The sequence below is a fragment of the Mytilus galloprovincialis genome, chromosome 3, assembly GCF_965363235.1.
Source record: "Mytilus galloprovincialis chromosome 3, xbMytGall1.hap1.1, whole genome shotgun sequence".
In the NCBI taxonomy this organism is placed as follows: domain Eukaryota; kingdom Metazoa; phylum Mollusca; class Bivalvia; order Mytilida; family Mytilidae; genus Mytilus; species Mytilus galloprovincialis.
In genome coordinates, this window is record NC_134840.1 from 51,987,477 (window position 1) to 52,057,465 (window position 69,989).

The window sequence follows — 69,989 nt, forward strand, 5'->3', positions numbered from 1 at the left end:
AAGACCAAGGGTCTTTTGATTTGAGATCTTTGGTATATGACTTTGAAATTAAGGTCAAGGTCATAGCTAATTTGCACGTTCTAGATTTTGACCTTTGCTTTAAATTCATATTTATACATTATAAAGCCATAGGAACTGACATTTTAGATTGTTTTTTAATATTTTGATAATAAAATAGACTTTTACTTGTGGAAAGACCTTCAATTGTTCTTTGAACAATTGGTTTTTAATTATTAGGTCTTTCCACCTTTCCGTGGAAAGACCTATTGAATTTGTTCTGATTATTAGGTCTTTCCACTTTTCCGTGGAAAGACCTATAGGTTTTGTTCTGATTATTATTAGGTCTTTCCACCTTTCCGTGGAAAGACCTATTGAATTTGTTCTGATTATTATTTTTTTTTTTTTCTTCCGCCTAAATTTTTTTCTTGCGTAGTATTGATGTTTCAAAAGATGTCGCTTAGATATTTGGAATAGGATGTCGTATAGTTTATTCGCTTTAAAAATTTACAACTGCGTAACAAAATACTTTACGTTGTAAGAGTTATCTCCCCAAACACTGTTTTTCTTGTGGCCACTACTCCTTCGCAACCGTAAAAGATTACGACAAATTTATTTTACCAAATCGCTCGTTACTTCTTCAGGATTAGGATATTCATTTGGACCGAAGATATACGGAGACTCCATATGAGAGTTATTTCCCCTTATGCATTTGATATAAGTGATATGCGTTTCTAACTGGTAAACCATCAGGGATATAGGCCTAGGGTCTTTGGATTTAAGTTCCTTGGTACAAAAAAATGAAAATAAGGTCAAGGTGATAATCTAAATTTTGATTTTGGTTTATATTCACTTATTTTCAACAACCGTGAAAGATATTGACAAATTATTTTTACTAAATTGTGAGTTGCGACATATTGTAACTTATAAATTTTGGTTGGAAGGATGTGTAAACAATAAATGAGAGTTTTCGCCCAACTTATATTTAAAATCATGCCTAAAGTGATATAACTCATTAACCATACATATTACAGACCTAGGGTCTTTTTATTTGAGGTCCTTGGTTGGTGACCTTGAAATTGAGGTCAAGGTCAAAGGGTAATAGTACGTTCTAGATTTTGACCTTTGCTTTAAATTCATTTTTATACATTATAAAGTCATAGGAACTGACATTTTGGATTGGTTTTTAATATTTTGATTATAATATAATAGATCTTTACTTGTGGAAAGACCTTCAATTGTTCTTTGAATAATTGGTTTTTAATTATTATTAGGTCTTTCCACCTTTCCGTGGAAAGACCTATTGAATTTGTTCTGATTATTATTATTATTATTTTTTTTTTTTTTCTTCCGCCTAATTTTTTTTCTTGCGTAGTATTGATGTTTCAAAACATGTCGCTTAGATATTTGGAATATGGTATCGTATAGTTTATACGCTTTAAAATTTACAACTGCGTAACAAAATACTAAACATTGTAAGAGTTATCTCCCTAAACACTGTTTTTCTTGTGGCCACTACTCCTTCGCAACCGTAAAAGATTACGACAAATTTATTTTACCAAATTGCTCGTTATATCTTAAGGATTAGGATATTCATTTGGACCGAAGCTTTACGGAGACTCCATATGAGAGTTATTCCCCCTTTTCCATTGATTTAAGTGATATGCATTTCTAAATGGCAAACCATAAGTGATAGAGACCTAGGGTCTTCAGATTTGAGGTCCTTGGTCCAAAAACATGAAAATGAGGTCAAGGTCAAAGGTCAAGGTCATATTCTAAATTTTGATTTTGGCTTATTTTCACTTATTTCCAAAAACCGTATGACATATCGACAAATAATTTTTCATAAATTGTTAGTTGCGACATGTCCTTACTTGTATATTTTGGTTGAAAGGGTGCGCAGACAATAAATGGGAGCTTTTGCCCATCTTACATTTAGAATTATGTGTAAATTGATATTACTCATTAACCAAACATATTAAAGACCTAGGGTCTTTTGATTTAAGGTCCTTGGTTTGTGACCTTAAAATTGAGGTCAAGGTCATAGGTTAAAGGACGTTCTAGATTTTGACCTTTGCTTTAAATTCATATTAATACATCCTAAAGCCATAGGAACTAACATTTTAAACTGATTTTTCATATTTCAATATCAAAATAGAACTTTACTAGTGGAAAGACCTTCAATTGTTCTCTGAACAATTGGTTTTTAATTATTTTTTTTTTTCTTCCTCCTAATTTTTTTCTTGCGTAATTTTGTTGTTTCAAAAGATGTCGCTTAGATATTTGGAATATGATATCGTATAGTTTATACGCTTTTAAACTGACAACCGTGTAATTTAATACTTTCCGTTGTAAGAGTTATCTCCCCAAACACTGTTTTTCTTGTGGCCACTACTCCTTCGCAACCGTAAAAGATTACGACAAATTTATTTTACCAAATTGCTCGTTACATCTTCAGGATTAGGAGTTTAGTTTTAACGGAAGCTATCCGGAGACTCCAGATGAGAGTTATTCCCCCTTATGTATTTGATATAAGTGATTTGCATTTCTAACTGGTAAACCATAAGTGATAGAGACCTAGGGTCTTTTGATTTGAGATCCTTAGTCCAAAAAAATTTAAATTAGGTCAAGGTCAAAGGTCAAGGTCATATTCTAAATTTTTACTTTGGCTTATTTATACTAATTTTCAAAACCTTATAACATATCAACATCTTATTTTCACTCAATTGTTAGTTGCGACATGCTATTACTTATAAATTTTGGTTGAAAGGGTGCGTCAACAATAAATAGGAGTTTTCGCCCATCTTATATTTAGAATTATGCGTAAAGTGATATAACTCATTAACCATACATAATAAAGACCTAGGGTCTTTTGATTTGAGATCCTTGGTTTATGACTTTGAAATTGAGGTCAAGGTCATAGGTAATTTGCACATTCTAGATTTTGACCTTTGCTTTAAATTCATATTTATACATTATAAAGCAATAGGAACTGACATTTTAGATTGATTTTTAATATTTTGATAATAAAATAGATCTTTACTTGTGGAAAGACCTTCAATTGTTCTTTGAACAATTGGCTTTTAATTATTATTAGGTGGAAAGACCTATTGATTTTGTTCTGATTATTATTATTTTTCTTCTTCCGCCTAAATTTTTTTCTTGCGTAGTTTTGTTATTTCAAAAGATGTCGCTTAGATATTTGGAATATGATATCGCATAGTTTATACGCTTTAGAAAATGACAACCGTGTAACAAAATACTTAACCTTGTAAGAGTTATCTCCCCAAACACTGTTTTTCTTGTGGCCACTACTCCTTCGGAACCGTAAAAGATTACGACAAATTTATTTTACCAAATTGCTCGTTACTTCTTCAGGATTAGGATATTCATTTGGACAGAAGCTTTACGGAGAATCCATATGAGAGTTATTCCCCATTTTCATTTGAATTAAGTGATATGCATTTCTAAATGGTAAACCATAAGTGATAGAGACCAAGGGTCTTTAGATTTGAGGTCCTTGGTCCAAGAAAAAATGAAAATGAGGTCAAGGTCAAAGGTCAAGGTCATATTCTAAATTTATATTTTGGCTTATTTTCTCTTATTTTCAACAACCGTGAAAGATATTGACAAATTATTTTTACTAAATTGTGAGTTGCGACATGTTGTAACTTATAAATTTTGGTTGGAAGGGTGCGTAAAAAAAAATGAGAGTTTTCGCCCATCTTATATTTAAAATCATGCCTAAAGTGATATAACTCATTAACCATACATATTACAGACCTAGGGTCTTTTATTTGAGGTCCTTGGATGTTGACCTTGAAATTGAGGTCAAGGTCAAAGGTTAATAGGACGTTCTAGATTTTAAACCTTTGCTTTAAAGTCATATTTATACATTATAAAATCATAGGAACTGACATTTTAGATTGATTTTTAATATTTTGATAATAAAATAGATCATTACTTGTGGAAAGACCTTCAATTGTTCTTTGAACAATTGGTTTTTAATTATTATTATTAGGTCTTTCCACTTTTCCGTGGAAAGACCTATAGGTTTTGTTCTGATTATTATTAGGTCTTTCCACCTTTCCGTGGAAAGACCTATTGAATTTGTTCTGATTATTATTTTTTTTTTTTTTCTTCCGCCTAAATTTTTTTCTTGCGTAGTTTTGATGTTTCAAAAGATGTCGCTTAGATATTTGGAATATGATGTTGTATAGTTTATACGCTTTTAAAATTTACAACTGCGTAACAAAATACTTTACGTTGTAAGAGTTATCTCCCCAAACACTGTTTTTCTTGTGGCCACTACTCCTTCACAACCGTAAAAGATTACGACAAATTTATTTTACCAAATTGCTCGTTACTTCTTCAGGATTAGGATATTCATTTGGACCGAAGCTATCTGGAGACTCCATATGAAAGTTATTTCCCCTTATGCATTTGATATAAGTGATATGTGTTTCTAACTGGTAAACCATAAGTGATAGAGACCTAGGGTCTCTTGATTTGAGATCCTTGGTCCAAATAAATGAAAATAAGGTCAAGGTCAAAGGTCAAGGTCATATTCTAAAATTTGATTTTGGCTTATTTTCACTTATTTTCAAATACTGTATGACATATTGACAAATATTTTTTCCTAAATTGTTAGTTGCGACATGTCCTTACTTGTATATTTTGGTTGAAAGGGTGCACATACAATAAATTGGAGTTTTTGTCCATCTTACATTTAGAATTACGCGTAAAGTGGTATTACTCATTAACCAAACATATTAAAGACCTAGGGTCTTATGATTTAAGGTCCTTGATTTGTGACCTTGATATTTAGGTCAAGGTCATAGGTTAAAAGGACGTTCTAGATTTTGACCTTTGCCCTTAAATTCATATAAATACATCATAAAGCCATAGGAACTAACATTTTAAACTGATTTTTCATATTTCAATATCAAAATAGACCTTTACTTGTGGAAAGACCTTCAATTGTTCTCTGAACAATTGGTTTTTAATTATTATTTTTTTTTTTTTCTTCCGCCTAATTTTTTTTCTTGCGTTGTATTGTTGTTTAATAAGTTGTCGCTTAGATATTTGGAATATGATATTGTATTGTTTATACGCTTTAAAAATTTACAACTGCGTAACAAAATACTTTACGTTGTATGAGTTATCTCCCCAAACACTGTTTTTCTTGTGTCCACTACTCCTTCGCAACCGTAAAAGATTACGACAAATTTATTTTACCAAATTGCTTGTTACTTCTTCAGGATTAGGATATTCATTTGGACCGAAGCTATCCGGAGACTCCATATGAGAGTTATTTCCCCTTATGCATTTGATATAAGTGATATGCGTTTCTAACTGGTAAACCATCAATGATATAGGCCTAGGGTCTTTGGATTTAAGTTCCTTGGTCCAAAAAAATGAAATTAAGGTCAAGGTCAAAGGTCAAGGTCATATTCTAAATTTTGATTTGGCTTATTTTCTCTTATTTTCAACAACCGTGAAAGATATTGACAAATTATTTTTACTAAATTGTGAGTTGCGACATGTTGTAACTTATAAATTTTGGTTGGAAGGGTGCGTAAACAAAAAATGAGAGTTTTCGCCCATCTTATATTTCAAATTATGCCTAAAGTGATATAACTCATTAACCATACATATTACAGACCTAAGGTCTTTTTATTTGAGGTCCTTGATTGGTGACCTTGAAATTGAGGTCAAGGTCAAAGGTTAATAGGACGTTCTAGATTTTGACCTTTGCTTTAAATTCATATTTATACATTATAAAGTCATAGGAACTGACATTTTAGATTGATTTTTAATATTTTGATAATAAAATAGATCTTTACTTGTGGAAAGACCTTCAATTGTTCTTTGAACAATTGGTTTTTAATTATTATTTTTTTTTTTTTCTTCCGCCTTAATTTTTTTCTTGCGTAGTATTGATATTTCAAAAGATGCCACTTAGATATTTGGAATATGATGTCGTATAGTTTATTCGCTTTAAAAATTTACAACTGCGTAACAAAATACTTTACGTTGTAAGAGTTATCTCAGGATTAGGATTTTAATTTTAACCGAAGCTATCCGGAGACTCCATATGAGAGTTATTCGCCCTTATGTATTTGATTTAAGTGAAATGCATTTCTAACTGGTAAACCATAAGTGATAATAACCTAGGGTCTTTTGATTTGAGATCCTTGATTTTGGCCTATTTTCACTTATTTTCGAATACTGTATGACATATTGACAAATATTTTTTCCTAAATAGTTAGTTGCGACATGTCCTTACTTGTATATTTTGGTTGAAAGGGTGCGCATACAATAAATAGGAGTTTTTGTCCATCTTACATTTAGAATTACGCCTAAAGTGGTATTACTCATTAACCAAACATATTAAAGACCTAGGGTCTTATGATTTAAGGTCCTTGTTATGTGACCTTGAAATTGAGGTCAGGTCATATTTTAAAAGGACGTTCTAGATTTTGACCTTTGCTTTAAATTCATATAAATACATCATAAAGCCATAGGAACTAACATTTTAAACTGATTTTTCATATTTCAATATCAAAATAGATCTTTACTAGTGGAAAGACCTTCAATTGTTCTCTGAACAATTGGTTTTTAATTATTATTATTTTTTTTCTTCTTCGCCTAATTTTTTTCTTGCGTAGTTTTGTTGTTTCAAAAGATGTCGCTTAGATATTTGGAATATGATATCGTATAGTTTATACGATTTAAAAGTGACAACCGTGTAATTAAATACTTTGCGTTGTAAAATCAAAATTAAATAGTAGAAGAAATTGTTTTTATGTGCTGGATTAATAGTTGTTTTTACAGAACTTAAATAATTTAGGTTATGTATAGTTATATGGTTTTACAGAACGGAAATGTTTTAGAGACATGATAACTATATAGTGATAATTTAGTTTAATTTCTATAGTCTCTCATAAATCTTTTAAAAGATATATATTGTCATACAATGCTCTACGTAAGTTCTGTATATGTTAAACATCATATATATCATAAATAAATAAACATAAACTCCTTGGTGATGAATAAATATAGATTGAACACATAACAATTAAATGATATTTAGTAATTTGATTTATCATATACTTAGACTAAATAACATATAAATTTTACCGTATGATAATAGCATTAAATTGACGTAAATTCCATATTTTTCGAATTGGTGCTTAGCGGGCTGATATGAAAAGTTTATCACATGCTTCGATTGTTATCACATGCCTTTCCGCAAAGTTATCACATGGCATTCCGGTAATACTCGGCCAATTCCGGAAAATACACCTTAATGTTACGTTTTCAGTGAAAAACATTACAAAGTAGTGTACAAAATAATTTTTTGAATACCGGAAAGTATATTGTTTAAAATAATAAAAAAAAACAACAAAAAAACAAAAAAAAAAATTATTTAATAAATGCATTTTTTAAGTTTTTCTGAAACATAATTTAGAAAGTTTCTTTAAAAAGTTGACTTTTCCAAACAATGATCATTATGTATATTGTTGACTTATTTTTTTGTCGATTCGTCCATATTTATATGTTTTTTTGTCTTTCTCTCTCTCTATTGAGGCATATAATAGAAAGATTTCAGATTGAATGTATCAAATTTTGGGTCCGACGGCCGTGAACTCATGTTTTTACTCTTTAAACTTCGGGAACCACGTAAAAGGATCAATATATAAATCTGTTATTTTTCTCTACTGTTGAAGCATATGATAAAAAGATCATAACATGTCATTTTCATATCGCATGTATTATCAGCCCTCGGTCAATATCAGCCCTCGAGCCATGCGGCTCTTGGGCTGATATTGAACCTAGGGCTGATAATACATGCGATATGAAAAATGCCATGTAATAATCTGATAATTTTCTCTTTGGTATGTGCACTGTCATAACTTTAATATTAAAACAAATATATGCATCAATTGTGCATCGTTAAAGAAGAGCTAGTGGCGAATGAAAGCTTTACATACAAACAAGCATACACTATTATAAACTCCATTCGCCATACACTGCCTTGAGCGGATTTATGCTAGATCCAAGGGAAGGGTGCTATCTAACCGACTCTTCAAAGTATGACTTACAAAATGCTAAGTGAAGGACGGGTTCGGTAGCATCTTTGCATGTAACCATGGCATGACGGTGGTTTTACCGCGACAGTCAGGTGCTGACGGCTTTCCCATTGCACGGATCTTAACGCTCATACAGTAGTATTACAAAAATGGAGCAGTGAACACTAATTTTGAAATCCCGATCCCGCAAAGACTAGCAAAAAAACCAAATCAGACCAAAAGACCAAGAGTGTATCGTACAAAATCAAGATATTAAATCTTTGATGTGTATATAGACAAATCATAACTTATATTTGCTTGTGACTCTTTGTTATATTTATTTATTTATTCATTGATAATGTCATCCATACTTACTTACTTCCTTACTTACATATGTTTATAAACTATATGTTTCATATCTGTTGATAGTTATCAAAATGAAATATTAATAAATGAATTTATGATAATAGTCGCTTATTGTGCACTTTCGAATTACAACGAAGTATTGATTAAAAACAAATAAAAGTATAAAGCCAAAATAACATATTAAAAAATACACACAAAAAAGGAAAGAAATACAAAGTTTTGTTTTAAATCCTACAAAAACAAAATACACGCAATAACACGACAAACAAAATGGTGTAATTATATATAATCCGTGTAATTGTTGTTTCTTTATTTCTTCATGGATCACTGGTTTTATTACCTGGTTAATTACTGGCACTTGCCGTCGGACAAAACCTTTGATGACAGAAAAAATCAAATTACGACATAACTACAATTTTTAATGACTAAAAAATTCAGATACATTATCTTCATGAAAAACTACGTCTGATGGTCCTGGAATAACTGTCAAATCAGGTTCTTGTGCATCAGCTAAAATATACAATTGAGCTCAAATTATATCTTGTAAGAAGACCTATCTGGAAAAATTCAATATAATGTATAAAATTGGAAAGAAGGGATGTAATAACACTGTTTCGGTTTTTGTGTTGTAATCCACTGTCATATGAAAAAGTAATGGAAACACTTTTTTTTTGTTAAATCTTCAAAATACATTTTGATTTCAAATTTCTTTCTTATTTTGATATTGTTATATATTGGATAATTGTATATTTGAAAATTGTATATTTGGATATTTGAAAAAAAACATAATATAAGTTATATGAAATACAAACCACAAAAGAGAGTAACAGTATTATAAATAATTTACCAATAATGTTAGCAGGGCAATTTCATTAATGGAAATTAGTCATGTTCTTTCATTGTCAAAATTATATTGAAAGGTTGTTCATCATGAAAGTTCAATCATATTCCCCAAACATCTACGTTGTCAAAAAACTCTAACAAAAATTATCTTTCTTTGTTAGAAAATAGTAAATCCCAAATTAATATAACTATAATTTTATATCAAATATTTTGAAATATATTTTATATATGGGTAGTGCTTTGATAACATGTTGTAGGAACAATTATTGTTTTTTTAAATTCTTATTGAAAACGTACAGATAAAATTTATACATACCAATGACATTTGAGCAGTAAGTGTCCCCTTCCCTGATTTCATGACTTCTTGTTTCTGAAGATCTCTGACTTTTAAGTTTTAAACGTTGTAACTGTAAAATATAAGAAATAAACATTCCTTTGCATTGTTTCATGTAAAAGTAAAGTCTACACACTCTAAAGCATGACAAATTTAATGTTTATTCACATAGTTATAATGATACAATAGGATAATACTTTATATAAAATTTTTAAAAAAAACAACAATTTAGAGGATTTTTTTCATTTAAAAACTTTCTATCATATGATCAAAGGGATGTAACTCCCACAAAACAGGGATTTTTAATTTCTTTTATCATGAAAATAAGAAATTTCAAAAGGCTGCATAAAACTATGTTTAGAATTTATCAATCTCCTTTAAAGTCATTTAATGTATAAAGATTGTGTTCGAATGAAAATTCTGAAATGCTTTTAAATCAAACCTTAAATTCCTTAGTCTTTGCTACAGTCCTTTTCCTGTTCACATCCTTGTCTCTTATTGCAGCTGTTACTGTTGTGGCAATTCCAGGACTAAGACCAAGCTCTTCATGGACCTAAAAAAAACACACAAGAACTTGGGAGCTGTGTCTTACATTGTGTATGATAACATTTCACAAAGCTACCATCCTAAACAACATTTATATTATTCTTTTTGATATATTTTTTTCTATGTATGTGCCTGTCTCAAGTAAGGAACCTGTAATTCTGTGGTTGTCGTTTGTTTATGTGTTAGTGTTACAAATTTGTTTTTTGTTCTATTTTTTTTTATAAAAATAAGGCGGTTAGTTTGCTCTGAATTGTTTTACATTGTCATTTCGTGCCTTTTATAGCTGACTATGCAGTATGGGCTTGGCTCATTGTTGAAGGCCATATAGTCACCTATATATATAATTGTTCATTTCTGTGTCAAGTTTGTCTCATGGAGAGTTGTCTCATTGGCAATCATACCATATCTTCTTTTTTATATCTATGAGTTTCATGTGATTATGGTTTATCTTTCAACTTAACCTAATTAGTGAACCAGTTTTACAGTTTTTCAAGTTTATAAACCATATTCTGTTTAAAAAAATAATTTGATGAATGTTTTTATATTACTTTATTTAAATAAATTATAAGTACCTGTGCAACATATTTGTAGCCTTAATTTTTTTGACAAACAGCAGCAGACAATCTGTGAGCTAAACTTCCACTCTCACTGTAATGCTTGTCTTTTGGGGCCTTTGATCGAACAGTGTTGTTAAAGCTTTCATTAGGATTACTGGAATCTAGTTTGCTCATCTTTCCCGGGTCAAGGTCTGTAAACACTTTTAAAAGATCTTTTTTCAAGTTTTCATCTTTGAGATCTGCACCCCATGGTAGATTTCTGTGCTTTGCTGTGGGTTTGTTTTTCATTTGGCACCAATCTCCACATCCATCATGATTACCAAACTGGTGTAGCACTACAGATGGTAAACTGTTCTTTATTCTGTCTGAGTCACCTTTGTTTTGGGCTAACATGAAAGAAAAACTTTTAATGAGAGCAGTAATTGTTTTTACAGACAGCTCTTTATATTTGCCTTTTATTTTGTGGAGCCTATTTGATATGTTCTTCTTTACATGATTGATGTCACTGACCTTTTCCAAACATGAGTCGACTTCACATCTTGCCCGATTGAATGCTATGCAATCGTCATCTCCTATTAGTGTAATTACCGGGGTATCTTTCTTTTTGGCGTCTTTTAGTATTTCCACAATCATGTCTGGTTCCATAGATTTGGCTGAGCCACACCAATTCTTACGACATTTATGTTTTGTTGGTAGCCGTTTTTTAAATTTTGCCACATCACATTTCCTGCATCTCTTATATCGAGCACTATAGCCAACAACCTTTCCTGTTTTTTTCCCAATCATGGAAGCTGTTCCTACAAAAAAAGTTTTCCATTGAATATTTTTTTTAAATTACTGGATTTCATTAATTACGTGTTACACCCACTTTCATGTCAAAAGGAATCTAGCTCCTCATATATATTATTCACATTATTGTACCCTTCATAAAAATAGTTGATACCAGGAGTATTTTTAATGTATTTTTATTCAAATTTATTTCATTTTTATAACCCTGTTCATTTTTACACACATATGTTTTTTCTGCTGGTGGAAAATATTCTTTTTTACCTCTATGCCTTTTTCAATTTAGTTTTGCCAACAAACATAAACATATTTTACATACAATTTTCCTTACTTACAAAAAAACCAAAAGAGAAAAAAAAGAAGATGTGGTATGATTGCACATGAGACAACTCTCCACAAGAGCCCAAGATGACATAGAAATTAACAATTATAGGTCACTGTACGGCCTTTAACAATGAGCAAAGCCAATACAGTATAGTCAACTGTTAAAGGCCCCTAAGTGACAAATAAATCAATATTGTCTGATGAAGTATTCATTTTGTCCAAGAAACCCGTAAAAGGTAAACAAGATGGATAAAATCCAATTGTTATAATTTCTTTAGCCAAATTCTTTTGCAAACGATGAATCTTTCATTGCAAACATTTTTTTTTCTTTTCCAAAATGTGTAAAAATGGAGGCTGCCAACGGAAACCCTGCTTCCAAGAATGATATATCTGTTCAATATTTCTTAGTTTTAAGAATAAAATAAGTTTTTTTTTTAGTTTTAGTATGACATGTAAACAGATCATAATACTTCCATCTTAAGATAGGTAAATAATAAAGATATAGTTACCAGACAAACTATTGTAACACCTTCCTGAGCCCCTTCTCTGATAAGCTCCGTCTGCTGATGCTGTTATTCCAGTTACACTAATAGGGCCACACACAGGATTAGTGTTATCTGTTGAAGCTATTCCACTACTGCTTGTTGCAGTTTCTGACCCACTAACAATGGCATGAATTGCATCACTGTCATTATCGGCTTGTAAATTACCTGAAATGAAAAAATGATTGACAAGTTAAAAGATAAAAGCACTACATATGGACAGCAACCCTACAACAGGTCAGGCAATGTCTGATTCCCCTGAAAATTTAAGGGAATATAGATCTTGACCCCATGTCAAATATATACTAATTGCTTTAGTTTCAGAGTTATAAGCCAAAATCTGCATTTCACCCCTATGATTTATTTATAGCAATGGCAGCCATGTTTTTTTTACAAAAGAGAAAATAAAACACAAACCTTGTACTAAAGAAGGATAATTAAGACTTAGTTTGGTGTTCATTGTTTCATAGCAGGTTTTTTGAAAGTTAACAAACTCAAATAATAGACAAATTACATGTGAACAAAGCCAGATCTAGCTAGCCTCTTGTTTATCATATGAATAAAGTTCTATTTTTCTTTAAAGACTGACATATAAAAACTTATGTTGCGTTAATTATGATTTAAACTTCATTTCATGCTCATTCAAAATAGTGCTAATTTTCACACAACAAATCACATTCACATTAATATTCATGACATGTGTAGAGTGGTTCAATCCTTTGTAGATTGATATTCAATACTAGAAAATATCAGGCTTACACAAATCTGTCATTAAAGAGTCATCATTGATTTACTCACAAGTTTTTGTTAGCAATCCCTCCTCAAACAAAGCATTGTCTACGGACTGTTGTGCTATATTTTCAAGAATAGGCCCAACCTCTTCACAACGTCTTCTTATCAGGCTTTCACTGACATTTGGCAAATTTAGTGATGTAAATAAATTATTAAGCTGTATTGGTCCTATTCCACTGTGGTACATACCTGAAATATTAATTTTCATTTAAAAAAATTGCAGTATTTGTATGTGTCAATACATTTATGTACATATAGGAATCTGATGTACAGTAGTTATCATGTGTTTGTGTAATTTATACATGTTTCTCGTTACTCGTTTTTATATAGATTAGACCGTTGGCTCCAAGTTGAAGGCCGTACATTGACCTATAATGGTTTACTTTTATAAATTGTTATTTGGATGGAGAGTTGTCTCATTGGCACTCACACCACATCTTCCTATATCTAACATATATATATTTTAAAACTAAAAATTTGAACAACAGTACTAATATAAGGTGACATACTGCAGCTGTGCTATATGAGCAGTCAAATTGCATCAACTATAATTCATCTGTGATAAACAGTCAGTGATCGTACATGTATATATCCCCTTGTATATGACGTAGACAATGGGTTTCTGTACAGTTTAATTGATGATGTCAATAAAATATACAGGTTGGCGGAAATTTTACGCCTTTGGCTTAAAAGTAAGAAATGATAGTTTCTACTCTAAATACATCAATTAGATCAGTTATAAGAGTTGCAGTTTATAGTGAAACAGCATACCTTGTTTCGAAATATAAATTTTATTTGTACTTGGCTGGAAAAAAACTTTTTCTCGCCACAGCCTTGCTTTCTATCTGCTTCTACATGTTGTAAGTCTTGTACAAATAACATTGATATTTCGAGACATCAAAAGATAATAACCAAAGGCTGCAAAATTTTCCTAAAATTACTAATTCCGGGGCAGCAGCCCAACAACAAGTTGCCCGAATGGTCTGAAAATTAAAGGCCAGATAGAACTTGACCTACATGTAATGAACAATTTCATTAGAAAAATAAGCCAAAAAACTGCATTTTACCCTATATGTATTTTTAGTCATGGCTGCCATCTTGATTCATGGGGGGGGGGGGGTCATGGGACACATCTTTTTAACAAGATACCATAATGATAAACGCAATGATCATGATGACTGTGGACAAGTTTGGTTAAATTTTTCTTAGTATAGTTTCAGAGGAGAAGATTTTTGTAAAAACCATGATGGACGCAAAGTGATGAGAAAAGCTAACTTAGCCCTTTTTACTAATTTATATGTTTACTTAAAATCTTGCCTTGAGCTGATAGACAATTTAATTTTTATGTGGTGTTTTTTTCATTAACAATTAGCAATTTAATGATCAGTATATATCTGGACAACTGATCTGTCAAATTAATTGCTATTTTTTTTTAAAAGAAACAAAAGTAATTTAATGATTTCAATACACAAATAATATAAATATAAAAAGTCTGGTTAAACAGTTTTCTATATATAGAACAAGGAGACTATATCAGACCCTAAAAAAAGAATAGGTTTGTTTGCCCTAATGGTACATGTACCTTCCTTGAAAATACTACCTACTTAAAAATCTTTTATTGTCCTAATGTGAAAATATTTATTTTTATTCAGATAGACATGAAGAAGTTATAAACATTGATACTTAAATTTCTCATAGCCAAAAGAAAAAGAAAAGAAATAGCCTACCTACATTGTAGCAACAAATATACCCACTTTCTCGATGCATAGATTGGGTACTAAGGGTTTTGGTAAACCAAAATATTTCTAAGTGTGGCCTCATTCTGACACCAAATTTTCACTGATTTTGGATATATCCACATTGCGGCACATGATGTTAAAGGTTTTGTTATAAGAGTCAGGGTTCTCACTAGGAATTTTTCATGGTGAGTCCTGGGACTCATCACTTTTAGAAATGGTGAGTCCCAAAAGATTTTGATGAGTCCAGGATGCAATGTATTTTTTTTGTGTCATAAGATAATGAAATGTGACGAAATACAACTTATAAAACGATGCGTGTTGGGTTGGTAGATTTTATTAAATCAATAAAAAAATATGACTTCTTAATAGTTATTGCTCAAAATTTATACATGTTACAGACTTCTTTCTGGGTCTATATCATATCCTTGATGTGGGGCCACATTGAAAAAAATGTTGGTTTGCCACAACCAGAGTTCCATAAAAAAGATCAGGGCAATAGTCTGAGTATTTGGTGCATAGTACAGAATAAATTTAAAATGTACATGTACAGAATATAAAAAAGAAGATGTGGTATGATTGCCAATGAGACAACTGTTCACAAGACAGTTTTTACAACTAAAGGTCACTGTACAGCCTTCAACAGTGAGCCAAAGCCCATTCAGCATAGTTACATGTAGCTTCAAAAGGCCCTGAAAGCTATATCATAATTATGTCAACAAATTTAATCACAATCCCAATTCAGACAGTATCAAGCTGGAATATTGTGTCCAATATTGCCCCAATTGTCAGGGTTTGATAAGCGCTCAATGAAGCATTTTATTCTACTGTGTAAAGTACCTTTTCACTGGATGATGTAAGATTTTGGTTCTGTAAATTTGATTTTGTATTTTTTACATTCTTGCCCGACAGAAAAAAACCAACCAAAAGCAATAAACTAAAGTAACGATGATAGTCCGTTGGAAGGGGACGAAAATTGGCTGACCCGTGTTAAGAGAGAGTCATATCTCTTGCACGGAAGCAGGACAAGTCGCCCCACTGGCAAGTCGCCCCACACCTAATCGCCCCACTTTTTCACCAACTCGCCCCACTTTAAAAAAAAACGCCCCAACCTGGATTACCAAATCGCCCCACTTTTTAAAAAATCGTCCCACATGTGAAATTGGTTTAATCATGTTAAATATTTATTTTAACTCTATTCATACTTGTACTATTTATAAGTGGAAATATTAATACATTGTACTCACTTCTTACTGCTATATTAAAAAAAGGGAATAATATAAGAAGTTTCTATAAGGTTTTCAAGGGGATAGCATCTTTTTCCATAAGTGGGGCGAGTTGGCATTACTACATTCATCCTGGTTAATAATATATTAATCTAGATATTATCGTTTTCCATAAGTGGGGCGAGTTCGCAGGAGTAATATTCACGGAATTTAACTTATATACAACAGGATAACATCTTTTTCCATAAGTGGGGCGAGTTGGCTTTACTAAATTCATCCTGGTTAATAATATATTAATAATATATTAATCTAGATTTTATCGTTTTCCATTCAGTGGGGCAAGTTTTCAGTAATATTAACGGGATTTAACACATTTCACAAGTGGGGCGATTTTTTAAAAAGTGGGGCGATTTGGTAATCCAGGTTGGGGCGTTTTTTTTTTAAAGTGGGGCGAGTTTGTGAAAAAGTGGGGCGATTTGCCAGTGGGGCGACTTGTCATGGATTCCTCTTGCACGTTAAAGACACCCTTGTAGATTTCGAAAAAGAGTAGGCTAATGCTACTACAAGGCAGCACTCGCAAGACATCATAATTATTTGCAGTCCAGGAATTGGTACTAGGTAAACATGCTACATGTGAATATAAAGTATAAATATACAGGGTGTGCAGATTTTATTTTTGCACTTACCAGTTGCAAGTTTGGTGTTGACATCAAATATTCTTGGCCCATGGGATGCATTGTGGGTTTTGCCCATGGCAACACGTACAAAGTCATTACAGTTATAACAACGAACAATCAGGTGACCACATAAACCAGCAGGCAAAATTCCAATTCCATCTTTTAACTTCAATGTAATGTCACATCTGGAACATCTCATATTATCAAAAAAGGTTTGAATGTCAATCACATGTCTGGTATAACCTATTGGCTTTAATTTTCCAGAAAAATAGAACTCATTGATCTCATCAAACGATGCAGAGGATTGATACGTGTGATCATGTTGGAAAGAACCTGGTGTAAAAGATGTATCAAAATCGGGCGTAAAAGTAGTATCAAAATCGGGTGTAAAAGTAGTATCAAAATCGAGTGTAGATGGTGTATCAAAATCAGTTGTGGATAAATCGGGTCTAGATATGTTGTCTAATCTGTTGTTGTAAGTCTCTGCCTGACAGTTTTTCAAAAACCGACCGTTCTTCTTTCTGCTAGGCATGTCGTCTGATATTGTTTACATTGCCGTAAATGGCGCGAAACTATGTCGTAAACAATAATAACAGTATAAATTTAAATAAAATATAAACTACGATCAAAAATTGATTTATTTTATCATTTTAATTCCTAAAATAATCAGAAAAGGTATTGTTTATATTTATTTTATGTGTTATGTTATAACCGTTAAACCAACTACCGAAAAATGCCCGAGTTGCGCAATATTCAAAAACGCGTTCTAGATCGGGCCTCGTTAATAACGTGTTATAGTATTCTTTTATTTGTCTTTATTAATATTACTTTTACTGTTAAGTCGTTTTTTTTTTAGATATTCTTTTGAAGTGACTCTGTGGTTATGTAAAACATCATACTTTGAACGACAAAATTATTTCATTTATTAATATTACTTTTACTTATGGATCTTGACATATTATGAATGACAAAACTATTTTATTCAATAATACAACTTTTTTTGTTAAGTCTGTTTTTTTATGATATACATTTGACGTGAAACTGTTCTTATATGTATCCCGTCATACTTTGAACCACACAATTATTTTATTTATTATTATTACTTCTACTGTTAAGTCTGTTTTTTGTTATATCTACTTTACGTGACTTTGCATTTATGTATACCGTCAATCGAACGACAAAATTATTTTAATGTCTACCTGTGCGAATTTAAACGTGCAATTTTACACCAGTACTGAAAACCTTCTATCCTTTACGGGTAGACTTTACATAGATAAATTAAGTCGTATAAGAAAAGCAATATGAGTATGTTAAATTTGATGTATGCCTTTTTGTGCTTCTTCGTTACATTTGTTGTTTTTATAGTGATATTAAGATGATAACACAATATTGACTGCTGTACCCCTATTTTTGACATTTTTACTTTTTGAGTATGTTTGTTTTGTTCATGCATCGTTGACAATGTAATGGAATTTGATGCGACTGTCATACGAGTGAGAGGTTTAGCTAGCTATAAAACCAGGTTCAATTCACCATTTTCTACATTAGAAAATGCCTGTACCAAGTCAGGAATATGACAGTTGTTATCCATTCGTTTGATGTGTAAGGACTTTTGATTTTGACTTTTGATTTTGGATTTTTCTTTTTGAATTTTCCTCGGAGTTCAGTATTTTTGTGTTTTTACTTTCTGTTAAGTTTCGTTCATAAATCCTGTCTAACTGATAGAAATGATTCGGAAAGTTTTACCACATCCAATGACAGTCCATTGTTATTCAATGTATGTAAACAGTATTTCCTACTGATACCTTTTTATTTTACACCCGCTTGCTTAATTCAAGTTGCATCCGTGAAATCCGTGACTTATTATACCGAATTTCAATGATGTCTCGTGTTATTTTTCATTATCGATGAGTTAAATCAATATAACATAAAATTAGATAAAAATCTATTATCTGTGAAAAGGAGCAAATAAAACATAACAAACATAAAGTAAATAAACAATAAAAAAGGAAATGTTTGGTATGAATACTATAATGAATATATCTTTTATCGCGTTTTAGAAAAGAACATTGGTCTGAAACACCTTATTGTTGTAGACATTTTTCTTTGGTCCGTAAATGTTTCTCTTATAATAAAGTTAACTACTTACGAGTGTAACTCTTTACTTACATTTATTCATCCTTACAACTACATTTAAAAGCACAGTGGAATCCATAGTATGACATTGGACATTTGGAACACATTGAACCATTTTCCGACGTGTATCCAATGTTACATTTTGGAATACAAAATCATGTTTTAATATTATTCATGGAATATAGAATTCAATATTTACAATCTAAAAATATCTTATTTGATGTAAATCAAACAGTAACGTTAAGTCTAAAATTGACAAAGGTCGATAAACATCGAACTAGATGAACCATGTAGTTGTTCTCGTCATTGTGGTTATGGTTTTAGGGATAGTTGTCTCATTTGCAATAACTCCACATCTCTTTATTTTCGCTTGATTGTAAAGATGTCCTATTTAGTGCAGAATATATCTTTTTTTTTACAAATTCCTGCTAAAAGCCTGTTTATTTCTTAATTAGAGAGGTCCAATTTGTTAGCCGGCATGACGTAAAACGACGAATCAAGGAATACAACTTTATGTATAACTAATATTGACAATTGTGTTGTTTAAAAATTGCCATAGTCCAGGTCATTACCCATTTCTCTCCACATATTAATTACAACAGTTAGAATCCGAAACTTATACTAATAGTATATGTCATATGTAGTTTCCGGTTACAGTAAACTCTTACCTTCTAGAAATTCGTCCTTACCAAGAGTATCGTATCAACTTCACAAACAATACACGATGATTTTGGCGTTCATTTTTTGTACTTAAATTATGTCGTTAGTTTTCTCATTTGAATTATTTTACGTTTGTCATTTCGGAGCCTTTTATAGCTGACTATGTGGTATGGGCTTTGTTCATTGTTTACGGCCGTATATTGACCGTATGTTGTTAAATTCTGAGTCATTTGGTCGATTATTACCAATCACACCACGTCTTCTTTTTTAAATTTAGATAAATTAGATCATTATTTGATGTTCATTTTCGGTAAAATTTTGCGAATGAAGGACATGAAGTTTCATCAACATTAATTAAATACCTAGGTTAAATTATTGATTCACGAAATATAATGAAAACAATTACTTTGGAAAAAATTACAAAATTGTTGGAATTAATTGATTTCTTTTTCAGTCAATAACAAAGTTACTCTAAAGCATGTGCAATCTTTTACAGGTTGCTTAGAATTTGTACAAACACCTTTTTGAATGGTTCTTTTGCATGTTTAAAACTATTAGATTCGCAGTTTACGTGTTGTATGAAATTTGTATATTTGATATCATGTGCAATAATGGTATCCATAGACGAAAATGTATCAAATTACTGTTTTTTCTCTCTCTACATATACAAAAGCGGTGAAGTAATTTTAATACTGCGATGCGATCCATACCTTTAATCAAGTAAATATTAATTAAAAATGATTTGATGGTTAACTTTTCTTCTAATATTCATTTTTTTAAAACATTCTCTTTTTAGTCAATACAGCTATGCAAAATCATTGGTAGATTATAAAGTTGAAAATGAGAATGATTAATAGTGATAACAATCAGCCCACCAAAGAAGCAACTTTAAATCACCTATGGGTCTAAAATGCATCGAAAAAACCCCGTATCCGGAGGCGGGCTACAGCAATTATATATACTAGAACAACTAAATGAACACCACAATAAACTCCGAAAGATACATATGAACCAACGTTTAAACAAAACCACAATAAGACTAACACAGTCTAAATGTTTCTGACTTTGGACAGGCGGGAGGCTGGAAAATGCTGCAAAGTTAAAAATGTATCTAAATCGGCCTAAATATTCCCTATATATATAATATGGAATAAACGAATACTAAACGAACACAACAAATGCATATCAAAACGAACAGCAAGACAATGTTCAAAAGAAATCCGATTTCGATATTAGAATATGTAACAGAATAAACAAAGCAAAATGACAATAATAAACACGAAATAACAAAGGACAACTAGCAGTTACCGACATGCCAGCTGTAGACTTCAATTAAAATTAATTAATGAAAATCAACCATAGTACCTACCTTAAGGGGTTAGAAACAATGGTTTTAGCATCAATGTGTTTATTTCCAATTCAAAAACCGTATGAGTGAATCGGTAGTATATTTTAGAATGCAATCTGAAATGGCGTGACAACCGTGGCTTTTAACTATTTTCATCTGAGCGTCACTGATGAGTCTTATTTAGACGAAACGCGCGTCTGGCGTATTAAATTGTAATTCTTGTACCTTTGATAACTATTTAGAGAATATTACTATTAACGATTTCATGGGAAATACATCAACATTTGAAAGTTCTGCACATTAATTTATATCTCGGATTGATTTCCTAGCAGTGATTATATTTAGTAAAAATGTTGACACGTTTGTGATATCGAAACGATATCCATGGTGTAACCTTTTTTATATATACGATATTTCTTTCGTTTTGATAAAACAAACAACGTTGCTACATACACGAGCTAATCGAACAAGTTGAGAGTTATATTATAACACAATATGATGGTGCAACAAGAACGTTACCATCTAAAAAAGGATAATTAATAATATGAAATGAAAAATCATCTCTTTTGTAAATTTAAACATAAAGCTTTTTGTTTTGGATAACGATATCAAATCATTAAAGGAGAGTGTTCATTGTTAGTATTATCTTTATTTAAAGTAAAGTCGACAGGATAACATCTATTTAACATACTGAAGTCATCCTTAGTGAGATCGAAACCATCGTCTAAATATCTTAACATTTTATTAAATTTTTGTATAAAAAGGATATTGCTTAGATGAATCTTTGCTGAATTGAGGCGTTGACTGTGCTTCATATCAATACAGTCATGGTCTGCAATGGGTTGGAAACACTTAGTTAAATTCGAATTACTATAACTGAGAGATTTACAGAATCTCCATAGCTAAAACAAATCATACCTAGTAAAATACCAAGTGAAATTATCATTTCAAAGCAGGTCTACTTGACATATTTCTGTTTGTTGCTGTATGTTTGTTTGCAATATATGATCACAATTAACTATATAATATAACGGATTACTTTCCATCAAAAACTGACAATCAGCTGATATGAATTCATGCATTATAGTTCATAATCTTTCTTACCTTTGCATTCCTTGTCAGGACTTTCGTAGAAATGGGCACAGCAGATGTATCTATTTAAAACATACTGTATTTATTATTCAATATACCGAAATAAGCGCCTTTAGAATATTCATACAAAAGTATATGCATTTTGAAATTGTTGGACAGTATTACATCTCGAAAATTGATAAACATTTTTAACATAATTTAAAAAAACTGTTAATAAAGCACGAAAAAAAAAAAAATGCAATTAGGAACAATGCAGACGACTTAACAAATACTATTTTACAAAACGCTACATAGTAAACTAAAGACTGAGAATATCGAAAACTATTTATAACCGTTGTGATATCAAGTGATCAAGGAGAGGAGACCGATCGTGCTTCACATTTTGATTCGATTTTCTGATCGCAAAACAAACTTTCAATTAACAGATGAAATGTACTTATTCTCACAACTTGATATATTGTTTTCAAAGTGTTACGCAACTGTACTTCTGAAATAAGTTTTTTTTCATTCAATGTGCACATTGTATTTATTTCTACTTATTTTCACTGACATAATATTATTTCGGTGTTTATGTTAAATTGTTTATTCTAAAGAAAGACAATTCAACTAAGATGAAAATCATACATAACATCTGATGAGCTTAAGAAAACATATACTGACTTTTATCAAAGTAACTCATAAGGAACTGAGGAAGTTGCGCTATATTCATTTGCGATGGTATGTTATTAATAACATTTGAAAACTTTAAAAATAACGTATGTTATAAACAATTCATTTAAGAACCCCACATTGATTGATCCATGAAATAAAAAATGAGATAACATGGGATTTTATAATATCTTGTATTTGAAAATAGTCTGTCTGTGAACAGTTATAAAGGAACGAATAAAAATATCAAATAGAGGAACCATTGAAAAGTTAATACAGTTTGAACGAAAGTATAACGTTTAAAATTCTGTGATTCCGATTCGGAATCTGAGCATGAAACACCAACTACTCTTGTTAGTTTTGGAAGTCTTTTCGTGAATTATGTATGATATTCAAACAGTCAAACTCATAAATCGAAAAAAAAACTGACAACGCAATGGCTAAAAATGACAAACAAACAAATAATTACACAAGAAATAACATAGAAAACTAAAGACTGAGCAACACGAAACCCATCACAAACTGGGGGGGGGGGGGGGGAGGGAGGGGGTCTCAAGTGCTCCGAAAGGGTAGCCAGATTCTGTTCAACATGTGGCACCCGTCATGTTGCTTATGTTTTGACAAACCCGGTAAATAGTCTAACTCGGTAGGTCAGATTCATGAAAAGGGAAGGGGATTGTAGTTACAACGTTAGAAACATATCCGATATCATCTGTGAAAAGATAATTCCATAACGATCAACCAACTCGTGATGGCGTCCGTAAAATTTACGAAGGGATGATTTCAACTTCACCGTTTGGAACACTTGGTTTAAAAGCTTCCTTGTGAGCAGCAACCCTCTATCAAGGAAATCATTATAGGAAATACAAGCGCGGGAATATTGTATCATATGGGATATATATACTCCGTATGCAGGCGTTGCTGGAATGTTGTTACTTAGAAAGGGACAGTTCACATTTGGGAAGCTGAAATCATCGCGTTTGTCGTAAATTTTTATCTTCAACCGACCCTCATTGTCAATTTCTAGATTTAAGTCAATATATGAGACAGACTTAATTGTATCTGTTGTATTCTTCATCTCTAGTTGGATGTGATAGATGCGTTCAACATAGTCACCAACTTTTGAATTATTTAATGAGAGAACATCATCTATATAGCGGAAAGTAAAGTTAAAGAATATTGCTAACTTCTTATTTTTCATCCTACGAAGTTCCTGTATGAAGTCAGCCTTATAATAATAAAGAAACAAGTCGACAAGAAGAGGGACACAATCGGTTTCCATTGGAATTCCGACAGTCTGTAAAACACGTCCTCCAAACGTAACAAATATGTTGTCAATCAAGAAATTGAGCATATTTGTAATGTCAGTTTCAGAGTTTTTTTGTTTGAATCAGAGTAATTCTTTACAAAGTAGGATTTATCCCTCCCCAAAACAAGATACTTGTAACTACGTTCGCCATTCTTTTTGATGAAACAAAGTAATACCAACTCTTTTAATTTGTCTTAGTTTACACACATTATGTACCGCAAAAAAAAAATTAATAATATTGTAATATCAAAATAATGTTTTGTAATCTATTATATTGCCTAAACAATATCTAATCTTATCAATAAAACAATATACAATCATTTTCATAACAGCGTGGACAAGATCATATCTTAACCGACTCATTTTATTAATTGTCTGGGTCTGATAAGGTGTACGTTTGTCTGTGATGCCTTTTCATGTCGTAAATGTTATCAACATTTAATCTGTGGAATCACCAACACTCTTAATCGAAATAATACGAATACCTAGCAGAGGACTAAACCCTGTGTGTTGATATAAATATTGAATACTTTTAAAACTCTTTATTCTTCTTCTCGTGCACCTGCATGTACTAGACTCTTTTATTCTATTTAAATCCTCATTGTAAGGCCTCTAACAGACTAAGTGAGAGTAAAATCACTGTTATCGATAGCCGATTACAAACAAGTTAACGGTAAATTGGTTAAGCGTTATTACCAACATAAGTATTGCGATTGTTTACGATATTATGAAAATGATTCTCAAAGGTCTATACCATTGAAAGTTACCTTGAAAAGAATGATATTTATAAGGGTTTATTGATTTATTTAATTTGAACATTTTAGAATTGTATTAAATGAACCAACACACAAAGATTTCTGCTTGGAAAAAGTTTAATATTTATACTGCACAATCTAAATCTAATCCTTTCCAGTGTTAGTCACACGTTTTAATTTTCCCAGCACTTCAGTCTTTAGTATCAAAGATTCATTAATTTTTTTCAATTTAGAAAAGATTCATAATGGATTCTCTTTCATTTAAATCCACAGATATATGTTTACTCACTGAATAATGCAAAGTGAGATGACTATAATGATCGCCTCTATTTTGATACAGTCGAAATACACAAGTATAGTAGAGAGTAAAGTCTGCTTTATATAAGTTACAGCCAGAAAATTATAAATGAGGGTGGGTTCACTGGTGAATATCCAGGAAAAAGCTGATGTTAAACCAAATAGTCTTCTTTTTGTCTACGGAAAGGTGATGTACCAACATTCAAGAAACAGCTAGAATGAATTTCATTACAGTATTACTAAATTATAATCCTGGTACCTTTGATAACTATTGTCGATGGTACAACGTTTGTGGTTTGTAATTTATTTGTCAACGGCTATGATTTTATGCTCACTCAATCTATCAGAGGCCTTCCAGTGGGGATTGAAATAATCACTTGTTACTCATTTCGATACATAAAATGAAACAAAAACTTTAGAAGAATTTGTTTTAAATATTTGTTATACCATCACTTACAACAGTGTAATTTTTAAGAACAATAATAAAAAAAATAGGTTTATTCATGTTAAAAAAAACTTTTAAGTTGAAGAGGTTAATTCACAAAATATCTTATTGAGTAAGAGAACAAATACTTCTACATTGTGATCATAAAGAGTGGCCCACCATTTCTTCAATGCATATACATATGGGTTTTGTTTGAGAAGAGTTCCGGATAATTATCATTTAATTTGTTTGTTTAATACCATAAATCGATTCATTCATTCAAATTTTTGTCAGTTTTCTTCAAGTCAAACACAATTTCTCACCAATTTTGTATTTATCTTACAAAACTTGCATTCTTGATATGTATTCTTTTGTTGAAGAATGAATGTTGCACCTTTGAGAAGCTTTAAAGAAAATATACTTGCACGCATCACTAACTTTTAATAACTTTCAAGTAAAGATAACATTTTATTAATTTACAATAGTGATAAATGGTTTAATATATTATAGAATCATTTTAAAACACTTAATGAATCCACGTTATTCTCATCCAAATATCACAAGTTCTTAGTTAAAAAAAAGTTGGATCCTTTAAGAAACTAGGACAAGATTAGATCAAATTATTAGTGAGTCATTATATTGTTGAAGATATCAACTTCTCCAGATGGAATTGTTGAGCAGAAAATTATTTACATAAAAAAATTACTCCTGTCACAATATACAATATTTACATCATAAAATATAAAAAAAATATTTACATGGTATAAACTTGTTCAAAACAAATTAAGTCTTGTTGGTTTCACACAATAGACTGAAATTCATTACTTTCAGGAAGTTCAGATTTGGTGCTTGTGTTTCCCAAATATTTGTACTCATGATCCTCAGACATATCATGTTTCACAAGAAAGTTGTATTGATGTAATTGGTCATCATCTGGTTTATTTGTGGTGATTTTAGCATTTATCGGCATGTACTCATGCTCATAAATATTTGCTTCTTGTATTGGTTGATAAGGATTCAAATATCGATGAATTTCTTTTCGAATACCATTCTGGTCAGCCTTTAAATCTCTGTGATCATTTTTATGTTGTACAAAACTTCTTGGGACTGGCAATCTAGGAGGAATAGACCCTTGGTTTTGATCTGTAATCTGTAGTTCATCAATTGCTTCATAACTGTATATTTCTTGTAATTCTTCTGCTGAATGCTGTATTTCGTCATTTTTCTCTTCAGATACGTTTTGTCCAGAACAATATTTGTTCTGAACACCTTTAAGTAACATTCCAATAAAAAACGCCAATACTATCAACCAAACAGAGGAAGCATAGAATACGACCTTGTCGGCATCTTCTTTTCCTGGAGAATTAAATAAAACATAATCAGCAAAATTGATAAGGTGATGTCTGAGTTTTAAGCAATGTGAAATTAATTTTTGTCTGGAAACAATCCTTACAGATTTGAATTTCAACCTTCATTATTAAAGGAAATCAGAAAGGCTGTCCGCATTCTTGGAAAATTATTGAATCCATTTGAATGAATAATTTCAACAGCTATCATTGAACCACATGAGCAGTCCATAAAACTGGCAGCAAATTTGTAGTCAGCATCATATTTTTGGAAGACCAAGCAATATGACGTTGTTTGTAAGGAAACTTATATACATGTAGTTGGTCGATGCCACTGCTGGCGGTGATTTATTTTCCCGAGGGTATCACCAGCCCAGTAGCAAGCACTTTTGTGTTGATGTGAGTTATCATTGATATGGTCATAATTATAAATTAACTGTTTAACAAAACTTTGAATGTTATAAATACTATGGCTTTTCTATCTCAGGAATAGATTACTTTAGCTGTATTTTCAAAACTTTTAGGGATTTTTTGCCTCAATGCTCTAGAACTTCTTACTATATTTTGCCTTTTAAACATTTTTTTATTCGAGCGTCAATTATGAGTCTTTTGTAGACGAACGTGCGTCTGGCGTATGTATAACATTTTAAGCCTGGTATCTATAATGAGTTTATTCAAGTTAACAGTAAAAGAAAATAGCATTGCCTCGGGCTTCAGCAGGGACAACAAAAGAAGGAAAGAAAAATGTTTGAAATATTTTGACCTGTAAGAATTTGCGGAGCATGTGTATTCATAGACACATTAAGTTTTTTTTTTAAATTCTGATTTGCATCAACGACGTCACAGCTTTAATTCATTCGAAATGAATAATTAGGACTTTTTTCTCCAGTTTCATCCATTGCCTGGCATAGTCCTCGACTGGATCCACCAATTTTGTTTTTTGAAGTCGTATGTCCAATTGATTGATTTAGGCTCATGATGTTTCGGGCTTTCGGATATCACATTCCGACGAGAAGTGTTATTGACAATTTTTAGGTCACCAGTTTTAACTTGGCCATCAGGATTAATCATGAGCTGCAAACTTGCAATCAGGAAATGAAGAATTGTATATGTTAAAATTTAGACCCTGTGCAGTTTCTCATAGTCGAACCCAATGTTCTTCTTTTTGTCTACGGAGAGGTGTTGTAAGATGAGTATTGTTAGTCCTGTGGCATATCTATACTATACATAAGTTTTCGGACGGGGAAAGGACAATTTTTTTTGGGGGTTTTTCTGCATTTAATAATAACGGAAAAAAAGAGAGGGCTTGGAAATATTGTCCTGTCTCCATGTACCTATATGACTTTTGATATCACTAGAGTACCCGAGGAAAGGACAATAATTATTGAGTTGATAGAGACTCTCCAAATAATATAGCAGTGAAAATAATGGAATTGAACAGAAAAAAAACGAAAACATTGGAAACAAGGGAGAGGACTTAAACTGTTTCCAAGTACCTATGAATTTTGATACCTTTTCTCAAATTCTCCAGATATGATATATTTTACTGGCATTCTCCAGACACAAAATCTCACAAGCTCTAATGCCCGCGATTTCGCGGGTCTGTTCTTGTTTATTTGATAATGCAAATTTACATAGAAAGGATTGAAGCATTGAAATGCTAGTAAACAAGTCATTTGAATTGCAGTTGATGTTTGATCTATGGCCGCACGCACGTTTATTAAGTCTTTCTTCCGTTTCATCGACAAATTACTATCCGCAAATTTTAAGGTAACACTCTAAGTCGTAGTCGAGATTTGTAGATTTACAATTAAGATCATCGTAGCTTCTGGTAAAGTTATATTTTCTTTTTTAATTTCTAGTGAAAAGTAAAATAAAAAAAAATGAACTCCGTGGAAAATTCAAATGGAAAGTCCATACTCAAATGGCAAAATCAAAAGCTCAACCATATCAAACGAAGGGATAACAACTGTCATATCCCGGACTTTGTACAAAAATTTTTACTTATGTAGAAAATTATGGATTTAACCTGTTTTTATAACTAGCTAAATCTCTCACTTGTATAACAGCTGAAAAAATTTACATTACATTGACAACGACGTGTAAACAAACCAAACAGAGATAACAGGTAAACATGTCAAAATTAGAGGTTCATCAGTCAACATTATGTTATAATATTTATCGCTACAAAAAAATCAAATATGTAACAAAGAATCAAATATGTAACAAAGAAGCCAGAAAAAGCATTTAAGCACAAATGAAAGACAAGAATTCAACAATTATCATATAACACAGTTACGGGATATATAAATACAGAGCCACGTAATATGTTTCAAAGAAACACAAAAAAAAAACATATAGACAAAGCACTTTGCTAAAATGAAAGACAAGAATACAAGAATTTACAATAGCATAATAACATAATGATGAGATGTATAAGTACAAAGCCACCCGATATGTATCAAAGAAACAACAAATAGGTCGAACCCTGAACAGTTGGGGAAATTATGGACACAACATTTAAGCTTGATACAGCTCTGAATTTGGATTGTGATTAAATAGTTGACACAGAATGAATGTGGTCTAAGAACTTAAACTTAAAAAACTGAAATTTTAAATTGGACATTTACCTATTATGGTCCAATATACAAAATCTAAATACATGAGCATAGATTCAGCATATCATAGAACCCCAAGTTTTCAGTTTTTGATGAAATCAAATAATATTCAATTTTAGACACTTTAGACCTCAATGTGGACCAATTTGATAACCGGGCCCAAATGTTAAAAATCAAGCAATTGAAAATTTCTTGCTATTTCGCATTATTGTGCAATTAGATATTTGTTGCTATTGCGCAATACTGTGCAATTGAAGATTTCTTGCTATTGCACAATACTGTGCAATTGAAAATGTCTTGCTATTGCACAATAATATACAATTGAAGATTTCTTGCTAAAGAGCGGAATACTGTGCAATTGAAAATTTCTTGCTATTACACAATACTTAATATAACACTTTTGGACGACGATTTGGACCAACTTGAAAACTGGGCCCATAATCAAAAATCTAAGTACATGTTTAGATTCAGCATATCAAAAACCTCAAGAATTCCATTTTTGTTAAAATCAAGCTTAGTTTAATTTTGAACCCTTTGGACCTTAATGTAGACCAATTTGAAAACAGGACAAAAAATTGAGAATCCGAATACACGGTTAGATGTGGCATATCAAAGAACCCTAATAATATTTTTTTTTGATGAAATCAGACAAAGTTTAATTTTTGACCCTTTTGACCCCTAATTCGTTGGGACCAAAACTCCCAAAATCAATCCAAACCTTCCTTTTGTGGTCAAAAACCTTGTGTTAAAATTTCATAGATTTCTATTATTTTATACTAAAGTTATTGTGCTAAAACCAAGAAAAATGTTTATTTTGGGACCTGTTTTTGGCCCCTTATTCCTCAACTGTTGGAACTAAAACTCCCCAAATCAATCTCAACATTCCTTTTGTGGTCATAAACCTTATGTTAAAACTTCATAGATTTCAGTTCACTTATACTAAAGTTATTGTGCGAAAACCAAGAAAAATGCTTTTTGGGCCTTTTTTTTACCCCTAATTCCTAAACTGTTGGGACCAAAACACCCAAAATCAATCCCAACCTTCCTTCTATGGTCACAAACCTTGTTTTTAAATTTCATCGATTTCTATTTACTTAAACTAAAGTTAGAGTGCGAAAACCAAATGTTTTCGGACGACGACAACGACGACGACGACGCCAACGTGATACCAATATACGACCAAAAAATTTTCAATTTTTGCGGTCGTATAAAAATGAAATAAAATGAAATAAAATGAAATGAAATTCAGAATTATTTAAAATCAATGAATCTCCAATCCAGGACCAGGAAGTGGTTTTCAGCTTGCCCTTTAATAAAATTAGTAGTTGTTCAGTGAAAATCGACGTCACACTAAACTCCAAAGTTTATAAAAGAACTAAAATTTAAAAAAAAACCATACAAGAGTAAAAAAGTCTGAAGCTCCTGACTTTTGACTGGCGCATAAATGACATGCCAGCTCCAGACCTCAATTAGAGGGAAAAGAGGGAAGAAAAATGCCAGAGAGAAAGTCGAACTCATAGATTGAAAATAAACTGACAGCGCTATTTTTAAACTGATTGAAATATTATCTCTTCATTATATGACAATCAAGTACGATCCCACCCGTTATTGGTTAGGTATCATACCATGAGAAAATATTAGAGAAGAATATTATCCGTGTCATGCCAACAACTGGTTAAAGAATAAACATGTGTATTTCCGATGCAAAGACCATTTGAGTGAATCAATATTAATACCAAAATATGCAATCCTTAAAACAACAGTATCGTAACTATATCCTTTTCGAATAAGTCTGTTTGAAGGTTTGGATAGCTTTGAGGTGCATGCCGACAAGAATACAATAATATTCATAGAACAACCACACAATGACGGAGACACGTCAAGTGTATCAAAGAAACACAAAAAGGCATATACTAGTAGACAAAGCACATTTGTAAAAATGGAAGACAGTATGCCAAAATTAATAACAGAATGAGGAACAATAAGTACAGAGTGACGTCTATTGGATATAACCCTAAAAAAGCAGACTAAACAGTAAAGGTAATATGCATAAAGACAATAAAGACAAATAAAAGAATAATATAAGACGTTATTCAGACGATTGACAAGTCCTTCAATGCCATCGTGTATTTTCGTGAAATTGATACAGAATATTCATCAACAAAGTTATGATACCTTCGGATGAACTTTAAAAAAAAGGACGAGACGTTCTTTGACATATTACTTGTTCGTCAACTTTCTGCTCAGACACTGGGAACGTTTTACAGTCGGAGCTACAAAAATGCAAACTGTAATTTACTTCACATTTTTTGGTGTTGCCAATTGGGGAAATTATTTTTCAAAGTTCAATCTACAATGTATGACGCACATTTTAACTTATAAGAAAATAATTTTAAGTTTTGTTTATATATAGCCTCAATAATTTACGGTCGGCCTTTCATTTGTTCAATCCTCACACGCCTCGATGTGTTCTACGATAAGAAAAACCTTAAAATATACGTTATCTATAATACCTATAACATAAATAGTCTTCGCAATTAATGAGTCAAATTAAATATATAATAACTGGTTTTTTTTACTTCATTTTGATATTCTTTTATTTCAATTTTTATCAAATTCGTGACATGAAAAATAGAAAATTCAGTGATAAAGATACACTGGATAATCGTAGATCTTTGAAAAAGAAACCATGAACATGGATATTTGGTCGTTTGACAGTAGATCGGTATATCGATAATCAAGATAGTCGTTGCAAAAACAAATGTAGTTATACTCGAGGAATTTGGATATAAAAAAGGACTTTTCGATTATTATTCACTTCGTCTACGGCCGACGACCCAAATGAACCTATTCAAATGTTGCTAGTAAAATTCGATGAGGCAGGGAGACCATTTTTTGTAATTTTTTAACAGCTATTTTCATGGTTTTATTATCATGGACATCTGCATAAAACACAAACTTAAATGAAACAATGCAAGTAGGAATGGCCAAACATATGGCGAAATTGAACAAAAGGGCACTAGACGTTTTAAATATCTAGTTTTGGGCTGGATTTCAGCTTACTTAGTAAAAAATCTTACAAGGAGAAAATATACCGACGAGGATATCACTGCTTTGCTGGACTTTTTTGAGGTTTGGTCATCCAACAGACTATTGGAATCCCAATGGGTACCAATTGCGCTTCTCTACCCTTCATATTTGTTTTTATATTCCTATGAAGCAAAATTTACCCAAGGGCTTGTACAGAAAGGAGAAAAGAAATTAGCCCAGTCTTTTAATTTCCCTTTTCGGTATATTGATGATTTACTGTCTTTTAATAATAATAGATTCAATGATTTCTTACATTTAATATATGCATGTGAACTTGAAATTAAAGATACTACCGACACAGATAAATCTGCTTCATATTTAGACCTTTTTTCTCGAAATGACCACTGATGGTAGATTGAATACCAAAATTTATGACAAACGCGATGATTATAATTTTCATAAATATAGATAAAGGAAGATGTGGTGTGAGTGCCAATGAGACAACTCTGGTCAACTTTCCATTTATGTGTAGCAACATCCCAGCGGCACCAGCATATGGAGCATATGTGTCTCAATTGATGCGTTATTCCAGAACTAGCTCAAAATACATTGATTTTGTTAAACGAGGAATACTGCTTTTTCTTAATGGTTGCTAAGGCAGGGCTATGAATCAATCAAATTAATGTCATTACTCAAGAAATTTTACGGTCGCCATCATGAGCTAATTGGCCATTATGACAAAAGTGTGTCAGAAATCATATATGATATTCTTCCTCAGTCATAATAACCATCCATCATTACCGAACTGAACAAAGAAATAACACGACGGGTGCCGTATACGGTGCAGGAAATGCTTACCCTTCCGGAGCACCTGATTTCACTCCCGGTTTTTGTGTAGATAATGTTGTTTCTTAATTATCATTTATAACTGTTGATGTAAATGTCCTTTGGTTTTGTGAGTCTTTGTTTACTCCTTGGTTTTGATTGTTATTGTCTTGAATCTATACGACAACAAAAATATTCATACCTGTATTTTCATCTGACGGTTTAGTTGTACGGCTTCTGTCTGTAACGGTCACAGTTCTTTCCAATATGTAAACAGTCCCTTTATATAAATTTAAAACATAATATCATTACTATTTTCAGTGTTTGCAGTTTATAAATCAAAAGTTTTTAGACAATAATAAAGGTTGCAGCACTCTTGAGCAAAATTGATCCTCGATCTAAGACAACTAATGATGGCTCTTAACGAGAGAAATTTATGTATGACTGAAAAATTATTACACCAGGGTTTTCGATATCACAAACTAGTCAAAACATTTACTAAATTTTATCATCGGTATAAGGACATCATTCGTAAATATAGCTCAACATGCAGACTTCTTATACGTTCAGGTATTTCACATCCAATTTTTTATGGAAATATTCTTTATAAAGCACAAAGGTGTCAGTATTCACCTCAAAAACTAACAAAACCTTTGAATAGACTTATTAAGAAGGGATATAGTTACGATACTGTTGTCAGGTCATTAAAGATTGCATATTTTGGCGTTAATATTGATTCACTTATAGGGTCTTTGCATCGGAACTAAACACATTTATTTAAAAACCAGTTGTTGGCATGACACGGGTTATGTTCTTCTCATATATGTTATGATGGTATGATACTAAACCCCTAACGGGAAGGATTGTGCCCGATGTTCATATGATGAAATCATAATCTTTCAGTCAGTTTAACTGAGGTCTGGAGCTGGCATGTCAGTTAACTGCTAGTAGTCTGTTGTTATTCATGTATTATTGTCATTTTGTTTATTTTCTTTGGTTACATCTTCTGACATCAGACTCGGACTTCTCTTGAACTGAATTTTAATGTGCGTATTGTTATGCGTTTACTTTTCTACATTGGCTAGAGGTATAGGGGGGGGTTGAGATCTCACAAACATGTTTAACCCCGCCGCATTCTTGCGCCTGTCCCAAGTCAGGAGCCTCTGGCCTTTGTTAGTCTTGTATTATTTTAATTTTAGTTTCTTGTGTACAATTTGGAAATTAGTATGGCGTTCATTATCACTGAACTAGTATATATTTGTTTAGGGGCCAGTTGAAGGACGCCGCCGGGTGCAGGAATTTCTCGCTACATTGAAGACCTGTTGGTGACCTTCTGCTGTTGTTTTTTTCTATGGTCGGGTTGTTGTCTCTTTGACACATTCCCCATTTCCATTCTCAATTTCATCTTGAACTGATGATTGGTATATTGTAAATACCATAACTTAAATTCCGTCCTCTATTCTTTGAATTTGACATCAAATTTGACTTATCATCAGGTTTGTACTCATAAGAGCAATACGACGGGATTGACATGCGGAGCACAACCTGCTTACCATCATTATCAACCTAATTTTTTGTAAGTATTTCTTTGTCTTTTTTTCCCTGTTGTGTTTTATGTACAATTCTGCTTTTGGTCGTTTTCGTTTTTAGTCAAGACTCTGATAAATTGTCATTGGCTATGTAGTTGATTATCCTGCCTTTTTCTTTTTTAATATACATATTTATATAATCAATACATTAGTAGTGTCTTTGGTGGTTTCAATCAAAAGATCTGCACGAGAAGGAGATTAAACTCGTGAGAATGTATATCCAAATTCTCCAATGTAGCTCAAATTAAGTGATCATATATTTGAATCACTTAGGGTATAGGAGCTTAATTGACAAACGGCTCGTTCCAAAATTTCCGATACCACTTATAAAGTAGCAAAAAAACTTTGACTGTAATGTTTGAAGGTTATGATATGTCATTATCGACGGTTTGATAAAAATCTTTAGATTATATCTTTGTCTTGATAAAGGTTAGCGCTAATTAGCGACATTGTATATATGTTCCAGACCATATGAGTATTTGGACCGTACGCGTACGGTCCGGACCGTATACGTATACTCATACGGTCCGACCATACGCGTACGGTCGGACCGTATAAGTATACACGTACGGTCCAGTACGATCTGACAATACATGTTATTTGATCATATGGGTTAAATTGAAACAATCTTTATTTTTAGTTTTACAAATTGTTATTGATAATTTGTTACAATTAGATAGATAAAATGAACAAACGAACAATTGAAATTAGGTATTTGTTTAATTGTATATATGAATCCTATTTTGGTACTCTCGCCCAAGGTGACACAATTCAAGTAACGTAATATTTTTTAGCAATTTGATTATTTCATGTATGCAGTTCATGCATGTTCTTTTTTTTTTTTGGTAAAGTTGCTAAATATTTTAAAACAATTAAACTCCCACTTTATGTTTACTTCCGATATCTTCAATTTCAGCGTTCATAATACAATTAATGCGTTATATTAAAATTTTGTCTTTGGCAAAGTAAAATTGTGAATTGCCAAAGACAAAATTTTAATATAACAAATGTACTACTGATCGACATGCTTAATACAAGAGATTAGCATATTTAATTAGCGCGAATTAAAAACACGTTAGAATATAAAGTTTTAGTTTCAATTACAATTGAACTTTTTTATATTAATTTGATAGTGAAGTTATGTTGATCTGCTATATGCATTTGTATCTAATAAACTTGACCAACTTTTTAATAATAGTCAGACCGTACGCGTACGGTCCGACCGTATGAGTATTTTGAAAAAGTACGCATACGGTCCAGACCGTACGCGTACGGTCCAAATACTCATACGGTCTGGAACATATATATTAAGAAAGCGACTTTGTAAAGTAGAGGCGAAAGACATTAAAGAGGACATTCGAACTCCCCTGTCGAGAATGAACTGACACCACCATAGCTATGAGAGAAAAACAACGGACAAACAACATCATACAACATAGTAGACTAAAGACTGAACAACGTACCAGCTCAAGTGAGAAAATCGATCTCGTCGAGATGATCGACGATAATCTATAAATATTGGGGAACTTACCAGATGATGACACATTACTCTGGGGTAATGTATGTGCTACACAGGCAATTTTTTCCAACGTGTGTTTCACGTTTGTGCTCATCACGTGAGAATAACGTTTTTCCCACGTGTGTATCACACCGGATAAACGTTTATATCACGTGTATTTTACAAACATGATATTCGCACGTGATAATCACATTTTAATCTGATCACGTGATATTCACGTTCAAATATAACATTATTATCACATGTAAAAATTTTAACGTGATTTTAACTATATAGATATAGGAAGATGTGGTGTGAGTGCCAATGAGACAACTCTCCATACAAATAACAATTTAAAAAGTAAACCATTATAGGTTAAAGTACGGCCTTCAACACGGAGCCTTGGCTCACACCGAACAACAAGCTATAAAGGGCCCCAAAATTACTAGTGTAAAACCATTCAAACGGGAAAACCAACGGTCCAATCTATATAAACAAAACGAGAAACGAGAAACACGTATATACCACACAAACAAACGACAACTACTGTACATCAGATTCCTGACTTAGGACAGGTGCAAACATTTGCAGCGGGATTAAACGTTTTAATGGATCCAAACCTTCTCCCTTTTTCTGAAACAATAGCATAACATCACAACAAAGAAAAACATACGATAAAATATCAATTGGCAGACTTAACTCAATCAAAAAACGTATAATTAAACAATGAACGAATAAATTTGATCTGCGATATCTGAATACAAATGCACAGTTAATTAAATATTAGAGACAAACATTCATGACCAAAAAGCTAACAAACAAATTCAAACACAGGACCTGACTGAGAAATATTTAACCAATCAATGTTCACTTTAGAAAAAAACCGGTTTTTTTATAATCTTGAAGTTTATACAAATGTTGTAAGAATAAGTGAAAAATTGAAGATATTACAAATAATCAAAGCTGGTGTACAGACAAGATCCATATAAATAAAAAATAACAAAAAAGCATTATAAACAGTATCAACAGGTCGAATTAACAAGAAAATACGATTTGAGAGTACTCGCAGTTACTGACAGCTAGTTAAAAGCCAAAACCAATTAATAATAAAAAAATCATGCATCAGAGACTAAAATCGACTAAAACACATCACAGGGATTTAGTATTTTAACGTCATTAATAGTCAAAGAAGACATGACTTGTGCAATGCCAAAAATAAATGTATCGACAGGTAGTAGTATAGTGAAGAGCGACTTCTATATATATATAGTTCTGTATGTGGTATGTAACAAAAAATGTTATTTAAGAAATAATTCATGGAAGTCATAGATTTGTTGGAAATTTACGCATGGCCTTGGTTGTGATATTTAAATTTTATCCTGAGCATTAGCTGACAAAACAATTCTCCACAAGAAACCAAATGAAACAGAAATTATGACCTATAGGTCACTGTATAGCCTTCAAGAATAAGCAAAGCCTATACCACAGTCAGTTACATGTATGAACATGATAATCACAAACTTTAAAGAATTCAATTGAGAAAACTGGCAGCCCTATTAATGTATAAAACAATAAAAAAAAATAAAAAAAAAAAAATTGTGTAACGCAGCAACAAACAGCAATCACTGAACTACAGGCTCCTTACTTGGGACAGGCACATACATACAGAATATTAGATGGATACAAATAGAAATACATATATATAACAAAAGCACAAAGTGGACATGGATTTGTAATTGTACATCTAACAACAAAAAGACAGTAGGTAAAGATCTGAGAGTACTTGTAGTTACCGAAAGCTGGTTCAATTGAGAATTTTAAGGGGCTTTTTCCAGGAACTTTTATTAAAATTTGATGGGTGGTGGTTATTTAAGAACACTGCTTGAACATTTAAATGAAATATCCAAATTAAAATGTATGCATGGTGGAATCAAATAAAAAGTGCCTTCCTCCCCGTTATCTACATTTATTTTTGGAACAGCCCTCATATTGTTTTTTTTTTATTGTTCATTTAAGCAAAAGCAACATTCATATTAGAAGTAAAATAAAGCTTTTATTATGTATGCTAATATAAGATAATACTAATAACAATAAATAGAATTCTTTTTTTATCCTTTCAGATGAAGAAGAAATCAAAGAGTGGAGCATTTAGAAGATAGAACATTCAAATATTATTTGTTACTATTTCAGTAACTTATCAATTGTGAACTGTTTAAAATATTCTTAAATATGAATATAATTGAATTTCAATTGGAAAGTGTTTTTTTCTTTTTAACATTTGGCAATATATGTCTTTGATAGGGACAATTCTTTAGTCATAAGCTGATTATTTTTAAATCATGATAAACCTACAAGGGACATAACTCTTAATAGTTAATAGTTATCAAAGGTACCAGGATTATAATTAAGTATGCCAGACGCCTGTTTCATCTATATAAGACTCATCAGTGACGCTCATATCAAAATTTTTATAAAGCCAAACAAGTACAAAGTTGAAAAGCGTTGAGGAAATTAAAGAATGGACATTGTAAAATAGCTTGTTTGTATTGAAATGTTGTTTGGTATACATTTGGTTATGCATAATTTGTTGTACAATTTCAAATTCGACTTCCTTTCAAACTTTGAAAAAAGATTTGGATTAAAATACATTGTAATGATAGTTAAGTTTTGATGTATGCTTAACATCCAGCTGCAAATATTACATACATATTCAGGATGATAACAGGTACATTAAACATGCATATGAGGTAGCTGATAATCAGTTATAACCTACAAGACAATTTATTGATGTTTAACTCACTGTTACCATACTTTTAAGATAAAGCACCAGAAAAACATCTTCAAATGGAGATGACCAAGAAAAAAAATGATATGTCAATAAGTACAACACAGACAATATTTCCTTTTTTCCAAATGACTGCTTCACATAAATGTCCTGTTGTATTATCACGTTTATATCACGTGGTATATATTTAACGTGAATATCACGTTGTATTATCACGTTGATATCATGTGGCATTATACACAACGTGAATATCACGTGTGACCAACGTTTTGTTCACGTTGTGCTCACAACGTGAATATTACGTTTCTGCTCGTTTCACGTTCTACTCACGTGGTGTGGACAACGTGAATATCACGTGATTCTCATGTTAAAATCATGCTGGAAAAAATTGCCTGTGTATATCAACTTCTTCTGAAATATATATATATACATTATTTTAAGTCAAAACGATAAATGTGAGCTTCATTTAACAGTTGTATAACATTTTCCTGGTTATTCGGAACTGTTATGACGTGTTCTCAACCAATAATATGAACGATTGATGATAATTTTGTTTGATCACTGTTTGAAATATACAGCATGCGAACCAAGAGCAATAATTCACTAGTAGAAGCACGATTTTCATTTCCATTTACTATTAATTACAAATTTGATGTGTAACCATTTTGGGCTTTCTTTTTGGATTACGATATCATATGTTACGTATATGCCTTTATGAAGAAGTTTGCTTAAACAATATAGTACCTGACGTATTCAAATGGTCAAGTCACATGATATTTGTAAACAAAGCAAAACAGAGACGGCAAATTGACGAACTTCCCGAATCTTGACCAGTTCATTTTAATAATTCGAAAGATAAAGATGAGACATTTTTTAAATTTGTTGTTGTTGGAACGCTCAAATTCTACCAAGAAATCATATGATAAAGCCGCTTGTGTTTGTTTTTGTTTTTTTTAAGAATAGAGAATTCAGGAATAGGAAATTTAGGAGAAGCACACATATATAAAGATTACGAAATTACGATAAATAGTGTGCTACATTGTAAAATAAACTAGAGGCTCTAAAGAGCCTGTGTCGCTCACCTTGGTCTATGTGAATATCAAACAATAGACACAGATGGATTCATGACAATATTGTGTTTTGGTGATGGTGATGTGTTTGTAGATCTTACTTTACTAAACATTCTTGCTGCTTACAATTATCTCTATCTATAACAGTACTTTCTGTGGAAAATGTTATTGAAAATCTTCAAATTTTAAGAAAATTGTTAAAAATTGACTATGAAGGGCAATAACTCCTTAGGGGGTCAATTGACTATTTTGGTCATACTGACTTATTTTTAGTTCTTACTTTGCTGTACATTATTGCTGTTTACAGTTTATCTCTATCTATAATAATATTCAAGATAACAACCAAAAACTGCAAAATTTCCTGAAAATTACCAATTCAGGGGCAGCAACCCCATAACGGGTGGTCCGATTCATCTGAAAATTTCAGGGCAGATAGATCTTGACCTAATAAACAATTTTACCACATGGTAGATTGCTCTAAATGCTTTGGTTTTTGAGTTATAAGCCAAAAACTGCAACCCCTATGTTCTATGTTTAGCCATGGCGGCCATCTTGGTTCGTTGGCCGGGTCACCGGACACATTTTTTAAACTATATACCCCAATGATGATTATGGCCAAGTTTGGTTAAATATGGCCCAGTAGTTTCAGAGGAGAAGATTTTTCTAAAAGATTACTAAGATTTACGAAAAATGGTTAAAAATTGACTATAAAGGGCAATAACTCCTAAAGTGGTCATCTGACCATTTTGGTAATGTTGACTTATTTGTAGATCTTACTTTGTTGAACATTATTGCTGTTTACAGTTTATCTCTATCTATAATAATATTCAAGATAATAACGAAAAACAGCAAAATTTCCTTAAAATTACCATTACAGGGGCAGCAACCCAACAACGGAATGTCTGATTCATCTGAAAATTTCAGGGCAGATAGATCTTGACCTAATGAACAATTTACCCCCCCCCCCCCCCCCCCCCCCATGTCAGATTTGCTCTAAATGCTTTGGTTTTTGAGTTATAAGCCAAAAACTGCATTTTACCCCTATGTTCTATTTTTAGCCATGGCGGCCATCTTGGTTCGTTGGCCGGGTCACCGGACACATTTTTTAAACAAGATACCCCAATGATGATTATGGCCAAGTTTGGTTAAATTTGGCCCAGTAGTTTCAGAGAAGAAGATTTTTCTAAAAGATTACTAAGATTTACGAAAAATGGTTAAAAATTGACTATAAAGGGCAATAACTCCTAAAGTGGTCATCTGACCATTTTGATCATGTTGACTTATTTGTAGATCTTACTTTGCTGAACATTATTGCTGTTTACAGTTTATCTCTATCTATAATAATATTCAAGATAATAACCAAAAACAGCAAAATTTCCTTAAAATTACCATTTCAGGGGCAGCAACCCAACAACGAAATGTCCGATTCAACTGAAAATTTCAGGGCAGATAGATCTTGACCTGTTGAACAATATTATCCCTGTCAGATTTGCTCTAAATGCTTTGGTTTTTGAGTAATAAGCCAAAAACTGCATTTTACCCCTATGTTCTATTTTTAGCCATGGCGGCCATCTTGGTTGGTTGGCCGGGTCACCGGACACATTTTTTAAACTAGATACCCCAATGATGATTGTGGCCAAGTTTGGTTAAATTTGGCCCAGTTGTTTCAGAGGAGAAGATTTTTGTAAAAGTTAACGCAGGACGACGACGACGGACGACGACGACGACGACGACGGACGACGCCGGACGCCGGACGCCAAGTGATGAGAAAAGCTCACTTGGCCCTTTGGGCCAGGTGAGCTAAAAATACTAGATCAATTAATTGCCATCTAACTAAACCACACACATATAAAAAAGAAGATGTGGTATTATTGCCAATGAGACAACCCTCAAGAAGAGACCAAAATGACACAGAATTTAACAGCTATAGGTCACCAAGGCCATACGCCTTCAACTATGAAAACATACCGCATTGTCAGCTATAAAAGGCCCCGAAATGACAATGTAAAACAATTCAAACGAGAAAACTAACGGCCTTATTTATATACACAAAATAAACGAAAAACAAATATGTAACACATAAACAAACGACAACCACTGAATTACAGGCTCCTGACTAGGGACTGACACGTACATACATAATGTGGCGGGATCCAAATCCTCCCCTAACCTGGAACAGTATAACATAATAAACGAACTATAAAAATCAGTTGATAAAGGCTTAATTCATCAGATGGACAAAAATACAAGTGGACGTGGCCAGGTACTTGTACATCCGAACAACAAAAAGACACTAGGAACAGATCTGAGAGTACTTGCAGGTAACTGACAGCTAGTCCAAAACCACTAACAACTAATAGAAAATCATGCATCTAAGACATACGCTATTACTTCAAGGATTATTGTGACAGGTTTTGTATTTCTATTTAAAAAAAATGTGATTATTGCTTTGCTCAACTACAAGCATTTTATTTAAATAATCAACCATGTTTAACTAATTTCAAAGACATGTTGGAAAACTTATTTTTATATCACGGCCGACACTCGGCTAACCGAGAGATTGGTCGGTTAATCTATATTGAGTATGTGGCTATATCGGCGGTGGGTCTGTTAATCGGGTTGGCTAAAGTCTGTTAATCAGGTGTTATCGAGGAAATCATTGGAAATTCTGCATGTTTCATTGTATAACTTTTTAAATATATGTTTATCATAAAAATTATTCATGTCTAACAAAACAATTCAATGTACTGAATCCAGTGGTGTAATTATTATTTTTCTAGCTTCGATGTACGATCTATAAAATGAAAAGGCGTGTTACTCATCAATAAATTTATACACATTTTACACACACAAAATGTACACAAAAAGACACGTTGGTTGAATTACTTGTATGCGATATTTTGAACATCGAACAAAGACAGGCATTATGTTTGTCAACCAAATTGATATCATTGTGTGAAAAATCTACACAAAAATCTGTATTTTGGTGACATAAATCAATCTTTATTTAAAACCTGGTCTGTTAATGGGTCGGATGTATAAAACCCGGTCTGTTAATTGGTCTGTTAAGAGTTATGAATGGCAATAAAAGTATAATTTTATTGCTGTATGGGGTGTTATCGGATCAAATGGGTAGGCTCAAGACGAGTGGCTAAAATATACGGAAACAACACATGAGCAATGAAACATAATATGTACGGAAACACTGACATGAACAATGAATTTAGGCCATGAATATTAAAAACTGATATAAAAAAAGTGTAATATTAAAGTATTATTATACATCATGTTAAAATGCCATATTTTGATTGCCTAATACGAAGGTGTTAATTTACTCTATCACATGGCTGAGCGGGTGACAATTTTTTGGAACGTCACCCTCTAGGCTAGACCAATCAAAAATCGGCAGTTTAAACGACAATGAATTGAATCTACATCAAGTTATTTTATAGACAATGCTTAAAGTTCTAATTTACTATACAACGAAGCGTGGAACGACTCAAACTTATTAAATAATTTCTTTTACAATTGTTGGAAAAACGTATTTCACTTGTTAATATTTTTACTTTAAAACCTATAAATCATTGTGTGTTATGCTTATTGTTGATATTAAACGCATTCGTTCACCATTGATGGGTTTCAACTGGTGATGTACATTTCATCATGTTCATTGTGATGTATATTTCTCAGCCAGATATGAGGCCTTTTGAAAGGGGTATTCACCCAAAATTTAAATAAAATAAATAACAATAACAAAATAACAACAATTGAAAATATTTTTTTTCTTGATAGGAGATCTTTTTTTCCCGTTTCGGGCCTAATCCTTGTATCGTTATATGTCAAGTCAATGCACTACTATTGTCTATTTACTTCACTTCTGATGATTTTTCAAATACCCGTTACGCTTTCAAGTACGTGACTACATAGAAAATACTTTATATTAAAACTCATCTGTTAAAGAAAATGATGATAGGACATTCATTATAATAAATCAAATATCACATAGCTGAGAGGGTGATAGAGCAGATCGGTATCCCTCGAAAAAACATTGTCAACCTTGGCTTCGCCGCGGTTGACAATGTTTTCTCGGAACCCAATCTGCTCTATCACCCTCTCAGCTATGTGTTATTTGTATCCTATCACATATTTGTTACGGATACGGATAAATTTTTAAGATTTACCTGTTATGTTTCATTAAATTGTTATAATTGAACTTTTTTTCCCTCTTTTCTGCAACACTTAAATATGTGATAAATAGCTTAAAGATTATAACATGTTTTTTCCATATTTGCCCTGGTATCATCCCTCGACCCATATCGGCCCTCGGCTAAAGCCTCGAGGCCGATATGGGAGTCTCGGGATGATACCAGGGATAATATAGAAAAGAGCATGTTATAATCTATACATATTGATTGCATCCAAGAATGGTCGCATATATCATGTGGATTCTGTTTAGGATGTCATGAATGACACTAATTTGTATCTAAATTGGTATTAACCAGTATATAAATCAGAGATAAACGTCGTAATGTAACTTAACATCAGTAAGTAAAATATATTGGGATGCTAGAATATATAAAGAATAAAGAAATAATAATGAGTAAGATAAAATAAAATGTAGAGAAAAGTAACAGACAATTTAAAGAATATAGAAATAAACAACACCCCCAATTCGGACCCTCATTGTATACACGAGAATCTGGATGGAAACACAGAATATATAGAATAATAGATAAGGACAGTAGGAAGTGATGCATTAATAAAAAAAGATAGAAAAAAATAATAACTGTTTGAGAATAAAGACATGAAACACCCCTGGGTGTTGAAACAGTAACGGATTGCTATGTAATTATATTGGTAATAAATGCTAAAAGTTTACATGCGGACAACTGCAGTTCTCCTCTGCACTTATGTAGAAAGGAACTAAACGGAATAAAATGAATTAAAACTTAAGATAACCAAATGTAGCTGCATTCGCTCCTTTCCATTTACTTCTTTAGACTGATTTGTAAACAACAGATGATTCAGTAATAGAAGAAAAGAACCAATCGGATGATGTTGACGATTTAGAGTTTAACGTCCATTGACAAATATCATGTGCATATGAGAACGACAACACGTTATATGTACCCTGTGTTGTATTAGAAAGACACTTTCGGACGGATTTGAGAACGTGCTACTTTGAACAGACACAAAAATTAAGGCTGAAGAAAACGTTAATAATAGATTCATGCATATTCCAGCAGGCAATCCATATTCATATATTGAAGTGACACACCCCTTAATAAAATGCAAAGGAAGTCAAAATAAAAATGTTCTTACTAGAAGGATACTGTTGCAGCGTATTGTCATTTTTTTTTACTCAAGAGCATCTCATTCTTAACTTTTTCAAAGGGAAAATATAAAGGTAGCACAACTATTGTCGTGGCTAAATAACTCTTAACTGACACAATTTCAATTGTCCAACCCATTAACAGACTTTATTCCCATAATGTTCACTAAAACGTGGTATTACTCATGTTATATTACAATTATGAAATATTTACTAATTTCAATTTATATTTTAGAACCAAAGTACGATTTTGTGTCCTTTAAATGATATCTAAAATTGTTTTTTTCGCCTTTCATTACAAAAATTGCTATGCGTATAAGCATAAATACTACATACTTGCGCGACGCCTTTTAGTTTTACTGAAAACTGCGCAGACTATGAAATGTTTTTACAGTTGGAAAATGTTCTATGATATATATCATTTTGTCAGACACTTTTCTTTTTTTGATTTGATTCTTATAATGTACCTAAAATCTGTATATTAAATAGATTTTAATATTAAAATTGTGCGTTTTACTCTTAACAGACGTATAACCAACCCGATTAACAGACCAACCGCCGATATAGCCGCATACTCAATATAGATTAACCGACCTATCTCTCGGTTAGCCGAGTGTCGGCCGTGTATATGTACTAGTAATTAATAATTGACTTTGCGTATTTTAATGGATGAAGTTTTAATTGCTACCCAATTACCTGCTTACATTTTTATAGCTGAAGAAATTTATCCTAGTATATTTAAAATGTCAGAATTTGACAATGTAACAATAATTGTGTATTAAGACATGATAAATCAAACTTCATTAGCTTTTTGTACAAAATCTCAGTTTTATATAAAAGATTTTTTAATGAAACTCATAGCTATTTCCCGGTCCACATACAGTTATAAATGTTAAAGTACTATGATTTCTGACTATTTTATTATAAGAACCAAGCCTGTAGAGTTACAAAAGAGGACATATATTTTCAAAATTGTTGATAGAATATATAAAAAAAAATGTGGTATGATTGTCAATGAGACAACTCTTTACAAGAGACCAAAATGACACAGAAATTAACAAACATAGGTCACCGTACGGCCTTCAACAATGAGCAAATCCCATACCGCATAGTCTGCTATAAAAGGCCCCGAAATGACTATGTAAAACAATTCAAACCAGAAAACTAACGGCCTTATTTATGTACAAAAAAATGAACGAAAAACAAATATGTACATAAATCGAAAAAAGATTGAAAGCAGGAAACTATTTTTGTTTACATCAAGTGTTTAGTAAGTACATTGAACTTTAAACCGCACATTGGATAATTAAATGTTCTTTTACCCTTAGTACAGTTTAAACTCATGATTGGGACCAAAGAAGTTTTGGTCAACGGCATATCGCCCAAGACAAACTGAATTCGGTGTTTGGATTCATACAAAAAACGATTGATTAATGTACTTGGTGTATGATTATAAAATCTAAACATATTCAGTATATGTCATATTTTTATTTTTGAAATGTAAATAGAATAAATGTTCTATACTGACATTGTTTGAGACATACATAAAAGTAGTTTTTTTTTGTCAGTAATGGAATTAACACCATTCTTTTTATGTAGTTTTGAAGAAAAAAAAATTATGGCCGAAGAAACCGATCGAACTAACAATCCTATTTTGAAGTTACCATCATCCTGAATCAGAAATGGTAGCTCTTACATTTATTCGTGTCTGGTTATTCGAGAAATCTATAGATAACTTTTGGCTACTATAATTGTGAACTTTCCATTTCTAAGTAGCAAAATTCCAGAAGCACCTGCATACGGGTATATATCTCCCAATTGATACGATATTCCCGTGCTTGCATTTCCTATCATGATTTTCTTGATAGAGGGTTGCTGCTCACAAGGAAACTATTAAACCAAGAGTTCCAAATGGTGAAGTTGAAATCATCCCTTCGTAAATTTTACGAACGCCATCACGAGTTGGTTGATCGTTATGGAATAACCGTTTCACAAATGATATCGGATATGTTCCTTTCGTCGTAACTACAATCCCCTTCCCTTTCATTAATGTGACCTACCGTAATTAGACTTTTTACCGGATTTGTTATCACATAAACACCATGAAGGGTGCCGGATGTGGAGCAGGATCTGCTTACCCTTCCGGAGCACCTGAGATCACCCTTAGTTTTATGTGGGGTTCGTGTTGTTTATTCTTTAGTTTTCTATGTTGTGTCATTTGTGCTGTTGTTTGTTTGTCTTTTTCATTTTTAGCCATGGCGTTGTCAGTTTGTTTTAGATTTATGAGTTTGACTGTCCCTTTGGTATATTTCGTTCCTCTTGTATACCTAAATACGAAGCAAGCTCACTTTGATTGTGAATTTCTAGTGAATTTCTAGTGCATTTTAGTGTAATTATATCGTATGCATTATCTGAAGCGGACAAGGAAACGAATTTAATATTCGTGCACCATTATACATTTTGAACATAATTTCCATGTGAATGGATTTGTTTTTTGTCATGTTTTAACTACTGTCTGATTCTTTTGCAGTGTGGCATCTACATTACAATGATCAAAGTTTTCATTGAAACACATTAGCTTATATTCCCTGGTTTATTCCTTACAGATTTTCTATTATATTTGTGTACTTACCAGATAATGTCACATTACTCTGAGGCAATGTATGTGCAATATTAACTTCTTCTGAAATATATATATATATATATACATTACTTTAAGTCAAAACGATAAATGTGAGCTTCATTTAACAGTTGTATAACATTTTCCTGGTTATTCGGAACTGTTATGACGTGTTCTCAACCAATAATATGAACGATTGATGATAATTTTTTATTGTATTTTGTTTTATCACTGTTTGAAATATACAGCATGCGAACCGTAAAACAGATGAAGTTGAAGCAGGTATTTTGAGCTACATTAAGCGGTTGTGTAATATTTCCCTGCTTTATACTAATATTCGGAATGACGTATGCGTCTTCTCCACTCAGATTGAGACAAAATATGACTTTATAATCGTGTTTTTTTAATTTTTGAGAATTCAATACAACATAATTTGGTTTTGTTTTTTACTTTTTTGATTCGTCATCAATGAGGAGTCAATAACATGCTGTTCACGAGCCATATCATTTAAAGCATCCTAGGATATGTCCTAAAATAATTTGGATGAACTTATTACGTTCTCCAGATATGTCTCATGATGTAAAGCGAAGCTATCTTAGAACAAACCTAATTATCACTGTACTAGGACCGTCTTTACAAATTTAATATAATAATGAAATTATTATTAGAATTACTTAAATATATTTTGATAAATGACACATATATAGAAGACCAGAATTTAAATGTTTTTCACATCCAATAATTGTTGTACCATTTGATCAGGTGCCATAACGAATGTTGCTCATAATAATAGAATTATTAAGCTTCATTAAAGCAGGGTAGCACGAACTATTTGAAATGAGCGTAATTAGATGAATGATCTAATCGTGATAAATTGCAATTACAATCTAATTCCAAAATAAAAACGGAACGTTGAAACAATTTGAGCATACTAGTGTTCACATGTTTACAAGAAAGTGGAATTTGTTTTTAACGTCAAAAGGGGGGTCACGATAATTAAATATTTATTTCCTATGATTTTGGCATGTACATACGACTACGTCAGTGACGCTTACATTAGATTACCGTAGCCAGATTTGACATAACTTTTTGGAACTTGGGTCCTCATTGCTCTTCAATCTATACCTGTTTGGCTTTTTAACTATTTTGATCCGAGCGTCACCGATGACTCCTATGTAGACGAAACGATCGTCTAAATAGGACTCAAAATTATAAGCCTGATACCTTTGATAACTATTTGGTGTTCAATGTTACGTTCATTGTAGCCATTAAGTACTTAAGATTCGCCAACATTTCATCCTTGTCAAAGGAACTTGTATGATGCTTTTGTACTACTAAGAGTGAAGAGTGTTCTACAAGGTAAATGTTCATTTGATGGACAAAAGTTCTGTACACAGTGAAAGATGGTCTTTTGAAATACTATAAAGATATAGGAAGATGTAGTATGAGTGCCAAGGAGACAACTCTCCATCGAAATAACAGTTTATAAAAGTAAACCACTATAGGTCAAGGTACTATAACTGTTTACTTGCGTAGATATATTGACCATGTGAGACTTCTAAAAACCTCTGAAGAACTTAAAGAGCTTCTAACTTTTAATCCTGATCTTTTTTTAAGGCTAATTCTATCCACCCTGGCTATATACAACCATTCTTAATGTTAGACTTAAATATCGTCTGATAGAAATAACCTACAATGCTTTTCAATATAAAAATGATAGCATTCACTATAAAGGTTTTGCTTTTAGAAACCATATGGCATATTTGGTTAAAAATTAAAGAAAAGGTAAAACATGTTTACAAAATCTATGACAATTTAAACGGGACGATTTTTTTTTATTATTATTAATTTACCCACATTAGCAGCAATATACCATCCAAAATGTCATCTGATAATTTTAGGCGTTTCGTTTAAATGAAGAGACGATAAAAAAAAGATCCGTAATAATATATGTGGAGGCCAAACAATAGACGGTGCGAATAATAAAGAAACTATAATATTACGAAAAAATCCAGCTCACAAAAACTGTTCTAACTTAAAATGATGTACTAATATATTTCAGAAGAAGTTGCTAATGCACATACTTTGCCTCAGAGTAAGGTGCCAGTAACTGGTAAGTACACCAATATAACAGAAAATTTGGTAAGATATAGTTTGTGAGGAATTATTCATGGAATACTAAGTCACGTGTTTCTGTTGTAATTTTAATCATTGTACTTTAGCTTATAACGTTCAATAAATACAATTGAAATATTTGACTCAAATCATGCAAGTACGGTAAACTTATTTTATTGACATTTCACATTAAACAATGACATATACTGATCATTTTGGGATTTGGAACACTACAGTATGTGCAACTGTTTCTCCTTAGGCGGTAATGGTAACGTTTTCTTCTGTAACTCAGTCCATATCGTATGTATAAAGGCTCGTTTCGAAGCTGAGACATTTTCATATATGTGGTTAAATTTACTCGGGGTTGGAAGTGAGATTCATTTTCCCAAAAATTAACAAACCCCGGAAATCCCTGTGATGCGGCTTTTCGTGGTAAAAAAACCTTATTTAAATAATTATTATTTATTATAACATACATGTAACAACTAATTTCAACAGTAAAAAGAAATAACGAAACATTGCCCGATTTAAGACTAAAATATTTAATGTGTCCTTCTATCCGTACATCCACTGATTATTGATTTTGAAATGGTTGTTATTTACACAGAAAATTATGTATTTGAGCAGAAATTTGGTTGCGGATCGGAGACTGGAACATTAACAGAAAGGGGCAATGCGTCATTGGAATACAATTGCAATTCACATTATAAGATCACTTGTCAACAGCATTATACGAAAATAGCCCTGCAGTAGGCGGAGCTTTAACGCAATTTCTCTATAGTATATAAATACAGGCTAGCGATATATGGGCTTTTAATGTATGATATGACACCAAAATGGAGGATAGATAGAAGTAATCGGTATGCAAGAAGCTAACAATTCCTGCGACTAAAATCGCAAAGGACGAACGGATATCTTTGACACCGGGAGAATGAAAATTCATAACTTTTAATAATAATATAATATTAAAGAGACATGTGAAAAAGACTTTCTGAGGGTCAATATTTGAGTAATAACCTTTTTCATTTCTCGATGAATCTGTATGTTTTAGTATCAAACAACCGATTTGATGGTCGCATCTGGAAAAAAAGTAAAAAAAATAAACCTGTTATCATTAATAACTTAAAAATCATAATTTCCTTTTAAGATTTTTTTGTAGTGTTTGTTTACCCTGAACGTCCACCGTCTTTTAAAACAAAAAAATAATTACATTAGATGTGTTTCATTATAATACGTTATTCTGATTGGCTAACTGCACATCACATGTTATTCCTTAAGCAATTGCATCACTAAATAAAACGTATCATTCATGATAACACGTGGTCCAACATTAAAGTGCACAGGTGAATTAAATAAAAAAATCATAAAATTCGTGTTTTCATGATCATACCTAAAACAATGTAATTACAAGTATTGAATGCTTTTTTTTGTAACTTCATAGGTTTGTAAAAGCGTTGACCGTGCGCACATTTTTAGAATGAAGCGCTCCTCCGCTTCATACAAAATATACTTCTGTCAACGCTCTTACACCCCAATGAAGTTACAAAAAGAAGCATTTCTTGTGTACTAGTTGGAAATTAGTATGGCGTTCATTATCACTGAACTAGCATATATTTGTTTAGGGGCCAGTTGAAGGACGCCGCCGGGTGCGGGAATTTCTCGCTACATTGAAGACCTGTTGGTGACCTTCTGCTGTTGTTTTTTTCTATGGTCGGGTTGTTGTCTCTTTTGCACATTCACCATTTCCATTCTCAATTTTTTTCAATTCTTAAATGTTTCACAGAAGACATCAACATACACAATTCAACAATGTTCAATAAGAAGGATTTGCAAATGACAAAGTCAGACTCGTTGTCATGTTAAGTTTGCATCATTCAATAGCGTAAGGTCAGAAATGTTCAAAACAGTTATGGGTTTAGCATCTCTGTTAAGTCATTTGAACACATATTCAGCCAAGTTAATTTATTTTCTGACCTCAATCGTCGGTTAAACTTAATTGTCATGTCATTACAGTAAGACCTTCAACAATTCAAAACTCATACCGAACAGCAAACAATAAAAGCCCACAAAATGGTAAATATAAAACAATTCAATCAAGAAAACTTACGACCACATCTATAAACAAATGATAAACGATTAACACATACATACAAAAGTACTAGCTCCTGCGTACATTGGACGGGTACATACAGAATGTTGCGGAGTTACACAGTTTTACGACCAGTTGAAAAGTGTTTAACTCATAAGATCGATACAAAACCAGAAACACAAGTGAAAAACTAGAATACCGAGGGTACTCAGTGTTACTGAAAGGTAGATCAAATCTAATGACAACTTATTAAAAAAATCATGTATTTAGACCCCAAAATAAATAATCAATACAAAATCTAACATCCAATGAATTTATTGAAAATACGTTATAGTCAGTCAAGGAAAAACATTTCATAATGCTACATTACATCGACTCTTTTCACATAAAAAATACTTAAAAGAAATATAAAAAAAAAACGCTTGTCAGTCATGAACAAATCATAATGCTAGAAATCACAATACTTAAATCAATTTTTAAAGTAAGACTATTCGTGAAATAAATGCCAAATAGATGCTTCTAAAACAAGCCTCAAGAAAGCTCTAACATTTTGTATTAGCAGAGAAGACTAGAAAAGCAGTTAACTATAATTTGCAAATTAGGAACAGTTCTCCAATACATAGATATAAACACAAAGAGACGTGGCAATAAGCAATTAAATGTCTTACTTCTAATATATAACTCTCAGACGAGAAGAGTTGTATTCACTTGGTAGAAGAGGAATCACAAAGAGTAAAATAAAAAAGTACCGAACTCCAAGGAAAGTTACATATGGAATATACTGACCCAATATATTTCGTATTAAGTCACAAGCACACAATGTAACGGACTTATCTTAGCGATTTATTTTATACTATGTACTTATAAGATTAGTGCAAAATCAGTGATCAAGTCAATACCGTTTTTTATTTATAAGGAGACGTACCACCAATCCAAACCGTGTATTGAAATAATCCCCGCTCACTAACCCATTATCGAAAATACAAGGTCTCCACGCTGTTCTTAGCAATGTATAGGAGATGAGATCATTGAATAAACATAGCAAAACCCTTCACGTGTATGGCAGACTCAAAACATTCATTTTATTGACAACAAATTCACAACTTCAAGTAGGCAGGCATTTTCATGATGATGAGCAGTAACACAGGTGAAAAGCTTAATTTGGATTGGATGACACTTACATTGACTTAGGCTTTAATAATAATCAAGCTTTGTGAATATTTTCTTTAAAACACATAATTTTTTTTACAAATATTTGTTTTAGATAGAGTGTGTTCGGCATATTTCATGTTGCTTATATTTTTCTTTAGTTAAGGAAGAGAATTGCCTTTAGATAATGTACAATAATGTCAATGTATTTTAATCATGATTATGGTGCATTCAGATTGATCGATTGATTGTTGTTTGCGTCACGCCGCATTTGCACAAAAAGGCTATATCGCGGCGAGAACTATTTCGAATAATTTTTACAATTTCGGTGAATTAAGAGAGTATGTATTTCAACATTTAGTTATCTCTTACCAAGTGTAAAGGGCACCCATAGTGTATTTATACATATATCTTTGTAAGTTATTTTAGAACGATATAGTGCACAGATGTGTTGCAAGGTTCCATTCCAAATATGTGTGATAGGGATAAATTATGCATCTTCATTTGGAACTATTTGAAAAGTGTATTCTTCATAAATCTGATACTTTTGAACTTTCACTGACAAACTGTTCGGTCATAAATTGTCATTTTATTGTTAACTATTCATTATTTTATCGTAATCATTTTAATATTTGTCCGTCAAACAAATTTCATTATGATGTAACGATTTGTCTTTATAAAGCTTTTTGTATTATAAATAATAATTAAGTGTCAAGTATATTTTCTTAAAGTCAGAAATTTGTTTCAAGATTATTCTTTTTGTAAGACGTTACGCACGGTATTGGTGCCACTCAGTGTTACACGACGTTCATAATAAAACGACGATTTTGACGTTGTTCCACGGAAAGTTTCAAACGTTGACCTTATATTCTACTCATGTGAAAATGCCGCTTTAAAGTAAAGAGATGTTCGAAGTTGCTTCTTTATATGGTTTTATTTTTTTCAATTAAGCCGGTGCAAATGCAAAATTCCATTGAATTCAAACAAAATTTTAGATACATAACAGTTTTTAATTTTTGCGAAGAATTGTCTGAAACAATAGCACAAAATGACAATTTGATGTCTTGTAAAATGATTTAAATATATAGAAAGAAGATGTGGTATGATTGCCAATGAGACAACTCTCCACAAGAGATCAAAATGACACAGACATTAACAACTATAGGTCACTGTATGGCCTTCAACAATCTGTTTCTTCTATTTCTTAAAATTAAGCAATGCTCTCTCTGCCAGAAGACGTCTCCTATCTTTTGCTAGTGAAATTGTAAATATTTCGTTTCTTGTTTCTGTCTCTTTTCCCCAATACACGTGTATATATGTTTGTTGTAATTTGGTAATTTCACTCCCTCAATTAATATTCAAATGCTTCTTGATTTGTCTTTGATTATGTGAAAGATGTAGGTAGTATATCGCAAGCTATTTTTCTTTTCATAATCTTATTTTATCAATACTTTAATCCTGGGACTATTAAACTAACGTTAATATAAAAGTCCAAGAATTTGGTTTTATTTAATTTTTCTTAAACAGTGAATTATAATTACATTATAATTCATATTATTTATTTTAACGTATAAGTAAGTAAACAATCTTAACATCAATCCCGATTTCATGGAAAATGTTAACTATATCATAATTTCAAAAATCTCTAACAAAAAACTTAATAAAATGTGCATCATGTTTGAAAAAGAAATACGTGCTCTTATGCTGCCGTTGCCAACTTTGAATGGTTTAAAGTTAGTCGGGGTCTAAATTATTTTTTTTTAAAAGAAAACGTTTTCATTGATTAAATTTTTTAAATAAGGATTGTTTTACCAGGCAAATAATTAAGAAAATTCATGTTATGTAGGAATTTACACATTTTGCACACAAATCAGACCGTTAGTTTTCTCGTTTGAGATGTTTTACATTTGTCATTTCGAGGCTTTTCATAGCTAACTATAAGTTAAGGGTTTTGCTCATTGTTGTTTGCATATAGAAATTATTAATAATTTTTTGGTCTTATACGGCCGCATCTTCTACTTTATTGTGCAAATGAGATCCGTGATTCTGTATTGTTTTGTTTTTGCTTTCGGAAACATATTTTGCAAGCTATCCTTTCATCTGATATTTTTTCACCAACTCAAGCTTCAAAAAAGGGTCGGCAATCAATACTTTTTTTTAAATATTTGAAATTATAGAATTTGGCAAAGTATGGAAAACTTTTACACAGACCAATACCAGCAGGTCGAAATCCGATTTTGAATAATACAATTTTTTTTTTACTAGATGTGATTTTTTAAAGTAACTTCTATATGTGCATGTTAACATAGTTCAGTGTTTTCTCAAGCGAACAACTATGGACCATCAGGAATGCATTTCATGCATTTTTTATACTATACAATATTTTTGGTTCCGCGCTTCCATTTTCAACATATAACTGAGTATTTGTTTACACAAAATCTTCTTTGACATTCATCTGATTATTTTTATGTTTTTGGTTTCGTTTTTACATTGTTTTAAAAGTATAATCAAAGTACTGAAGTACTGAACCTCGGATGACCGCAAGTTCTTGTGGATGGTCACAAGCACTAATTGTCTCAGAAAAAAAATCACATTTCTTTACCGGAAAACTTAGGTTTATGTACAGAGATATATTTTTATTGAGACAAGTTCGTGCGTGGATGATGAATAAATGACAAGGAATTCAACTTCACTGCTTTAATATCTATTATATTGTGGTGGTACAAATACGTATACTCTGGTTTGTTGTTATATATTATATTTGTAATTGTATATAGCAGTTACATGTATGTATAATTTTCATCCAATTGTACATCATTCTATTCTATGATTCTAATAAAAGTGCAGTACAAGTGCATGGTGGACACTCTTCTATAACAATTCGATTTTTCCAATAGATTGGATTTGACATTCATATTTTCACAAAAAAAACTTTCTTGTGATATTCTTCCCCATGCGTTAACACAATTTTTCTGTACGTGTGCATTTTTTAATGCATATAACTATTTGTAACGACATAATATTTTCGTATTATAAATTTATGTTCTTATGGGTATTCATTGAAGAAGTGAATTTAAGCGATAAGAAATGTTATTTTGCACTCGATGATATCCGCGTATTTATACGATCGGTTACCAGTCAAAAACGAAAGTCAAATCTCTATGGCAACAATACATCGGAATGCCCTCACGGTCATCGCGATGTAAAAATTAAAATTCAAGCTATGTTTTGTGGCGTTCTGCGAAGATAAAAAAAAAAATTTACTTTACACCGCAGATTGATTGGTTGATTTTTTTTTCTAGAATGAGTTGGGAGTGTCTGTAAATTAATACCTTGAAGCTAGCTGCTACATGTTTGTGTGCCATCCATCATATATGTCGGACAACTACTCTCTCACTCTCTCTCTTTCGTTCTTTCTCAAATTATGGTAAAAGAAAAGTTTCAATTTCAATATACTAGTTTCATCACATGCCTATGTACCAGGCAATTCTGTTGGAGATTCGAGAAAATAATCTTCATTCTGCTACACTACAGTAACTTCTAAATGTAAAAACCTTATTTTTCAAACACATATTGCTAGGTAGATGACTTGGAATTGCTACTCACAGTAGTATGATCGTTAGCTATACTGAAATGTTTATGACATACAAGTATTTCTCTGATAACACGTTCTGTTAAATGAGTCGATGCGACAAAAAAAAATGATTGCACGTTTTACTGAAATGTTCACGACTAAGGTGTACTTTTTCTCATAAAATTTTTGTGAGAATTTTCATCCATGTGTATAGCTTCGAATCTTTTAATAGCAACGCTGGGAATTACAGATAATATCTGGCTTAGGAGGATAATTAAGAAGATCTCTCTTTTGATCGCATTTTCTTTATCAATGTACCTTAAATTGCCTATATAAAGTGGGAGTGTGGTCATTAGTTAGTTATCTCTTTGTTATAGTTCCGGGGCCTTGTCTATATGAAATATCCGAGTTAAATATTTCGACATCTTATATGCATGAATTAATGCAGATCTGTATTTTAATGCATATTAAACGAGAACTTTATTTTATATAGATCAGACCATATCATGAAATTATGTTATGCCAAATATGCAAGAAAATTCGTATACAGTTTAACGTTATTATAACGCGAACGTCAAATTACGGTTACGGGGACATTTCATTGGACATCTTAGATCGTTTCGGATTTTCTAACTGCAACTCAAACAAAAGTACATATCATATCATTTTAAAGGAAATTAAATGTATTTTCCATTCATATCAGTTAACAGGTGTTAAAAAATTGAGATATAGTAGAATTTCGTTTGATAAAAAGCCTCTGAATTATTCTTTGTGTTGTTTTGTCCATCGGGACATTTTATTGGACACGGGGAAAATGACGATGTTTTTAAAAAAAGACCGCAGTTACTTAATGATGACTTCAGACAGCTTCTTCGGGACATGTATAATTTTTCTGATATTATCAAAAATCTATTTTCGTCCGTAATATCTTATGAAAGTGAAGATAGAAAAAAAATTTACGGGTTGAGCAGCTAATTGGGACATTTTTTCTCTTTTTTATTTAAACTCTTTTGACGATCTTCCGTCTCTTAAAGTCAAAAACGTCTATCACTTCATTTTAAGTTAAATGTATACAAAACAATTGCAAAATTTTTAACCATTGTACTTACTAATGAATCCGCACTGGGATTTTAAAGACTCACATAAAACAAAATTGTAACACCGGGACACCCTTGAAATGACGTTATAGGCATCGAAATGAGCAAAGTTTTTCATTGAAAAATAGACAAAGCACAAAATCATCTATTTTATTGATTTCTGTGGTTTATTTCCTTTCGAATGATATGCATAACATGGATATTTATTGTAAAGGATAAGAGCTTGAATTTGAATAACACGCCTTCTAACCCATATTTCCAAAGTGACACCAATATCGTGCGCAACGTCTAAATAATAGATAAAGTCACAGCTTTACATAGTTCTTAAGTTTTCTTACGTAAAGAATGATTAATCCTTTAGTCATTTCAATTACGGCGCTATTTAGCCTAAATTTCAAACGACAGTTTTTGTTATATTCTTTTGTTAATCCTTATCGTATTATTTCATTGTCATTCAGTAATCTCGTTTATATTATGTAATTGTCACCATGTAAATTCTAGATTTAAATATGTTTTCTGAAGTTCTAACTTCAGTGAGAGTCGGGCATTCGTACTGACAACATCAGCTCGATTTGTCAAATTGTATCAATTTGTACAATGTGTAAAAGTACATCAATTTGTAACATTTTGTAAAACTACATGTATTCCATCCAGAATTATTAAATGGTTAACTACTGCAAAGAACTTGTGTCTAATTCTACAAGTGGAGTTAAAGCGAGTATTCTCAGACAAGTGACTACATGCTAGTCATCGTCTATGTTGGCATCGCCAACATCTGCAACCGGTCGTGGGTTGCAGCTCGTTATCAACTTCAAATCAGTAGCCAGTCGCCCGGTTACATATGCCAAGATCACAATGGTACAATGATATGCACCAACAAATGATACTGGTGATAAAACTTAGGAAAACACTGTATGATAAACATCAAAGTATAACTTGAAAAATACTACGGCATCTATATTGTCTTAGGAGACATTTATACTTAAGTAGGGAATGGTAATTTAGATAGATATAGAGTAATGGGTAAACATGGACTTGGCACTATAAACAAACATTGAGAACTTCTTGGTTGGGTTTTGTGGAGAAAGTATCTTTGTTATAAAACAAACTAAAATTATGAAGAAATTAAAGATCGAGCATAAAAACAGATTTAAAGTGTTCGAAAATCAACAAGACATTGAGCCAACAACATAGAAAGCTTATAACAGGTATGGAATAAGATCGAAAGAGTGTTTTAAGAAACAGCAAGAAACACTATATGAAGAATATTCGGTCAATGTCAAAGAAGTAAAACGTATGATAGCTAAATCAGATAAGGCAATAAACATAGAGTCACTTGCCAAAGAAGCAGAGACAGCACCTTCTAAAGGAGAACTTGATACTGTCTATAATATTACAAAATAAAACTCAGTGGTATACACTTCCTCAGAACCCGAGTTCAGCCCAGATTTTGATGAGGTTTGTGTTTTCTCATTCTTCACTTTTCTGTGTTGTGATTTTGTATTGTTATTTGTCTGTCTGTCTTTTCCCTTTTTTAGCAATGTCTTTGTTAGTTTATTTTCGACTTATGAAGTTTGAATGTCCTTTTTATATCTTTCGAATCTCTTCTCTTTTTCCCTGTCCGTTTTGTTTTTTCCGGGTTTGTTTAGTCTGGATGAAATATGAGCATTGCGTTTTTCAATACTTCCTTTTATGAATAAAGTATGTCGGTTGAATCTATAGGAACAATTTAATTAAGTGATTAAGATGATTAACCTGATCAAATTTCAAATGATTTTTTGTCCATGTTATGTCCGGCAAGTTTTCTTACCGTAATTCAAATGAAACGATCCGTCGTCAATTGGAGTCTTATGATTCCCTTTTGACGTCAGTTTTATGTTTTTTTTAAATTCTTCAACCTTGTATAAATACTAGTTTTGGGTAAAAAACATAAGTTGTGATAGAACTACCTTGACATAGGGTTGTCTAACCAAAATCATTAAAATAAATTGAACTTTTTTTCTGACATTATAGCACTTGACAGAATAAAACATTACTCAAGTATTTCAATATATATTTGAAACAAAGATACATTCTGCACAATTTTATGAAATAGTACAACAGTTGCTATGATCATTTTCAAACTCTATAAAGAGGTTTTATGTACAGTAATACAATATAATCATGTGTTGTTTATCATTGTGATAATGTTGTTAAGGTTTTGAAATTTACCATGATAGTATGTATTATGAAGATGTACATACAGGAAAAGTCATTGCATGGCCAATCACAATATTCGATTTATACCAGTGATTTACTGTTACTGACAAACTTCAAAATATGATAGATGTAACCTATCCCTTTAAAGTTACACTTATTCGAGTATAAACATTTACTCACATTTGATCATCATTACAACTACATTTGTAAGCACAGTGGTATCCATAGAATGGCTGTGGGCATTTATGACACGCTGAACCAAATTCGGAAGTATATCCAGTTTCACATTCTAAAATAAAATCATAAATTATTTCTGCAGTTTGTTTTTTAAGTGGATGCATTATCATGTGTTCATTGGTCAGTCTTGTGAGTTTTAGACATAAGTTAAATAAATTTATCAAACACTATAAATTGCATTTTGAGTGAGTTTTTTTTTCAATTATCAAATACTTGCATGTATTTGTTTATATACTCGTTAGAGCTGCAATTCAACCAAACAATTCAGGAACTGAGGTTTTAGGGCTAAAAAAAGTATCGTGCTGGTTACGTGAATCTTATTCTGGGAATTAAAACGACTTCCTGGTAAATCTAATTGAAGGATATGTTATGTGGGTCATCTGGTATATAACTGTGATGTAGTATGAGCGTAAATATATGAGCTGTTTATTTTTTATTATAATAAGGATGTGATGTCATTAGTCCTTGGCGGATCTATAAATTGTCATAAAAAAGGAGGGGTACTGACTGCCATAATAGGATGGTCGCTCCAGTTTCTTCCTGAATAATCAGCCTAATGTTTCCCTTAAAGAGCGGGTCCCTCACCCCCTTAATCTGCTCTGCTATGATAATTTCCAATTGTTGATTTAAAAAAAGTTAAGTCGTTATAAACACATTTCTTATGTTCTATATTTATAAAAAAAAAAAAAAAAGGTTGATCGTTGCAGTTACCTCAGCGTGACATTTTCGAAAAAATCTAGTGATCGAGATACGCAATTGCGAACGGGAAATCGAATTAGCAGAGAGAGTCAACAAACGTAAACATCGGTCAGTCATCTAGATCAACTATAGCTTATTGTTTATGTTATAACCTTAATATTCATGTTACTTTGTTGATTTTGTACAAATGAGACAATCGGTAAACTCCGGATTAAAACACGACCATTAATTAGCTGCTATATTTTCACACACACACAGACCAAATGAAAAATGTTTTTGAAGATTATACGACATTGATGTATAAAAATGATAAAATGCTTTGGAGAGCGAGAAACCTAAAACGGGCTCTTGGTCAGTTTGCAATGCTTATAAGGATCAACTACTTCAACTTGAAATAATTACATCACATAGCATATTTACCTGACGATATCGGTATATATAGGTATTTAATCAGATCGTAACATGCACTTGTGATTATTTGTTTGAAAAAAGGTAAAAATAAACAAATGTCGAAATGTTCAGGACTTAATTAAATCTGTGTTTGGGTAAGATGATGCAAGCATACGATATTTATACTACTTTATTAAAATATTGTGTAAAAACGTAAATTATAAGCTATGAAAGTCAAGTGGCTGGAGCATTTTCTGGAAATATTTTTTACAGTGGGTTATGTTTCATTAGTCCTATCACTATCCAATAGATTAACACCTTTTGGTTATATTTACAATTTAGAACCTTCATTGAAGGTGGAGCACGAATGCACGGTTTATTGATTATATTGATGTGGCATTTGTATGCAAGAGTAACATTCCTTTGTATTATGTGCCGATTCGAAAAAAAAATTATGCGAGTATTGTCTCCCTTTAACATGTTCATTTATTTCATAATTAAATATAGGTTTCTGATATAATTTTAAATAATTACAAAATGTATCAATTCAATATATTTCAGTTTGTGTTACTAGTATTGGTGTATCAAAAACATTGATGAACGAATATATTTCATAAATTTGAAAAGTTTAAAATGATTACATACCAATATAAAAAACCGTTCATCATTTTTGAAAAAAAAAACTATCAATGAAAGTCGAATTATTCAGCTCCCCTTCTTTTTAATTGTAGCTTATTTAACGTTAACACAATTTTCCACTATAAACGAATGTTTCTCTTTACAAATAAAAGGACTTTGTTATCTAAATCTACAAATTTAATAGATATTATGAATTTTCATTACAATAGATTAATATGCTAATTAGTGCAAATAAGTTGTTGCGCAAATGGTTTTAATTTTGGTACAAATATATCTCAGCCACCTCTGAAAACTGCAGATTATCATTGGACTCGATTTTAAAGTAAAATAATTAGTCTGAAAAGTGGAGATATAAAATGTAAAATCACAAAATTACTTAATACCGAGGAAAATTCATAACGTGAAGTCCTTAATCAAATGGCAAAATCAAGCACATCAAACGAATGGACTCATCTGTAACAACTTTCATATTCCTGACTTGATACAGGCATGTAGAAAATGATGGATCGAAACTAGTTTTATAGCGCTAAACCTCTCACTTGTATGACAGCCGCATCAAATTCCAATGAACTCTACTCAAATATTTGGTAAAAAGAGTGACTTTCTTGTGCATCCTTTCAGCAAAAAGTTGTATTTGCCGTCGGAGGTTGGAAACTGGAATTAACTGTAGCGTGAAATACGTACTAAGAGAAGGATAACCATACAAGTAACCCGAGATCAATGATCGTGTAAACGACATCTTTGGATAATCGACTCTGAATGTGATATTGGGGAGTAGGAGAAACGTTGGTCACATATTTGAGAGTTTTGCATAATAAGTCGACAACAAAAAACTCAGACAAATAACTTATTTTGTGATAGGAATATCACTTTGTAATTTGACAGAATGGGTTTGTTGTTCAACATATGTATTGGACAATATTTTACAGAATGGACTGTTAGAGGCTTATATTTTACTTAAAACATTGTTTAACACGTCGAAAATTGTAAAACAAAAGAAAATGCAAGCAAAGAGTTATTTTCACCATGTATGAAATTTTTTTTTTTTTTTTTTTAAACTTTCTTTACATTAAAATATATCCTACATGTTGGCTCCTTTAAACAGTACTCAACTAAAAAAAATAGACAAAAAGAAAGTACAGCTAAAGGTAAGCAACATGTATTGCTACATGAAGAATAAGGTTCATCATAATGATAAGACACAGTGTATGCGTCTCATGCTTTTTGCGTGAGCAAGGACTACTCATATTTTCCACTCATAGTTTCCGTGAATACCTTTACATACGGTTGTGTTTCAAAATGGATAAAGCGATGAAAATATATTCTCCCTTCAAATACAAAGAAAGAGATTTCGTTATAAGTGATTGTGTTGTTTCAAACTTTGGATTAAAATCAAATGTGTATTCAGAACCTATTCAGATACATTATTTCAGTGTGGATTACTAAGAGGATATAGTCAAAGCAGATAATAATGGCAAGTTTTATACATATTATATTTCAAAATGTAGTCCTCTCCTATTAGTTACTTGTTTCTTCAGGGTTTTATTTATTTTTTACTAGATCACTAGATGAATCAATGAGAAACAAAGAATAACATACGAAGACATGTTCCTGTTGAACGCTATCGAGTGCACCGCAGTCGATTTTATTTTAAATATATAATTAATATGAACAAATGTTACCGAAACGTAATTCTGTCTCGATTTTATTTTGAAAAAAAAATCTTTAATAAAAATAAAAACGATTACTGCGAACAAAGTGCGTATCGGACACACGATTGGTTTGTTTGACAGATAGAATGCGGTAATGTCTTCCTCTATTCTGCTTCCCATGCAATCAATTATATTATCTTGTTGGAGTTTTCAAGAGATTGTTATCCCAAACGGCACCACCAAACCCCCCCCCCCCCCCCCCCTTCTTTTCCTGTGTTTTTTTTTCTTTCTGCATGGTCGCGTCGCTCTTTTTCGTTTATCTGTGTATTAAGTCCCTTATGTTTTTTAAGTGTTACCAAAACGTAGTTTTGTCTCGATTTTATTTTGAAAAAATTCTTTAATAAAAACGATCACTGCGAACAAAGTGCGAATCGGACACACGATTGGTTTGTTTGACAGATAGAATGCGATAATGTCTTCCTTCATTCTGCTTCCCATATTCATCGTCGTTCATAAGCGAATTGTTGCATTATATTCATATTTAAGCAATATTATCAGACTTCAAAAACAACAACTTATAAATAAACAACGAAACCGGAAAAATATCAAAACTAATATAATCCCTAGTTCATTAAGGAAGTTCTAGATTCGCACTTTGTACACAGGATAAGGTTTAAGTTGTTCACGGCCCTTGTTTTGCGGCATGATCTATTAAAATTTAGAATCATTATTTTATTGTTTTTTTCATTTTAATTGTAGTTGGAAATGATGTTAGGAAGAATAAGAGCAACAGCCTAAAGACGGACGAGGATAAATCTTTTGAAAAAAGAAATTCTTAAATGCAACAAAAACAAGACTTACAACAAGCATAATCAACTTATTGAATGACAACACAAAAACATGAGAAAAATGACTGTGATATAAGTATTGGAAGTGTTTAAAATCAATTTGCAAGTGATTTTTTTTTTATGAGTGACAAAAGTATTGTATTGGAAGGTGACTTTAATAAAATGGGTTTTTTTTAATTGTCATTTGTTCTTTGGTTGTATTTTTGTTTACATGATGAAAACAATTGGGGTTCTTAATAGTTTTTTTTTTTATATTTCAGTGAATGAACTATCATTTAACTAAAAGAATCAGTTATGCTACCTTTAGCTGTCCAATATTTTTAAGAAAGAGGAGGGCTATTCTTAAAAATATTGGACAGCTAAAGGTTACATAATGGTTTCTTTCAGGTAAATGATAGTCGAGTCTTTGAAATAAAGAACGGGTAAAACAATAGAATGACGTCACAGTTATGTTTTTTATAATAAATAAGTAATTTATTTGGGGTTATCTGTTCCCGATTGCTTTATGCAATAAATTCAAGATCGAATGCGACCACTACTGATGGATAATTGTCATCAATATGTATATATATATATATATATATTCTCACCTCTGCATTCTTTTACAGCATCTTCGTAGAAATGGACACAGCATAATGGTCTGTAATTTTTTTTTCAAATAAAAAGCTTTTTAATCCTTTTTTTTATCATACTGTAAGAAAAGGTGTCAATTCTTTGTTGTATCAACAATATACGGTACAAATGTTATTTAAGATTTAGCCGTCGTACATTTAATTTTAAGAAATAGTAAACCATTAATCTTTCTAGTTTCGATGACTGCAACTCGCGAAATAGTGATATGAGCATAAATTCACGAATCAAAAGTAAAAGAAAACTGGAACTTTCAAACCATAATATTGTACACTAGGGGCAAGTAAACACTAGAGAAATTACTAGACACGAAAGGATCTGAAATGAAAAGAAAAGTCAAAAATATCTGAAGCACTTTTGAAATGGAAAATCGGAAAGATAACTTTTGATATGAATTTACCGACGGAAAAATTAAGAAGAGAGGCGAATTATACCAAAGTCACATGCAAACTTATAGTAAAAAATATCCGCCATGGTAAATAATGAACCAAAAGAAAAACAGCAGTCTACAACACACATCATAGAAAACACGAACTCCACTAAAACCCGGCGGTTACCTAGTGTGCTCTTGAATGGTAGAGCACAAATGATCTATACTTAAACTTAACAATTGTAAAATATATGCGATGTCTCTAATTTAGTTTTTTAATATTTGATTATTACCTCTATTAAGACTATTTCTCCTATTAGTGTAAAAGGAAAAAAAGTTCCTTAACAAAAATGTATGCTTCTTTTGAAGGCAGATTGTGAGCTCAAATTAACGGTGATTCCATTTGTTTTTCTATTAAATATATATTAAGTTTATCAAGAGAAAACAAAATAGCAAAATCCTATACTTAGAAAAATGAATATATACTTAAGACATTTCCTGATGTCTATCCAAGCCTTGAAGGTTAGTAAAATAATAATTGCATGATGTCATAATTCCTTGCCGTATTCTAGCTTGCACTTGAAATGACAGTTACTATAACTGTCTATTGAAGTCAAACAAAAAGTACATAATGTCACATAAGAATACCAATGCATTTGTCGACATGTCCTCTACAAATCATAAGAGAAACACATACTCGTACGCGTATTTCAAACAAATTTTCTGATCATATTTCTAATATTCAAAACAATCGCCAATGCTAAAGACCTTGAACATGATTAAGTTTCCAGTGTTATAATTTCTAAAATGTTGGTCATATAGTTCTTCATATGTTTGGGTACTAACACGTTCTCATCTAAAATTAGAAATTCTCATTAACGGTAATTTGTCATAATTCGTACTCAAATAGGTCGAATTATTGCTCATTAGACAAACTTATGCAAAAAAGAGAAAAATAAAAGAAAAAACACATTTTTCTTTTATCAAGCACTTGGAAATCGTGAATCTGGCATATTTAACACCTGGTGTATGCTAAACTGAATTGTAATAAATTAACTTGCATTTCTCAGGCCTGTATGCCAGCATACGTACCTGGTGTATGCTAATGTCCATATTTAATTAATACATTGTATTTCTCAGGTATGTATGCTAGCATACGAACCTGGTGTATGCAGAACAGCAAAAATTGAATCAGATGTTGTATTTCACAGGTCTGTATGATAGCATACGAACCTGGGTGTTTAAAAAAAATCCTCTACTTCAGTATAGTTGTGGTTTTACTTTATTACCGATTTCGAGTTTTAACTAAAAGCCTACCACTGATCTCTATATTTTCTCCCGATAGGTAAAGAGAAAAGCGTTAATTTGCAAGGCAAACCGGTAATGAGCGTTTACTGTTGTAAATCTGTAAATGAAAACCAATTCTCAAGTTCCATGACTATGATCGCTGTATTGTCATGAAAGTTATCTGTTTTGTTTGCAAATTAAAATTACGGAAAAGTGAGGCGATGTACAAGGTTCCAAGTTCGAAGTTGTTGACAAAATTTTATATGACGTCAGGGACCTTCTGACGTAAGGCGGAGGGATATAGACGGATAGCCTTGACTTACACAAGTTACTTTACCAGTACACTTAATTAAAATAATAGCAATTGATTACAAAACAACCTGTTTTGTTTATACTTGGTATTGGTAATTATTAAAAAGTCAAAGAATAAAAGGACTATTTATCTGCGGAGTCACGCACTCCATCTAGATGACGTCATTTATAAATGTAAACAATTTGAATGATCAATGAAGGAGTTCCCCTCACGGAGAAGAAAATGGACAATTCATTGAAAAATACGCTGTATTATCTTGATTTGAATAAACCAGAAGCAAAGCAGAATGTCAGATATATATATTTATGGTAAGTAAACCTAGCTGTTTTTGTACATTTTTCACGATTTCATTTAACACCCTCATTTTTAGAAGTCGCCTTGAACATGTAGGGTCACATGTAAGATTATTGATTATACGTTTTTCTTGTTTTCTCAAGAGGTTTGTCCACTTCAATCAATTTCATGCGTTTGTCCACTTCAATCAATTTCATGCTAGACGTTGTGGTGGCGAAATTTACTGCAGTGCCCTTCCTATCTCACCCCCCCCCCCCACCCCCCCCCCCCCCCCCCCCCCCCTTGTGAAACTTCTGGATATTCATGTCTTATTCTTACAACTTTTAGGGAAACAAATGTCCCAGGTAAAAAAAAGGGGGAAGCTGAGCGCTCACATGTTAAAACCGGCCACAATATATAGTCTTTATATGCCTGTACAAAGTCAGGAGCCTGACTGTTGAAGTTGTCATTGGTTTATATATTTCCGGTATTTCTTTTTCGTAAATTGTTTTGCTATACATTTTTATTTCTTATTTTTCATGTTAGGTCCCATAGGCGGATCCAGAAGGTGCCTCCCCGTCCCCCCTTTTTTGTGGGAAACATTTGGTTGATTATATAGGGAAGCACTGAAGCTTGGCTGGACCCCCCTCCCGCTTTATAAAAAGTTCTTAATCCGCCACTGGACTGTCCTTTTATCATCTGACTTTACGGTATTGGTTTTTCTAATGGACAAACTGTACAGTACATTTGTCACATGACCACTGCAGCATTCTGTGATATGTGTATGTAAGAAGCTGTTTAAAACAGGGCAATTTATGAAGATCTTTTTTTTCAAGATACTTCAGATACTTTATTTCACTAATAGTTGTTACAAAGCCCCTTAATGTTTAATACAACAATGGCACTACGGTTCATCCCTGTATTGTTAATTACCAATAAAACAAGGAGATTTCATTGGCAAACTTTTTATAAATCTACATATTATTACGTGTTACTTACAATTTTAATAGCTGACTACTAGCATGTATACATTGAAAAAGAAAACGTAGCTTTGACCGTCTTTTGTTTAGCTTTTTAGTTTTTTGGAAAAGAAGTAATTCTAACAAATAATGAAATTATACATAAATTTATTGCAAAAGGATTAGAACAGCACATTTCAAGATTCAAGAGTGTTCAATTGGAAAAATGAATGTTACTAAGAAAATGACATATTTCATTGATCTTCAATCAATCACATGCATGGTGACAGTTTGTTTTTCAAGGGAACGAGTTCAATTCAACCACTATAAAAAATCCTTAGTTTATATAAACTTTAAAATCAGTAATTGTGATAATGTAACGCTAAACGGGTCTTTGTTCTGTGTATTTTGAACAGTCATTATTTTGGATACATGTATCTGGGATCTAATCCTTCTTGCCCGTTTACATACGGAAATAGCTATTAAATATTTCACCATATATATATATATATATATATATATATATATATATATATATATATATATAAGCTCACTACCGTCTTTATACTACTAACGAAGTCTGTTTAATGTTCACATGTTTAATCATATAAAAGTACATGTATATATGATATATTTAAAAGGTTCACAGCCCAGGTTCACAGTTATAAATTCCAATACAAAACGTTACTCAGGGTAGTTCCAACTCTATAAAACAACATGTTACTTCATTATAATTTATATCGCAACTTAATTGATACTCCAAGCTACTACACCAATATAAGTGACCAATGCAAAAAGTTTCTTACAAAATCGTGCTATGAACCACTGTCCTTAAATTAGATTAAACCTTGCTTTGATAAACGTTCAAATGTTATTGCATTTCTACTGTGCAACTCATGTACCGTACAAACTGTCACATTTAATAATCAAGATGAAAGATCATTCAACAGATTATGTATAATTGACCATCAAATCTTTGATGTAGTTGACCACGCCACATCTATGTTAAATTTGTGAAGTGTATAATATTCACTCGCATATATATGTATATAATATGTAGTTTCCATTTCTCGTTTCAGCATTTTTCAAACATTGGCTATACCTTTCATGTAACTATTTATGTGTTGCTTATGAATTTAATTGTAACACTTCTTAGTGACTGGATAGGTTAAACCAATGCCTTCCTAGAAAACTATGGCACCAATGAACAACACCAGACTTTTTGCTGTTCCTGCTAATAATGTATGCATGGCTTCACTAGAAAAGGCATCAATTCTTTGGCTTTG

General features: G+C 31.9%; 1 protein-coding gene and 1 pseudogene across 1 annotated transcript; both read right to left on the bottom strand.

Moving 5' to 3' along the window:
* Window positions 1–8,485: 8,485 nt before the first annotated feature.
* On the bottom strand, window positions 8,486–12,500 carry LOC143066730 (uncharacterized; annotated as a pseudogene).
* A 13,391-nt stretch (window positions 12,501–25,891) lies between these two features.
* Window positions 25,892–60,691, bottom strand: LOC143066470 (uncharacterized). Its single transcript, XM_076239387.1, has 5 exons — window positions 60,587–60,691; window positions 51,316–51,377; window positions 48,196–48,246; window positions 33,492–33,569; window positions 25,892–26,826 (listed from the first exon to the last, which is right to left on the bottom strand). The coding sequence occupies exon 5, from the start codon at window positions 26,750–26,752 to the stop codon at window positions 26,270–26,272; it is 483 nt and encodes a 160-aa protein (XP_076095502.1). The 5' UTR covers window positions 26,753–26,826; window positions 33,492–33,569; window positions 48,196–48,246; window positions 51,316–51,377; window positions 60,587–60,691; the 3' UTR covers window positions 25,892–26,269.
* Between the last annotated feature and the right edge of the window lie 9,298 nt (window positions 60,692–69,989).

Coding starts and splice junctions, on each gene's coding strand:
- LOC143066470 (XM_076239387.1), bottom strand. CDS start 26,752: ATGTTACTTAAAGGTGTTCAGAACAAATATTGTTCTGGACAAAACGTA.